This window comes from Citrus sinensis, chromosome 3 (genome assembly GCF_022201045.2).
Source record: "Citrus sinensis cultivar Valencia sweet orange chromosome 3, DVS_A1.0, whole genome shotgun sequence".
Classification (NCBI taxonomy): Eukaryota; Viridiplantae; Streptophyta; class Magnoliopsida; order Sapindales; family Rutaceae; genus Citrus; species Citrus sinensis.
The window spans coordinates 30,875,913-30,946,722 of record NC_068558.1 but is presented as its reverse complement, the minus strand read 5'-3'; the positions used below and the strand labels follow the sequence as shown (position 1 = coordinate 30,946,722).

At 32.2% G+C, this 70,810-nt stretch overlaps 6 protein-coding genes and 1 non-coding gene across 10 annotated transcripts in view; 2 read left to right on the top strand and 5 right to left on the bottom strand.

The window, feature by feature from the left end:
• LOC102613171 (60S ribosomal protein L13-1) overlaps positions 1-1,086 on the bottom strand; it is a 2,307-nt gene extending 1,221 nt beyond the window's left edge. Inside the window, exons 1-3 of the mRNA XM_006478240.4 lie at positions 927-1,086; positions 683-790; positions 436-569 (exon numbers count right to left, since the gene is read on the bottom strand). Coding sequence (XP_006478303.2) covers positions 436-569; positions 683-788 — 240 coding nt within the window. The 5' untranslated portion in view covers positions 789-790; positions 927-1,086. The remainder of the gene's footprint in view (positions 1-435; positions 570-682; positions 791-926) is intronic.
• Positions 1,087-2,930: 1,844 nt separating this feature from the next.
• On the bottom strand, positions 2,931-6,642 carry LOC102613455 (single-stranded DNA-binding protein WHY2, mitochondrial). 3 transcript variants are annotated; one of them, XM_052439014.1, is made up of 9 exons: positions 6,477-6,642; positions 5,473-5,594; positions 5,251-5,348; positions 5,061-5,153; positions 4,755-4,849; positions 4,437-4,504; positions 3,784-3,872; positions 3,586-3,702; positions 2,931-3,386 (listed from the first exon to the last, which is right to left on the bottom strand). In XM_052439014.1, exons 1-8 carry the CDS (start codon positions 6,509-6,511, stop codon positions 3,586-3,588), a joined length of 717 nt encoding a protein of 238 aa, XP_052294974.1. In that variant the 5' UTR covers positions 6,512-6,642; the 3' UTR covers positions 2,931-3,386. The 3 variants fall into 3 exon arrangements, with proteins under 3 accessions (XP_052294974.1, XP_006478304.2, XP_024954278.2); XM_006478241.4 differs by lacking the exon at positions 3,586-3,702; XM_025098510.2 differs by lacking the exons at positions 3,586-3,702; positions 3,784-3,872.
• A 10,438-nt stretch (positions 6,643-17,080) lies between these two features.
• On the top strand, positions 17,081-28,885 carry LOC102613861 (vacuolar protein sorting-associated protein 52 A). Its single transcript, XM_006478242.4, has 21 exons — positions 17,081-17,259; positions 17,361-17,411; positions 17,513-17,607; positions 17,796-17,853; positions 18,510-18,605; positions 19,715-19,816; positions 21,390-21,473; positions 21,683-21,763; positions 22,688-22,831; positions 23,689-23,780; positions 23,999-24,080; positions 24,319-24,501; positions 25,625-25,740; positions 25,841-25,899; positions 26,300-26,400; positions 26,790-26,840; positions 26,913-27,092; positions 27,175-27,309; positions 27,499-27,573; positions 28,240-28,297; positions 28,375-28,885. The coding sequence occupies exons 2-21, from the start codon at positions 17,385-17,387 to the stop codon at positions 28,677-28,679; spliced, it is 2,124 nt and encodes a 707-aa protein (XP_006478305.2). The 5' UTR covers positions 17,081-17,259; positions 17,361-17,384; the 3' UTR covers positions 28,680-28,885.
• A 1,556-nt stretch (positions 28,886-30,441) lies between these two features.
• Positions 30,442-35,664, bottom strand: LOC102614164 (uncharacterized). Of its 2 annotated transcripts, none has more exons than XM_006478245.4 (6): positions 35,088-35,664; positions 34,710-34,842; positions 34,037-34,175; positions 33,497-33,533; positions 32,119-32,416; positions 30,442-31,791 (listed from the first exon to the last, which is right to left on the bottom strand). In XM_006478245.4, the coding sequence occupies exons 1-6, from the start codon at positions 35,289-35,291 to the stop codon at positions 31,745-31,747; spliced, it is 858 nt and encodes a 285-aa protein (XP_006478308.1). In that variant the 5' UTR covers positions 35,292-35,664; the 3' UTR covers positions 30,442-31,744. The 2 variants fall into 2 exon arrangements, with proteins under 2 accessions (XP_006478308.1, XP_006478310.1); XM_006478247.4 differs by having other exon boundaries at positions 30,474-31,811; positions 35,088-35,663.
• An 8,089-nt stretch (positions 35,665-43,753) lies between these two features.
• Positions 43,754-48,259, bottom strand: LOC102615229 (DNA repair RAD52-like protein 1, mitochondrial). Its single transcript, XM_006478248.4, has 4 exons — positions 47,789-48,259; positions 47,666-47,703; positions 47,474-47,568; positions 43,754-44,126 (listed from the first exon to the last, which is right to left on the bottom strand). Exons 1-4 carry the CDS (start codon positions 48,070-48,072, stop codon positions 43,983-43,985), a joined length of 561 nt encoding a protein of 186 aa, XP_006478311.2. The 5' UTR covers positions 48,073-48,259; the 3' UTR covers positions 43,754-43,982.
• An 8,380-nt stretch (positions 48,260-56,639) lies between these two features.
• LOC102608814 (GDSL esterase/lipase At1g71250) lies at positions 56,640-58,686 on the bottom strand. The gene is made up of 5 exons (XM_006478297.4): positions 58,335-58,686; positions 57,865-57,992; positions 57,519-57,761; positions 57,138-57,390; positions 56,640-57,042 (listed from the first exon to the last, which is right to left on the bottom strand). Exons 1-5 carry the CDS (start codon positions 58,669-58,671, stop codon positions 56,822-56,824), a joined length of 1,182 nt encoding a protein of 393 aa, XP_006478360.2. The 5' UTR covers positions 58,672-58,686; the 3' UTR covers positions 56,640-56,821.
• A 4,879-nt stretch (positions 58,687-63,565) lies between these two features.
• Positions 63,566-63,638, top strand: TRNAA-UGC (transfer RNA alanine (anticodon UGC)). The gene has a single exon. It is a non-coding gene; the product is annotated as a tRNA-Ala (tRNA).
• Positions 63,639-70,810: the final 7,172 nt, after the last annotated feature.

The following is a 70,810-nucleotide window of genomic DNA, read 5'->3' as shown; positions in this document are numbered from 1 at the left end:
GGGGAATCAAACTGTATCACTTTTTTTATAGATCGTCCTACAAAACCTTTTTAATTATATAATTAATATAGTAATTAAGTTAATATGCAATTCAGTAATTTAATTCCATGCCTTACGAGATATGAATTGTTTGTTTGTTTCTTTTGAAAATGAAAAAGGAACTAAAAAAAAAGAATAACTTAAATCTCCAATTGATTTGATTATTTTGTAGATCTATTTAACATTATAATTCTATACATACACATAATTATCACTTCTAACCATTTTGTTTTGAGAAAATTTCTTATACGTTTCTAGGGGTACTGCTCATCCATGTCTATCCCAATGAGCCATTTACCGAATCGTTGCAATCATAATTAACATAATGTGAATGCATAAGCAACGTATGAATCAAATCAATTATCGAAAATGAAACTAAGAAAACAAGAAAGAAACCTTGAGTTCCTCAAGAGTAAAGCCTCTGCCAGCCCTTAATTTCATGTTGTATTTCAAAGTCTGGCCATGAACGACGGGACGAAGCGGCCCAGCAGTAGGGCGAGGGAAGATTTTAACGGCCTTCTTTTGACGAGCTGTTAGTGGTTTTCAAACAAACAAACAACGAATAAGCACCACGAAAAGAAAACGACATCAACAGTAACAAGAAGTAAAATAAAGCTAATTAAAGAAAAAAAAAAAGACTGACCGACTCGTCGTCGATTTTTGCGAGCAGGTTGGTTGAACCAAGTCTTGACATAGTTCTGCCAATGCTTCTTAAAGTGCCCATTTGGAATTACGTTGTTATGCTTCATTTCTGCGATCACATTCACAACTAACTATCAAATATAAGAAGATTAAGATTGATGGGCATTTAATCCCATGTAATTTTAATTAAAGTTGATTGAATCCAAGGGCTAGATGCTAGAAGAGAGAGCTTGCTTATCACATACCTGTTTACAGAGCGAAATGCAGACGACTATGTCCGTTTCTCTCAGTCTCGACGGCAACAGAGCCAACCACTTTTAAGGGCGAAGCTTTGCTTCATATATAATGTCCACAAAACTAAACCCTAGCTCGCCACTTACCTTATCTATTGGGCCGGGCCGGCCCTTCAATCGGTTTTAAGAGTTACCAAGTTCCATTAGTAATTACTAAATTTTATTTACTTTTACATACAATATTTATTTATTTAAAGTGGTTGAGGTTCGATAAATATTGGTCAGAAAATAATTATTGTATCAATGACTTATATATAGTCAACTGTAAATAGAATCAACTAATAGCATATTAACTCGTAGATTTGAGGAATTGAAATCTAAAATATGATGTTTACTTATTAAAATATAAAGAGAATGGAAATGAAAAATGCAGGCCCATATATTTTTATTGGCGCTTGGTAGAGCTTTGTGAGGAGTTTATTAGGCTTTAGGAATTTTCTTTTTTCTTTAATTTTTTGGTATTTATATTTTTCATTTAAAAAGAAGGCATATTAGAAAAATTGAAATGTTAATAGGATAAAATTGAAGCTCTCAAGAATGAGAGACTCATTCCCATCCTTTGGGGAAACAATTTCTCATCTTCCATTCTCAATTGGGATAGGGTAGGGCTCGTGATAATTCTGATTCTTGCTCTATTTCATAAAGAAAATGGGAGATTGCTAATTTCTTCCCTACAGTAATCAACATATAACATTTTCCCCTCTGTTGTTTTTATAATGGCCAAAAACCCCCCTGATAGCATAAATTTACAATATTACCCTTATTTTCAACTATTCTTTTATTTATTTTTATTATAAATTAAATAAATCACATGAATAAAAACTAAATAAAAAATAAGAAATATATGTTTTGATATGAGCAAAAAAATTAATAATAATTTTTTTTCTTGTACTTATTTAATTTGTGAAAATTTTCTTACAATAAATATATAAGAAAATTATTATAAAATGATAAAAAAATTATTATAAGAAAACTTGAATGACAAATAAAAATTTATTATAAGATAAATAATAAAATATTCTGACTATCTTTTTACATTTAATTTTAAAATATTACAAAATGTTTATTATAAGAAAATGTTCACAAAATAAATAATTACAAAAAAAATTTATTATTAATTTTTTTCTCATTTCAAAACATATATTTCTTATTTTTAATGCTTAATTTTTTATTTAATTTTTATTCGTGTAATTTATTTAATTTATAATAAATGTAAATAAAAGAGTTGTTAAAAATAAAGGTAATACTGTAAACTTATGCGGTCGGGGGGTTTTTGGCCATTATAAAAGCAGCAGGGAAGTAAATGGTATATGTTGATTTCTGTAGGGGAGAAAGTGACAATCCCCCCAAAGTAAATACTGTCAATAATTTCAATTCTCCAATTTGAAAAGTATAACACAACATTAGAGTATCACAACAAACTCTTCATTTATTTTTTTTAAAATAATAAAAAAAAGAACAAAGATGACGAGCACTAGGGGAATCAAAACCCATGACCCCTTATTTCTATGACAAATGACCAATTAACTAAATTGTCTCTTTCGAGATATAATTAAACTAACTTGTACAAATATTATTGTTCGACTTTCGTCCTTCAAACATATATTATACATATATGTCTTATAACAAATAACTTTATTTCTTTAAAATTAACAATTATTTTATTTAATATGAGACATACTAGAAATTAAAAATGTTGGTGGCTTATAAAATATAGAACTACAATAATCAGCAAAAAATGGGCTTTGAAACCGTATTTCCTGTCGCGATAGACATTAGAAAATAGAAATCAAAACCAAGTTTAGTCCCGTGGCTGTAACATCATTTTACCATAGGCGATCGTTCATTTTTTTTTTTTTTAAGTTAAACCATTTCTCTTCCAAGCATTATGATATAAATCAAATTACCATAGCAAACACATTTAGCCTTTTTTTTTTGTTACAAGCAATTATGATATTAAAAAAATACCATAACAAACACATTTCTGAATGAATCTCAATAAGAAATGATTTACAAATTCAAAAAAGCTGAAGGCAAAGAAGAAACACAAAGTGAAGCTTAATGGCCTGGTTAAGATAATTGGTTCCAAACTAAACCTACCTAAGCATATCATGACAGTCTGAGAAGCAGTGAAGATATATCATAGGGATTCTTGTAACTACTAGAAACAGTGGTGGCAAAATACAATTTTTTGGAAAGTACAAATAGGATTCACAAGGGCACATTTCTAGAATGTTCATGCGTTTTTTCTTTAAACTAACTATCTGCAAATGAGGTGAGGCATTGAGTTCATTTATCCCACTCTAAATCCAAAAATTGTTGATCCACCTTTGATGAACTCGAACTCTCAGTACTACTTCTGGGTAGCTGATTAGTCAACCGGTCCCAACCCATGAGATGAGGCAATGCAAACTGCACAGGAAAGCAAGTTATTTGGAAAAAATAAAAATAGTGCAGTGTGATGTAATTATCCTGCAGCTATAGCATGTTAATATATTTTTAGAAGGATGAACTCAGGCATTAAGTTTGGAATGAAACAGATAACAGGTAAAATCAATTAGACATCTGACTATAAATGCATAAAACTTATTCTTGGACACTCCACATAAACCTATTTTTCCGTGATGGACTTGGATCTTGAATCTCCTAAAACTGAGGTCACTTGAGAACAACATATCACGGCTGGGGAGCCCAGTTGTGATCGACTAGCAATTTCATTTGTGCATACCTAATGAATGATGCCTTTCATCAAATTTAAATGCCAAAACAAGATAGTCTGGTATGAATTCCAGAAGTTCAGATATCATACACTGCAAGCAGTCTTCATCACAGCAAATTCTGCAGTCGAGACAGGAACAACAAAGCGCTCATTGGTTTTCAAAATGTTGTTGGCGACATCTGCCAAGAAATTGCATATGCAATGAATAAAAATTTAGTAGGAACTCTCTCTCACCCCCCCCCCCCCCCCCCCCCAACCCAAAATAAAAAATAAAAAAGGAAAGTGCTGAGCTCAGGCTAACATTAAGTTAAAGCATTAAATTGAAACTCCAGTTAGTAAAAAACTGAATATAGATATAATTTTGCAGACAGAAAAAATGGTTCTGAAGACTCCATTGTCAGCCTGCAGTACCCCACTGAAAATAACAACAGCTCTATCACCACACAGTAAACTTGATACAATGAAGAATGAGAAATGAATACAATAGGTTTCGGAAACCGAACAGCCAAAAAAGAATTGTCTTCAGATAAAAAAATAAAGTGAAAAGTTGTTACTTGATTCATAACATAACACCAACAAGGCAAAGTAAAGCAGCAACCCTTTGCATTAGTAGCCGAAACCAACAAAAGTTAAATCGTAAAAAGGTTTATTTGATATTGAAAAAAGGAAGCTACATGTGATACAAACAACTGAAAATTTGTAATTTCAGATGAAAAGTTATTGAACACAGGTAGAGTACTCACTCAAAGATATGAAAAAACCATCCGCATTTGCCTTAATCGATAAGCTCTTCCTCATTTGACCGGCATTGCTGTAGCAGTACTTTATTGTCAGAAAAACTAACAGCATTCAGAAAATTAAAAGGCACTATAAAAATTTGTGCAATGAATTAAAAGATATACCATATCAGCACTTAATCAAACTGTTAATCATATTCTTGAGTACATAAATGGGCAGCAAAATTGTAATGCCCAAAGATCAAATTGCCTTATCTCCCCTACCAACCCCCAACCCCAAACAAAAACAAAGAAAATAAAACAGAAATATGCCAGAAGATCAACCTTGATAGCATTGCAGGATCATGGAAGAATTCAGAAGAATCTCTGGGACCCATGGTTAGCAAAGACCCAACTTCTGTTGGTGATAAAGCAAAATGCTACAAAAGATCAAGTAACTCAGTCAGTCTAACAGCATTGAATGTGTGTCTGACAGAGGGAACACATATATCCAAGAAGAATATTATAATTATATGCTACTTCTCGTCAGTACTATTGCAACAGCTAGAAAGTGAAAGTAAGCGAGGCTTAGGTATTGACAGATGAAACCATGAATGTGAAATAAAGCGATCTAATTGCTAAGAAACTTACCTGCTTCTTTGCCCAATCATACTTGCGCTCGCCAATGGCAGGTGCAAAGGTCAACAAAATGACACCTTTGCGCTTAACTTTTAAATCCCCAGACTGTACACCACAAAGGACAAATAGAAAGCATCATTGACTTTGTATAGCAAATTCATATAGATGAACGAATTTGTAAGAAAGAAAGGTTAAATCATACATCCAATTTCATGAAAGTTGGCAGAACCGGATCAACAGAGAATGCAGCTTTTCCCTTATAAACATAATAAGGAGCAAATATACGACCTCCTAAACTCCCTACATGTTCAAGATACAGGAACCAGATAAGATAATTTGCAAACAACAACATTAGTAGCAGTTTAAAAAGTAACAAAATTTTCTAAAATTCTTATAAACATGCTTGTCAAAACACAGTCCATACCCTTAGCACTAACATCATGACCAGTAGTTGACATTCCAGCCTGGGATATTAATACATGTGACGTCAAACCATCTCTTACATAATTAGCTTCTCCAGCTAACAGTTTCTCAGACAATTGGCTCCTGTTTCAATTTGAAAAAATGAATAAATAAATAAAAGAATCCCTTCAACTATGTTAGAAATATTCATGTAAGATTTCAAAGAGCTGAAGAAAAACAACACAGAGGTTGATGCCATTTCCATATATAAATGTTAATAGACTCATAATAAAATCAATTGACACCCATGTCATAACAGGAAAAACACTTCAACTGCTTTTTATTTTTCCAAAATCTATTTTAAACTGCTTCTATTAAAAAAAAAAAAATACTTTCACTCTAGGAAACATTTACTACTTTTAGAAAAATTACTTCCACTAAAATAATTGATTCTACAAAAGCACTCCCAAATGCACCCCACACATTCGAGCACATGTGAATTCATTTCATAAAAAATTAACCAGTCTCTATTTTACTTTTTTTGTATATATTTGGATGAAATACAGAAAGCTCATTTTGAGATTAAACAATAGACACCCTGACTGCTTGCTTTTTAGAGAAGCATTTTATAGAAGTTTCTCTGGAAACGGCTTTTGAAGAACTTAATAGTAGCACTTGATGGGTGTACTTCCAGTAAGCATTTTCAAGTTCTCTCCCCCCCCCCCCCCCCCCAAGCACCAAAATAAGCACTTTAAAGTGCTTTTATATCACAGTTAAAAAACGCTTCCCACAAAAGCACTTTCAAATGTAACAAAATTTAAAACAATAGAAAAACATTTAAAATTTTTATCCTCCAATGTAAGCCAAATATTCGCGTTAGGCCCCAGTTGCAACACAACAAATAAAAATAAAAACCACACACGCAAAAGTTTGACTTTTTGCACTTTCTAGCATTTTCTGGGAAACCAAACAGGAAATGAAAATTACTTTCTTACAAAACAAACGAGGTTTTCGTAGACAAGGTACCTGGAAGAAAGCAGAGAGCGAGAAAGCTTCATCATCTTGGCTCTTTAAGAGAGCGAATGTGTTAGGGTTTTACAGAGAGAAATGGGTTTTTGAATAGCGTTTACAGAGATTTTGAGTGCCTTCAAAAAAGGGAAAAAAAAAATAGAGAGAGAGGGAGATTAAGAGTAAGAGTGGAAACTGGGGTGCATGAATGCTCCGTGCATCCTCTTTTCATTTACTGCCACGTGTCTTTCTTACGGTGTAGAACCACTGGAGTTTTGTGTTTATTTCGGTCGTTCTTATCTTTATTTTGTGAAATTTTAATCTAATTCAATTCTTAGATCGAATGATCATTTTTAATAAAATTATGTTTGAAAGAATCATTAAACCAATAAAAGATTTTAGAAAATTATTAGAATTTGAGACGGTAATAATATTTTGAGTATATAAAAATAAAATTGAAGATTGATAAAAAATGACTCAAATAATCTATTGAATAATTATATTAAGTTTCGTTCATGAAATAAGTGTTCGAGTTGCCTAATTGTAATGGGGAATGTGTTTGCGCATCATTTTTTAAAAGTTAATTAGTTTTTAAGTTACAATTATCACCTTTGTTTTGATCAAGAAAACATACTTCTAATAATTGGACGAAGTAGTGTGTGAGCTATATAGCCTATGATTCAGCCTTATTTTTGAAAAAAAAAATTAGATATTTTTATTATAAATTTTATGAATAAAAAACACTTTTAATTTCTTAAAAATCTCTAAAATATTTAAAAATAAAGAAATTACCATTAATCATACTTTTTTTAAAATCGCATTAAACCAATTCTCTGTTTAGTCAATTGGTCCGAGCTTCAAACCTTTTTCGACTACTGCAAGAGAATTTTCATGTGCATTTACCAATATAAGTCACTTTTTTTAGGAATAAATAGATTTTCATCTCCTATTTGGTAAGTAAGTGGAAACTGAACCGGGTTTATCGGTCTACGTTCTTTTCAGTAGTGATGATGGCAATAAGGTGGGAATCATAATCTCCAAAGCTAAACCCGAACCCGTTCTGAAGCCATCTCCGAACCCATCGCATATCTGAAAAAAAATTAATTGGGCATGGTTTGGGGATGTCTCCGCTAATCTCTAAATTAAGTAGAAAATTTTGATTGAAAATAGTTCAGGAATGTCCCTGATAATCACCAAATTGAATAGAAATTAAAGTAGGACCGAATCCCTACTTATTTTCTTTTTTCAAAAAAATTAATAATATTGAATTGTATATTTTACATAAATAATTTTGTTTACATATAAATTATGAACATTCATGTAACGTTTGATTAATTATAATGAACTGAATCAGTTTTTCACAGGGAATAGATAGTTTCTTCCACTTCACAAAAAGAATTACCTAAAGCCCTCGTCAGGCTCAAGAATTCTGTTAATCCACTCCAACTTTAAAGGATCCTCATTGGAGAAACCAAAGAACACATCAACATTGAAGCCATTATTACTACCGATATTATCTGAGTTTGATTCTTTAGCTATACTCTTTGCTTTACTCTCTTCTCTTGCATTCACAGCTTCTGCTTTGATGATTTTCTCCGTTGTCCTTCTTTTCTCATCCTTGTAAGCTTCACTTGTTGAAACTCCACTTTGTTTCTCTTTCTGATTTTTCAATCTTTTTACTCAAATGAGAATTCCTCTTGGTCAGATATGTTCCCTCTCTTAATATTTGGTCTAAGATAATTCACTCATCTTAGCCTGCAACTCTTTCCACGTCTATTGAGGCCTTCAAATTAAAATCAAATACCAATACTTTAAACAATGGGTAGAGTTTATCGTTTTTTAAAGAGGCCGTGAGTTTAGATCCAGGGGTTTGCCATTTTGTTATGTATTTTATTATTGGTAAATTATCCTTGCATCATCTTTATTTTATCTCATGTTCACTCAACCGCTACAAAATTTCAGCCTATTATTTGACTGTCTTTCTTTTTAAATTTGTATCAATTGACCATTTTTGCACTAACACCTTTAAATAATTAAAACGAAATGATAATTTTATCCCTAAATAAATTAAAAGATCATTTTATCTTATAAAAATTTTGAAAAATAAAAAAATTATAATTATAAAATACCCCTAATTTTAATAAAAATAAATCCCAAATAGAGGTATTCAGCCGATTTTTATTAAATTTAGATTTTACAAAATTCTAATAATTATTTTTATTAAAAATTATAATTTTACAAAATTTAAATAAAAATAATTGAACTTAGTTATTAAAAAATTATAATTTCGCAAAATTTTGTTAAAATTATTGAATTTATTTATTAAAAAAGTAAATCCCAAAATTTTAATAATTTAAGGGATTTTTATTAAATCTAAAAATTTTGCATTTATTTTTATAATTATATTTTTATTAAAAAATAAAAATTTTAATTTTGGGATTTATTTTTTATTAAATTTAGGGGTATTTTTATAAGAGTAAGCTATACCCTGCCCCCAAATGAATTGACATATAGCACCGTGAACCCAAAAAATATGACCAATTGCACCGCACCCCCAATTCCGTTAGTTTTCCAGTTACTGTTAACGAAATTGTTTGAATTTTAAAGAAATGACGAAGATGCCCATAAATGTTAGATAAATTAGGGATGGCAATGGGCATCACAGCGGGTTTGCCATTACCAAACCCAAACCCGCACAAAATTTAAATTACCAAACCCACCCGCAACCCGCAGCGGGTTTTAAATTTTAAAAAAAATCCACCCGCAGTGGGTTTTAATAATTACCAAACCCGCAATGGTACCCGACGGATTTTTTGCGGGTTTCCGTATTTAAAATCACAAATGTTTAATATATAAATTTACAATAATAACCTCAAATTCCATATAACATACTCAATTTTATATTTAAACAATGTAATTGAAAAATTAAAATTTCCATATCAATCCAACACAAATTCTCAAATTTAAGTATAAATTACACAAATTCATTTAAAAAACACAAACTAGTATCTAAAAATAATAATTACATTTCATATTATCATTTAAAATAAACTCCAAGAGAAGATATTCATTTCATTCACCACCATAAGCATCCATCCAACACAATGCCTATAATAATAATTAAGATTAATATTTTCAAATACTAATTCGAAGGAAAATGCCTTTAGTTTTCTTTAGGTTATGACTTTAGAATGGGAGATGTGCCACATACACACATACACAACTTTGAGTCTTTGGCTATTTGGTAATTTAAATAATGACATTATTTTCTTTAAACATTTTTAGATTAAAATTAAATTAAAAATATTTGAAAAAAATATTGCCGGTTTGGTAGATATCCATGCGGGTATCCATCGGATATAAGGTTAATACCAAACCCACCCGCATCCATGTGCGGGTTTTAGTTTATAATAATAAACCCGCGGATTTTGGCGGGTGGGTTTGGGAGGGTTTGCGGATACAATTGCCATCCCTAAGATAAATTAAGTTAGAAAAAGTCCAGCACGTTGCTGTGTTGTACGACGTTGGTGTCCTTCCATCAAGGTTATGCACAAAATTCATGAGGCCAATGAATCACACATTTACATGAATGCCTATGTAGATCTGCATAATTTACATTGCCATGTGGCGGCACAAAAATGAAACAACATTCAACCGAAGAGGATGTTCAAGCCTCAGTCCAATGGCTATATGTATTTCCAACTGTCAAAATCCAAATGCATCACCTAAATAAATAGAGGATTAACACAAACAACCCTTATAACTGCCCTCCAACATCATCATTTCACCCTAATGCAAGCTTAAAACATCAACTGCAATAACAAACTCATAGACACACAGAGAATACAAGCCTAAAAAAATTAGGCATTACACCTTCAACTGCTTCAACATAACAGAAACACTGCAACAAATAGACCATAGAAAAATAAAAGATAATGTCCAGCTCGAGGAATGCATCAAGTTCATCAAACCAAAGCTCAAAGAGGAATTTAATCAAAGGGGGCATAATCAAGTTCCATAACAAAGTATGCTACTGTCGACATAGGGCAACAATCAAAGTTTCAGAATCTATATCAAATCCTAATAGATTGTACTATAGTTGTCCTAATGACCCTAGATGCGGGTCTTTAAATGGTGGGAACCAAGTAAGGGGGAGACTGCACAAATTCAATCAAAATCACGCTTGTTTGAAGAACAAGCTAACCCACATGTGTTTGAAGATGCTATTCACAACAATCGTAGGGTCAACGACAATTGACTGCCATATTCATGCTACTAGTTCTGTTGTTTGTAATACATTACAATACAAATTCTAAAGTTGTAGAATGGTAGCAGTAACAAAAAGTGCAGGCCATATATTGATTGTAGTATCTAATTTGATCTCAACAATTTAATATAAATTACATTGTAATTCTTAAATAAGCATTGGCAACAACCTACACATTGTAGCTAGAACATACATGGTTATATACATATGAATCCAAAAAAAAAAAAATGAATTGTTGGTCTAATTCCCATTACTTCTTTATGAATTCTATGCCAACAACTTACAAAATGCCACGAACCCTTCATAACTTATATATGAGCCATCACAAAATGCACATCATTGCAATTGGCAAGTCTAGTACCAAAGCACTAACTAAAATTGCAGCTTCAATTATATGTAAAAGGAGGAAAAAATCAAAACATAAGCCTGATGATCTTCATGTCTATAAAATGGTTCAATAGGGCATTGTGGAAGGTGTCAAAAAATGGTTATACTACTTGCATTACTTGTTAGGAAATCTGCTGCTACCAATGCATCAAGATAACATTCACGATCACTGCATCCCAATTAACAATGTTATAAATATCATGCGAAGTCCTCATGTTATACATAAAAACATCATGCAATAGGCACGCGCGCGTGCGCACACACACACACACCCCCTGTAGAAATTGCATTTGCACAATATTCAAATTAAATATATAACTTACCCTCCATTGTGGGAAAGCTAGAGCCTTCCCTTTGTCCAGTTTCTTATTGTCTTTGTGGTCATTTATTCTGTTGTTGCCCCTTAAGGTAATTCCACAAACTTCTATGATCTTTTTCCCTTGCACACTTATCCATGCACCATCACTGGTTCTTTCTACCCTCTTCCTTTCAGCCAAATTCATTGAACATGATGGTCCTGCCAAATTAGTTGTCTTATGGCTCTTAGCAAGATGCAAATTTTCTGTTCTTCGATCTTCAACTTGATTAGTCGATTGGATGTTGTCAACAGTCTGTCTCAGAGCAACACTTGATATGCAACCATGTGCTTCCTCATGAATAGAATTATCCTCACCCAGTCTCTCTAATGTTGCAGTTGTATCTTTTACTATGTCATATAACATTTTTCCAATGCTACTTCACTTAATATACATTAAAATTTAAGCACAAAGCAATTTCATGTGCTTAACGTAAACATTCAAGTTCTAAACTTAATTGCTTAAATTAAACTATTTGTATCACTAAGTAATTACATGTTCAATTACTTTACTAATTAAGTATTAGCTAATTCAGTAAATAAGTTAATTCAACAGTAGTAATATAATGAAATTTTGTCAAAGTGTTACTGACATTGTCCTTCTCATCCGTACCTTGTTATATCTTTTGAGATGATGTTGTGACAAACCACAATCAAACAAAGAAAACTTTATTGTTATATAGCTGTCATCACATGTAAAAAATATATATTAAAGTGTTCAAACTTCTTTTGGAAGCTATCAAACTGATTTGGTATAATCTTGTCCTCTTGTTAGAATTTTCAGGGTTAACCGGGCAACATCTTCTATTGTGACCAAACTCTTTACAACACTTACATTACATCATATATCTTCCTCTTTCTGGTGGTGTCTTATCAGCTTCTCTTCTTCTAGTTAGCCTAGGCCTTTCAGGAGGCCTTTTCACTAAAAGAGGTAAAATTTCATCACCATCAAAATTTGGCCATGAATCTTTTTCTGGAATTGGATGAATAATTTTTGAATAACCTCTGATATAAGTGTCTTTTTTCAACCATAGACTGAGGAATTAATCTTGGTCTTTACGACTACGGACTATGCAGGGCATGGCATGACTGTAAGGAATACCACTCACCTACTAGCATCTACAATCACATACATGATGTTCCAGGTCAACAACATAGGTTTTATAGTTGTCATCCACTTCATACAACCATTCACTAGCTCTTGTAATAGAATTTGCACTTCCAATTTGTAAATGCTTCATCATCTTCTCATAAATTCTCCTTTGAATCTCACTCCTCCAAGCCATTGCTTTGTGTCTTCTACTAATTAGTCGTTTCATAAGCTTCTTTATAATCTACTTAAGCATTATCAGTATTGGCAACTTCCTTTAAACCCCAACCCATGCATTAAAGGATTCAGTAATATTATTAGTATAATTATTAGACTTGCAATTACTGTCAAAAGCATGTCTAGACCAGAATTTGGGTGGTAATTTCCTTAATTTCTCATATATGCCTCCATCTATCTTTCTTAAATCTTTTATAGCTCTATCAAATTCTCTTTTATTTGAAGCCCTTATTGCTGCCTAAACTGTATTTTGAAATCACAAAATGGATGCTTTGCTTTCAGAGTGGCTAAAATATGCTTAGCACAATACCTTATATGTGCATTAAGGAACTCTAAAGCCAAAGCATTCTAAATACCTTTCTGCCTATCACACATAAAGATGAGTTGTCTTTTATCTCCTTAAGAAAGTGTTCAAATACTAAAGAAACCATGTTCATGTGCTAGTGCTCTCAACACTGCACACACAAAAAGAAACTGGGGATATTCCATTATTCGCATCAATGGCCACAACTGATAGCAGTACACATTTGTAAGGGCTCTTGAAATGGCATCCATTAATGCCCAAAAAAGGTCTACAGCCTTGGTTAAAGCATTCTCTTAGTGTAGGGAATGATATAATAAATAAGTGATTCTTCGGTTGTTCTGCATGATATCTGACCACATTCATAAGTGCTAGAGCCTGTGGCATCTAGTTAAGTATCATCTGTGCAAAACTTCATACTAGCCTTTAACTGGATTCATAACCAGCACCTTGAGTCTTTAAAACCTTCTTTTTGCTCTGTATATTTTATGCTTGCTCACATTCACACCATACCTCCTTCTAAGTTCAATTATAAACCAATCCACCTTGGTGTATGGATGCTCTATAATCATTGAAGCAAACTTAACAACTATGAACTCTGCTGTACATTCAGGGTTTTTCAACTCTCTATGACATGCATGCACATTGTGGAATCTTTTAATAAAAAATGTTGGTCCAATTATGGTCTTTGCTACATGTAAAAACCAAGGGCATTGGAAGAATGCACAACCAACAGTAACTCTAAATCTCTTAAACTTGTGCTTGTACATTTTGAACCTATTTTCAACTGCATAATTTCTTAAAGCCCAAGTCAACTACTTAAAGTTTCTGAAATACTGTCCAATTCTAAATACAATTAGGTCTTCGTTGGGAATATATATGTTTTCTCTCATTGTTGCACCTATTCTTGCCAAAATCTCATCAGTCTCATCATCAAAATCTTCACCAAATTCATTGTTATCACTGTCACATTCAGATAGCATGCCATCCATATCATTGTCATCAGAATGCATATAACTCTCATAACTCTGCTGAATAAGAGGGACATGAGGATGAATAACATTTGGAGCACCAAGTGGATGACATGAATCTTCTTCTTCGGATTATGTCAGACTATAATCATTGTCTTCAGAGTCATATCTTCAAGCTGCTAACTCAGTTCTTATGGGTTTTTGGCCATTATCACCAAGACCATGAAAAGGGTTAGATGCTTAGAAAACTTGTGAGTCAGGATTCTGTGTTGTTGCTTGGGTTGGGAAGTCATTTAGAGGATTAGGTGTAGGTTTATGTAGGTATCGTGTATGTTGTTGTTGCTGAAGCTGGGGAGGGATGGAAAAATTTTGTGTTATTTTTCGCCCAAATGGGGTTTTATCAGTATCACTTGAAAATGTTTTATTAACATGACTGTCATTGGAAGTATTAGAAGTGTATGTTCTATTGGTTTGATTTGGTGATAGTGTTTGCTGGTCTATTGATGATTTGAAATGGGTGTCCAAAAAATCTTCAAATAAATCAGAGTTAGGTTCAGATGCAATGTTAGGCTTATGTGTGGAAGGATATGGTGATTGGTGTGGTTTAGATTGTGATTGGATGCTATATGGTGTAATCAAACGCATCAAAATGCTAGTGTTGTTATTCATAGGGGATTCATTTACTAAGGAGGCATGATTGACTTTTTGAGAAGGCATTTTGTCACTTGTGTTGGTAAAAGAGGCATATAAAACGGGGTTAATTTTTTCAGTTCTGGTTGAAATGCTTTTTTCAAGGGCTGTAGAAGTCTGGAATAAAGCTCTTTTTGCTGCTAACTCTGTAGCTTAAGGTATTTAATAAAGGTAAAGTTGCATATAATAGTACAACAGGTTGTGGTGCTCATGTAACTGAACAATGAGGTCATGATCATCCATAATCTGAACTTTCTTCCGCTTCCAAGATAGCCATACAGGCAAACACTTAGATTAAACTTCTTATCAGGAGTCATCCTTCTTCCATGCACTCTCATTAAAACTTTATTCATAATGGAGACTCTACTCAACTTATCAGGATCGATGACACCAAGATTATGTGCTGTATCTTTGAATGTGACATAAAAAATTGTACCGCCATCATCCATTTTCACCTATAAAAAAATTAGATTTTCCTCTCGAATTAGCTAATGCATGAAGCTCCTGTCATGTAAGACTTATTTTTCATTTCCTAAAATGAATGTGCATAAACTCACCCAAATCCCACCCCTGAGTTTATCAGAAACACTAAAACCATAAACCAAAAAACTCATAGTTTCACATGTAACAATGCAATAACACATAATAATTGAGCATTTAAAGTGAAATTGAGGACCCAAGACAACTCATTTCAACAGTAAGGCAACATAAGTTAAATCCATCCACACACATTCAATCATAAATCTAGTACATACATGCCAAAGTCACACAAAACCCAACAAATCCAATAAGTTATTTGACATGCAAGTAACATAGAAGCTTAGATTTGCGAAATAACATATACAGAAAGCCAAATCAGTGAAAAATAAACTAGGATTTGCTACTAACCTAAGTTATTTCAACCACCAAACACCAGGATCTCCTCTCGCCCAAATAAAAATACTTACATCCACACACCAATCAAACCCATGGCTCTCACAAATCTTATCTCCTTCAAATATGAATCCGTGTTAGGTAATTTTGGCGCTTATTTGTCAAGAATAAGAGTGAGGAGGTTGTCCTTGCTTATTTCTGCAGTAAGATCAAACAAGTGAAATGATAAGGCGCGATTCTTGAGCTTTATATTTTTTAAATTTTACTTCACTTTCCCACTTTGCCCCTACACTGTTAACATTAACCGGAAAACTAACGAAATTGGGGGCGCGGTGCAACTGGTCATATCTTTTAGGTGTGCAGTGCTATATGGCAATTCATTTGGGGACAAGGTATAAATTACTCTTTTTATAATTATAATTTTTTATTTTTCAAAATTTTTATAAAATAAAATGACCTTTTAATTTATTTAGGGGTAAAATTATTATTTTATTTAAATTATTTAAAGGTATTAGTGCAAAAGTGGCTAATTGATACAAATTAAAAAAGAAAAGTGATAAAGATAATATGTTAAAATTTTGTGCTGGTTGGATGAAAATAAGGGAGAACAAAGGTGGTGCAATGATAATTTTCCTTTATTATTTAGGTGTGGATATTTCCACCCCATTATTTTTATAAACCCACCCTATCTTTATAAAATAATGACAATAAGTTCACATTATTTTATAGAATTACAAATTAATAATAAGTTTGAATAATTAATTAATTAAATCATTCTTATAATTTTTTTCTTACTTTGTCTTTTAACAATTTAAGGTTGCTTTAAAATAAGTTTAATTTAACTAATTTACCCTTAAAATATAAAATAACCAAATTACCCTAAGAAATATATATTATTGTAACTAATTGTTTAGGAATTTAGTTTTATATTTTATAATCTAATATGTTTTATATAAAATTTAATAATTTTCAATACTCCAAATATCCTAATTACATCTCATTAGTTTAGTGGAATATTAATAATCATACTAAAAAAGTACTACTTATACATCGTTAAAATATAAAAAAATTTTGTATAAAAATTTATTAAAGTTAAAGTAAATTTTTAGATTTTTTTTTTTACTTTTACCTTTAAGGTTAGAATAATTATATTAATTTATGTTTAAAACAACTTTATTGATCAAATATAACAAAAAAAAATAGTCTCATAAAAATGAATTTAATTAGTTAAATTTTTAAATTTCTTCTTAATTTAAATTTTAAAAAAATAATGTGCACTTGTTGTAATAAATTTTTAAAATTGGGGTGGGTTTTGATTAAATTAGAATATATTTTTTATTTTGAAAAAAAAAACATTTTTCGAGAGTTGGGCTTACACTTATCCCTGAAATGGACCCGTTTTCAAATTTGAAGCTTTTCGGGGCCTATAACCCGAACGAATTAATGGGGGCCGGCGCCGCGGGGATGTCGCCATCCCTTATATACATATATATAAAGTCTGAAGATCTGAAACTGCTTTGTTGTGAACTCAGCTCATTTGAATCCGACGAGTGAATTTGGAAAAAAAAATTCTTCTTCTTTATATATTGATTTAATTCAAATATTAAATGCAGATCTAATTTCTGAATAGGTAGCTGTATAAAAATAAATACCTAATTTTCGTCGCATAATTTTCTCAAATTTTTGATTTTGTACTTGATCAATTAACTTGGAATGTTACTGTGGTTGCAGATAGAGCTGTCGGGCATTTCAACTATGGCCGATGCTGCCCCAAACCAGGGGGTAATTAATAGCTTACTGAAGCAAATTTGACTTCTTTTATTCCATTTTTAGAAGTATGCTTTGGTTGGGTTTATAGTTCTGGTGCTTGAATTTCTTTGCAGGATAACTCTTTTGCTGAAAAAAATGAGACTCCGAAAAATGTTTTCGATTTAGGGGCATTTGTTGGGGACTTGACTTTCGAGGAAGATGCGAGCGGGTACGTGGAAGTGTTTGTTTGACTAGTTTTGAGGTCTGATTTGTAATGGATATTTAGTTTAAAGATCAAGAAATGTATGCCATTGTTAAGAAATCATTGATTCTTGACAACCAGATTCAGGTTCTTTTTAGAGTGTTATTTTGTGAATTCTATTGGTTTTTAGTTGAATCTGTTGCTGTTTTTGGCAGTGATGATATATCGTTGGAAGGACTTGAGCAAGAGCTTGAAGAATGCAAGAACCATGATGTAAGCAGAGGCTTTAGTATTTCTTTCATTTTAAGCTAATACCTAGCCTTTGTTTTGTTCATTACACACTTAGTTGTTAGTTTAGCAACTGAGGCAAGATGTTACTTTATATTCTGAACTTGTTTTTGATATGTACTTTGAGCTGAAAAATTGAAAGCTTGTAAGTGAGTAAGCAGCCGTCCATTGGGTGTTGATTAGACCTCTGAGTGTGTAATGCTTCTTGAGCTTATATTAATGCAAGTAATTTAGATTTTTGGGATTAGAAGTTAAGTAGCTAAATGGTTGATGCCCAAGTCAGATGATTGCAGTATCCCGTTCAATTTTTTTAAACATCTTGAGAATACGGTTATCTATCAGATAGAGGGGGCTGATAAGTGTGTCTGGAGTAACACTTGTCATTGTCTTGTAAGTTTGATGCAGTGCTTGATGGTGGGACCTCATGCTTGCTGCCTAAGGAGCATGAATTCAAGGGTTGACAAAAGAAAAGCTAGAAAAAAGACGTAGAGTGTGCATACCATATTATGTTCTTATACTTGCCACCTAAAGTTTGCTGCTTGAATTTTGCATTATTATTGTATTTTTATTTCTGTTCCTAATATTTCTTCGCTCACCTTCAAATCTTGATCTTACCATGGGTGTCTACTTTTTGCTTGCAGGTGGTTGCAAACATACTGTCTAAAGGTACAACACTAAGGGAGTATACAAAGGGGGTTGAGAACAATCTGCGGCAAGTTGAATTGGATTCGATTCAGGTCTGTGATTACTTCTCAGATATATTTATGTGCAACATCTTTCTAACTTATATTCTACTTGGTTTATGCTTATGAAGTTTCCTTTTTGACGTGAGTAGCATAAAAACGCTGGCTGTTTTCTTTTCATAAGTTATTTGTGATTTGTTTGAAGTATATAAATTGGAAAGCTCCTACTCTGCTTAGTTTGATTTGAATTTTATCATTTCTTAGTCCTCTTGTGCATGCTATGCAGAGAGCCTGTAATGTCTCTTAAGTCAGAATAAATAGCATCTGGTTAGTGAGAAAAGGATTGGCAATTAATCAACCGTTTAATGAATGGAGGTTTTTCTGTAGATACATAGGTATCTCTGCGCCTGGACAAGAACAGACGTCAGTTGGGGTTGTTTTCTTCCGTGATTGTTTTGTGGTTGAGGATTGTCTTATTGTACAGTGTGTTCAGAAGTGTATCTAAAGTGGGTGAACTCTTATTCATTAAAGAAAAGGTGCTCATGATCTGTGGTCAATTATTAAAGTTCAAGAAATAACAATCTATAGGTCCTCTTTCATATTTGCAATTTTTGAATCCATTTTAATTGCATCTCTCTCTGTCCTATCAAAATTTTCCTGATAGTATTTGTGAATCTTAAAATTCAAAATTTTGCTTATCTGTCATACCTTTTGTAGCTTTAATTATCTGTCAAACTTTGTTTGCATAGTGTTAGTGTTCCGGGTGTGTAAGGTGTTCAAGCAGATTTAGTTAAATAAGTTTCTTGTTTCCTATCCACAGAATCTCATAGTTCTAGGTCAATTTTACACTTTTAATGTATAATACTTCCTTTTTTGTTAACTGTGATGTTAAAAAATAAGTTCAACTATTGAGTGTCTTCATTTCTTTTATAGTTTTCATTAAACCAATTTATTATTTTCTTCAGATTTTAGCATGCCATAGTGTTTTGGAAGAGTTTCATGTTAGTCGAGATGAGATATTGTCCAGTATAATTATGCTGGCAGAGCTGTTTTCATCTTCAAGTATCTTCTTTATTGTTACCTCATTTGTAGTTTATCATTTTATTTTATTTATACTCCAAGAATAATTATTCATTCGTTTTAAAACTGTTTCAAAACTGTAGGATTATATTAAAGAAAGTGATAATTTGGTGTCTCTTCATGATCAAATTCGTGACTGCGATGCCATCTTGTCACAGATGGAGACTCTTCTCAGTGGTTTCCAGGTATGTTAGTTTTTGATGGTCAATTTACCTAGCATTCACTTTCATATATCTCTCCCGTGATGATTTTCCCTGATTGAAAGGATTACAGTTATACTTTTAAAGTATTCCAGAGTAATCATACTCTAAGGTGTCTATGGTAATTATCTTTATTATAAGATGCTGGATTTTTATTGCACCTTGTATCTGTAAGCAAGGGGATGTTTTTAATTTGTGTTAGACTATTAGTTCAATGTAATGTAAATCTCTGAACTCCAATTGTTTATGGTTGAAATACTTTTATCTTCTTCCATCCAATGCAACAATTTACAACTCCTAGTGAACCAGTGTGGAACATGCCATGTTGCAGTTGATGGGTTTCAACAGAATTTTGCAATTTTAAAAACAATAGAAGTTGTGTAATTGGGTTAACTCTTGATTCAAGTAGAAAATTGTTGTGAGGTTGAGCAAATAAGTAGGTTCCAGAGTGTTTCTTTGTTATTGAGCTTCATGCTGATAATCATCTTTACTGGAAAAGCTGTATAAAAATGAATTCAAGCGGTCAAAATTACAGATTTAGCTCGAGAAGCATCCAACACGGTTTGTTAAGAGGATAAATTACTTCATGGAGCATACGAAGATCTGTTTACAGACTCAGGATACTATTCGTTAGTATGCTATGCTGCCAAAGCTATTATCTTTGTTATTGTTGTTGCATGATAAAAAAGTTTTTCAAAAAAAAAAAAATTGGTGGTGTAGGCGTATAAGCAAAACTAGAAATAAATAATTTTAGAAAGAAATGGAAGAAACTTAGATAGCATAGGAGAGTCGAAATGGGGAAAATCTTGATAGAATTCATAGAGAAGAAATTTTCTAAATTCAAGTTGTTCAAATTATGATTTATGCTATCCCTTTTTGTAGGGGAAAAATGAAACATACCCTATTAAGAAAAGGGATATGAAAAAATTAAACCAAAAAGTAATGCTAGTATAAGAAACCTTAATCACTAAAAAGCCAAAAGAATCCTAATGCAAGTATACAACCGGGAAAGAAATCTAACAAAATACTTTGTCTTGTGCCTATGTCTAGTTAATGTACATAGACCTTTAGGATATCCTACATCATATGGTATTGTCAGTAGTGAAGGTCAGTTATATATTGATAGATATCTCAAGTAGCTGATGCCAAGTTTGTTGTTTTGAGTCCAACAGTGGACTCTTCATGCAAAATAGCAGAATAGTAGAACTGTTTTCTGGTTTACCCTCCCAGTACTTTGCAGCATTCAGACCCTAATAGAGTAAGGATGTGTTTACTAACCGTGAACAATGATACCAGAGTAATCACCGGTATACAAGTATTAGAAAAGCACCAAAGATTCTTAATAATGTCCTCTCTCTATTAATTCTTCTTTGTGTACATTGATTTGTTCATGCGGGCTTACTTTTGCAACTTCTAAATTACTGGTATTGTTGTTATTGTCGTGTTGTTGATGTTCTTATTCTAGGAAGATGATTAACTTTTTGTCCTGCTTCTGTTTTGTTCTTCCTTGTACTATGATCTTGTATTATCAGCATCATAAGATTTTTCTTTGCTGCAGGCTGAGATTGGTTCTATAAGTTCGGATATCAAAATACTCCAAGAGAAGTCTATGGATATGGGCCTGAAGCTGAAGAACCGCAAGGTATGTTTCTGTAGGGACAGCTACATTTCACTGTTTGATGTGGAACTCAGAAAACAACAAATGCTTGTTGTGTCGATCTTTCTAAACAATGGGTTTCATCTTTTTGTTAAATAGTCGTCTTTTACTTAATCTATCTTTTATTATCTGTTTTTGTCATCCATCCCCATTTTTCAAGTATCTGTAGTAATTGGTTTAACTTCTTTGTATAGGTGGCAGAGTCAAAACTAGCTAAATTTGTGGAAGACATTATAATCCCTCCGCGGATGGTGGACATAATTGTTGATGGAGAGGTATTTCTTGTTTATGTGGATTTACCAACTTTTTCATGTCCTGTTGTTTCGTTTTGCAAAAATGAAGCATGTGCTCAACATGTTTTCTGCGATAGGTGGTGCACTCTTTCTAGGACCACAATTTATTTATGCAAATCCTTATAAGATTCATTTTGTTGATATTGGGAGGGATATGAATTGTAGTAGTTACTCTTATTAGTTAGGAAAAGTTTTAAACACATATTTTTGTTCAGAGGGTTTTCATGAAGCCTTTGTCTAAGTCTAATTATTATTAAATAGGACATAAATCTGAAACAAACTATACCTGATTAGAAATTTGAAACAGTTTCTTTTAGATTTTCTTTCTTTCTATTCCTTGACTCTATGTCCATCTCTTCTCCTAGACGTATAGTATGTCTTTCTTTAGACCAAACATTGTTATAAATCTGTTTACCTTTTTGACTAACTTTTGCCGATTAAATTTACTCATATCTGCATTATGCCTGCGGTGCTTCAACTTAACCCTGCCATGTCATCTTGGTTGGTGGTTCATTTTTTAACTTTTTTGATTTCATTTGGTTGCTAAATTTAAATCAGTTCTATTTTTTCATTAAAGGTCTGGGTAGCACCCCCTTATTTTAGTTCATAACTATATGCGCAAATGCCAGGAGTTTTGTTCGAATTGCAACATCCGTATATGTTGTTCTGTGTTGTGTCTTTGATTTGATAACTTTTCTGCTGCTTTTACGATCTGGCATGTTGAAATTATAGCTCTAGTTCTTTTTTTTTTTGAAATATTATCTGTATATCCTGTTTTACAGAGTTCAGATACATTACACATGTCCTCAAATGTTTCTTATGCACGCTTTATGTTGCTATGTTGTCCTAGAGAATTGGAATCCTTTTTATCCAATCATCTTAATTTGTGGTGGAGCTTTTATTCAGGTCAATGAGGAATATATGAGAAGTCTCGAGATCTTAAGTAAGAAACTGAAGTTTATAGGAGTTGATCCCATGGTTAAAACTTCAAAAGCACTTAAAGATGTTCAGCCTGAACTCGAAAAGCTTAGGCAAAAAGCAGTTTCAAAGGTAATTTATTGGAGCTTCCGGACAGTCCTGATTAATGGTGCTTCTAGTGATGTCATGCATATCAGATATAGTGTGGCAATCCCCCATGTACACACACACACTGACTCCCATTATTCATAATACTGGTCTTTAACTACAATGGTCTAAAGCTAAAAGCTCTGGTCAATACTAAATCTAGAAAGTTAACCATTGATATTCACCTTTTATACCTGCATAATTGGTGTTATTTCTAGCTGCTCGTGGTTGTTTTAATAGGGATGAGCTCTATTTTATTTGTCGAATGTGGTTAAGGTGAATAGAAGTTTCATGTGTAAATTGAATATCCATTCTATTGAGGCAACAATTTAATAAGTTAAATAAAAGTAATTGAGATTCTTTTTGCCAAGATTTCACTTAGACATTACTTAATTGTATGGAAATGTCATATTATGCAATATTACACACAATGAGTAAACAAATATGGCAAAACTCATAGTCTGGGAGGCCACAATGTCTAATTTTTTGAAATTTTTGTGTCAATTTAAACAGTTTTCTTCCTCAAATGGGCAGATTCTGTTGTTTCACTGGAACATTTTTCTTGAGTCTTAACATGGGGATTTGGTTTTAGTTCAGATTACACGAAGGTTTGACTGATATATTGACAAAGTATCATGTTTTTAAGTTCATGAATGGGGAAATTTTTTATTTTAGACTATGAACTCTTTTATGATAATCTTGGTGATAGTTTTGATGGCATGGTGAATGATGTCAAGTGATTCTGTAGCGATAATCTGTCACAGACTCTAAATTTTCTTCACCACACAACTGTTTGTTAGCAAGTAGACAGAAAGTTCTGACTCTATTTATCTTTTCTGTAGGTGTTTGACTTCCTTGTGCAGAAGCTTTATGCACTCAGAAAACCCAAAACTAATATTCAGATCATTCAACAGAGTGTCCTTCTAAAATACAAGTGAGCAGCTGTTTTTATAATTATTTAATGGTGCTTCAACCGTCTTGCTCCCCTTTGTATGATACTAGCGTAAAACATGATTAATATGACTCTGCTTTAACTGCTTTAGTAATTATCAACTTCTATAGATCATCTCATGTTCACTCTTTACCCTTCATTTGTGTAATAATTTCAGTTTCACACCTTTGATAATTTAACTGAGAAATGTGAAATTGTAGGTATATTATTTCATTCCTGAAGGGACATGGAAAAGAGATATACAATGAGGTCCGCGCTGCATACATCGACACAATGAACAAGGTGAATGCTTTAGAATGCATTATTATGTGTTTGGAATGTAGTTTTGTCAGGGCTAAAATATTCTCTAAGAAATTTTTACTTTCATTATGTAAAATTTAATTACTGTTGCTGTTGACATATGTGTATGTATCAGATTATAACATTTTTTGTAGCTCAAAAGATGGGAAATTCAATTTTACAAATGCCACTGTAAGAATATCATTTCACAGGTGTTGATGCTCTGCTGTTTCATTTGCAGGTTTTGAGTGCACATTTCCGTGCTTATATACAAGCATTGGAAAAATTACAGTTAGATATAGCAACATCTAGTGATTTGATTGGTGTGGAGGCTAGAAGCACCGGTCTTTTCTCAAGAGGAAGAGAACCACTGAAGAATCGTTCTGCTGTTTTTGCTCTTGGGGATCGGATAAACATTTTAAAGGTTTTTCTTCCACTATTGGTTGAATATGGTTTGCTGTGTTATTCTGAATTGTACATTGAGTTTCTTGCTGGATCACTTACCAAATGAAATGTCAGTTGTGACTTGCATTATCCACTGATTGTTTTCTCCTTGGTTTCTTCTTGGGCATAAAATTTAGGAAATATACACTAATTTCTTTTTGAAGTTTAATATATGAGCCATATGACTCATTTGTTGCCATCTATTTCACATTTTTGTGTTATAAACAAGCCAACATAGAATTGTAGATGCCTGATTAAAATATATATGCTTTGTTGTGATTTGTTGCTTTGAGAAGGTGAAACCTGCAACGATAGTAGTAGTGAACGGGATCTACCGCTATATATCTGTGTTCAAAGTCATGTGTTATCCTTTGAAAAAAGGGCGAAACATTTTTTTATTGCATTATTTTAACTTCTGCTGGATTTATCCTGCTCAATTTTAACTTCATTTTTGGATAAACATTCTTCTTTCTTTTTTTTTCCAGTGGGGCAGGGGTGGGGGGTGGGCTGGTTACAGGGAGGAGGAATACTGTGCCATGAAGTGTTGTTATTTAGTCAGTATATTGTTCCTAGTTGAAGAAAGGAATTAATTATCTGGGAATGATAGATGAATTTGATGTTCCTAATCTTATCTTGCTTTTGTTTATAAAAGGCTTCAGTTTATGAATATTGTTTAGTTGATCTTGTTCCAGATAAGTGTAGATATTACTCTAGAATTGGATACATTCTTGAGACCTTTCAGGGTTGCTGGAGTTCCTTGCCTATTCCTACTTCTCTGGTCGTGCTTGCAGTTGAAAAACTGTCATTTGTCAACTCCCCTATTCCCAAATTCTATGACTGGATACATTATTCTTATGGTTGATATGTTTTATCTTTCAAGAATCAGAAAATAGAATAATAAAATAATAATAATAATAATAATATTGGTAGTAATGAGATATGGTTAGGGGATACATTTTAAAGAAAATGAAAACTATATGTCACACATGTACGTTGTGCAAAGAATAATTTCTTCCCTTTCCTGGATTCTCTTATTGATTCTTTGTTGGCATTATGATTCCATAGTTTAAATATCTTCCTTTCTTCTATTTTTTTGGTTACAGGAAATTGATCAGCCAGCATTGATTCCGCATATAGCTGAAGCCAGCTCCTTAAAATATCCTTACGAGGTCCTCTTCAGGAGCTTGCACAAGCTGCTTATGGATACTGCAACTTCTGAGTATCTTGTTGCTCTGCTCTTTGAATTTGTTTTCTAGATGTAAGTGAATGTTTAGTCACTTGTAGTATCAATATTGACTCCTTTTCTCTCTATTTTGCAGGTATCTTTTCTGTGATGATTTCTTTGGGGAAGAATCAATATTTTATGATATTTTTGCTGGTAATTCCTTTTTTTTTTTTTTTAAATCAATGATATGATTAAAAAAGCACTAAATGGATTTAAGTACTGTCATACAGTATACAAGAGGAGCAGAAAAAATAAAAGAAAAAGTATTTTCTCTTTAAGCACTAAGAATTTTCATTGATTCAGAAAGTCACTTGTCCTACAAGTATTGTGTTGAATGCTTTCAACAATCCTTTTCATTTACTTGGTATTGTGTCCATGATCTTGAAGTTTTAAGCTGTTTTGTTTGACTAATAACAGTGGGAATTATCACTGCATTGAAAGCTAGATTACTCAAAAGTTTAAAACGGGGTATATTTTGGTAAATGGTGATCCTATTCTGTTGCACCAAAAAAACATTGTAACAGCTTTTCATGTTACTTCTTTGCTATTTCAGGTCCATTTGCTGTTATTGATGAACACTTCAATGCAATATTACCAAATTGTTATGATGCTATTGGGTTAATGCTTATGATTCGAATCATACACCATCACCAGGTAATTTTATGAAATTATATAAATGAATGTCGATCTATATTAGTCAGTTTACTGTATGCAGTTTTATTTTCATTTAAGTCTTTTCTTAAATCTCCAGAACTCATACTAATCATCACTTGATTTCCATATGACTTGTTTGCCTATTGGTTGGAGAACCATATGATTTGAAAGATTTAGTGAAAAAATAAAAACATATTGGTCAATTTCAAATATTCCAATTGAACCAGAATTTGATGCCAAGTTTATTTATACCATAACATTTTATGAAAATCAATTCATTATGGTATTTATTTAGTTTTTACCTGTTTGTATCCTGATTATAAGTAAAACATGGTCTTAAATTTGCTATCTGAAAATGTTACTGATTTCTTTTGCTTTTCTTTTTACAGCTCATCATGTCACGGCGGCGGATCCCATGTTTGGATTCTTATTTAGATAAGGTCTATCATCAACAGCACCTTGATGACAAATGTGATCACTATGAAGACTAATTTTGAATTGAATTTGAGCAGGTCAATATTTCCCTGTGGCCTCGTTTTAAGATGGTGTTTGACTTGCATCTTAGTAGTCTGCGTAATGCAAATGTGAAGACTTTGTGGGAAGATGATGTTCATCCTCATTATGTCATGAGGCGCTACGCTGAATTTGCAGCCTCTCTGATTCACCTCAATGTTGAATATGGAGATGGTCAGGTGAGAACTTTTGAAAGATGTTGGTCATAAAGGGTTTCTTTGTTGATTGTTTGTTAGCTAAAATACCATTCTTTGTCTGCAGCTTGAATTGAATATGGAACGGCTGAGAATGGCTGTTGATGACTTGCTTACGAAGCTTGCAAAATTGTTTCCAAAACCAAAATCACAGATTGTGTTCCTGATAAATAACTATGATATGACAATCGCTGTACTAAAGGTGAGAATATAATTCTTCTTTAGTATGACTTTGACCGGAGAGAACAGTTTTTTCAGAGTAAAATTTCCTGGTTTTCTATATTATTCCTTTGTAAGGAGTGCATATATGCTCCTTTTGGTTGTGCTAGAATGCTGTAAATCTATATGCCTTCAGTGACCCTCTCATAATCAAATTGGCATTTGGATGCAGGAAGCTAGCCCAGAAGGTGGGAAAATTCAATTGCACTATGAGGAATTGTTGAAGAGCAACACGGCTTTATTTGTCGTAAGCATCTGCTAACCAGTATTTTTAGATTTTTTATTGGATGCCTAATAAAACTCCACTCTTCACCTTAAAAATTGAATATTGCCATTTTAATATTGAATGCTGAAAGTAGCAGCTTCACCCTATACGTTTTTGTCTGTAAGACTGAAGGGGATAGAGCAGTCTCCCATCCTCTGGCTTGCATTCTCATAATCTCATTTATAAAATACACATGGTGTGGCTCCAAATAACTCCCTTTGGAGAAGATACTTCTACACTAAAATGGCGTGATTTTCTGGTTTGATTGCTAAACTGGTTCTCCACTTTTTCCTCAAAAGCTACAACGTGGCAGTACAATTCGCAAGTAAAACTAACACTTTGGTTGTGTTAACTGTGCATATTTTAATGGTGTGGATTCAATTTAATGCCATTTGTTGGAGGGCCTCAAGCTCTAGTAACACAGTTGTTGATATGTAGGAGGTACCTGCATGCTGATCTTGGACGTGCATGAATTAGGGCTTGTGACAGTGCAGTTTGGATTTTTTCTATGCATGTGGTGCCTGAAAAGAATTAGCTTTAGAATTGGTTTTAGAGAAAAGATTGTTTGTCTCCGACGTATGGGTTTATGAAATTTTTCCACCACCCATCATTTATTATTTCACTTACATAATGCTTATCTTTCTTCAGGAAGAACTGCTTCTGGAGCATTTCAGTGATTTAATTAAGTTTGTAAAGACCCGAGCTTGTAAGTACTTGAACAGTTGTACATATCTATGTTTGTTCATTTAAATAGATGGTCTTATTTGCAAGTTGTCTTACCAGCGGAGGACTCGAGTTCCACTTCCGAGAAGCCCATAACCGTTGCTGAAATCGAGCCACTGGTCAAGGACTTTGCAAGCAGATGGAAAGCCGCAATAGAGCTGATGCACAAAGATGTCATCACCTCTTTCAGCAACTTCTTATGTGGCATGGAGATCTTGAGGGCTGCATTGACGCAGCTGCTGCTGTATTATACCAGACTCTCAGACAGCATAAAGAGAGTTGCTGGCGGGTCTGCGCTGAACAAGGATCTCGTGTCCATATCTTCAATCATGTACGAAATCAAGAAATACTCGAGAACTTTCTGAATCACCAATATCATGCATTAACGCATCTGGAAATTTGTAAAATGGTTGCCGCAGCCCATCCACCCAGTCGCATCAACTTTTGAGGATTATGCGCCAATTAAAGCCGAAACAGATTAATCTTTGTATAGGGTATATGTAAATGCTTATATGATTTTGAAACAACGCAGATTTTGGATACATGATAATTGATCATGATTTATTTTCTCTTTTTCAGAAATTTCCCTTCCGCACATCTGCATGAAATAAAATGCAGATTTAGCGTTTGACGGTCTAGCAAAATGGTTTTCGCCATTGTAAAAAGATTAACAATGGGCTTAAAATACTAATTTTGCATTTTATTTTATGCGGACATTTGCGATACCGACTCTCTCTCTCTATATGTATAGAGAGTAAATTTTCAATAAGGGATTTGTATCCTTAATAAAGTTAATGATAAGATAAAATATAAGAAAAACACACTCAAATATAGTGTATTTTGTTTTGTAGTGTATTTTTTTTTTTAACTTATCTCTTACTTTGTTTAAGTGAGGGATTTCTTTATTTTAGATAATAATTATGTATGATTAATTTTTTAATATAGGATTTTTAATTATATCAAAGTTAGAAATAAATTAAAAAATAAAAAGATACATATTTCAATATTGTATATTTTATCTTGTAAGATATTACAATTGTATTTTTTTTTTGTCTTAGTCTGTATTAAAATAAGGGTTCTCGGATTCAAAGTTCACTCGTATATAGAAAGCTGACCTGGTACATGCAGCCTCACAATTCATAATACGCAATTGCATACACCTGATCACTCTTCTGTATATTTATATTCTATTGTCGATCATTCGGGACCGAGACTACCTACATCATAGTTGAAGAGATGAAAAAAAAAGTACAAATAATTTGTAAGAGTAAGGTGTAAGGACCGCAATCAAGAAATCGAGGGGCAACATCGATAGATTATGTTGTCCCCTAGAGTATCCGATGTGGTCCACAATGTGTCAAACTCAAAGATAAAAGAAGTTTCTGCTTATTTTAAAGCAAATTTGCAGGCCCATGACCCCATCGGGACTTAGGTGTCAATCTAGAATAATAACACATGTTTATCTAGAATAATAAACGATGGTTAAAGGTCTCCTCTTCTTTAAGAAATTTGCATAAATAATATCATTCATTTTTCATTTTCACAAAGCCACATGCGATGGAGAATGCCTCTATTTTCAGCAATCATTAGCCTATACAAAGTTTTCTTGTGCCAAGTCAGATTGTTTATCTTCACATTTATTATGATTGGCCTTTGGTTTTCATTGATCGATTATTTTAATGCCATGCTAGATTGTACATGATACAATGTAGTTTGTTTGCATAGATTGTACGTTTAGCATTGCTTGTGTGTAGGCCCCTCAACACTATTCTATGAAATTTTGTAGTCGAGATAGTTCTTTTTCTTACATTTAAACCAAATAAAACCCTCTTCTAAAAAAAAAATAAAAAAATGAAGAGACCATTTTATAGCGAGCACAGCAATCAACTTGACCATGGCTGAAGCATTTCTTGGTTGATACAAGAAGAAAAAAGAAAAAAAAAACAAGGAAATTACTAAGGCTTAACAAAACAAAAATTAGAACTACAGAAGATGAAATTTGCTTGCCAAGGACGAAGCATTAGTAGAGAATTAAAGTAATTAAGCATTTCTTGGTTGATACAAGAAGAAAAAGAAAAAAGAAAAAGGAAATTACTAAGGCTTACCAAAACAAAAATTAGAACTACAGAAGATGAAATTTGCTTGCCAAGGACAAAGCATTAGTAGAGAATTAAAGTCATTAAGCATATAACAGTATCAAATTAAAAGCATAATAGTAAGTAGCATAGAAATTCATTCTCTCAACAACCAGCCATATGGATGGAGAAAATGAAATCTTATCCTAGCTGCCTAGTTACAATCCAAAAGCACCATAAAGAGACTTATACAACATATAATTAAAGAGAGTATCAAAGTTCTTCTCCAAGTAAAAGTTCAACCGAGATCATAAAGAGAGAATAGAGGGATTGAGAAAAAGAGAGAGAGAGATGTGACCTAAGTCCTAACCATGGTTGGTGGGGTTAATTAGAAAAGAAGAATCCAAGGGAACCAAAATATATCCCAAGGATTACATGCATGCATATGCATTTGAGCTCCACATCCATTGATGGAGTTCTTGAAAAGTAACTAAATGCAAATAAAAATGTACCCTCCTACAGTTTAGTGTTTTGTTGCTAATACTCCAAAAGTTTTAGCCACAATGAATTTACAAGAAACGAAAATAAGCTAAAAGTGTTAGTAAAACATTTTCTCCCCTTACCCAAAGGGAAGAAATTGATTTGTTGGTTTAAAAAAAAAATGTAAGATTTAAGTGAAAGTTGGGGGAAAAAAAACTTCTAAAAACATGAGTACTGCTGCCCTAGTTGCTACATGGTCCTAGTTCTAAAACCCTAAGACTACATGTTAATGCACAAAAAAAACTTTGGGCATATCCCATGCCCTTTTGATTTTTGCTAAAACTGCCTCTTTCTCCAGAGGTTCATTAGCCATATCTAAAACCAGAGGTTTGCTATCTTTTTGTTCAATTTACAATTTTTGCAAACCGGTTTCCATTTTATTAGCCTTTTCCCTAGGCTAAATTAAAGTTATAAAATGATATTTTTTTTTCAACTTAGCATTTCCAGGGCTAAGGATTTACAGAAAATTAAACTGTTCCCAAATACAAGCTGATCATCCACAACAGCTTGAGTTGGTAATTTGGTACAAAAAAGCTTTTTGGTTCTCTTTCAAGGAACCCTTTTACGAAAAAAAAAAGATGCATGACCATCCAAATTTTTTTTTGGAGGTGGGTTTTTTTGTTTTCCAGCCCCTATGGGGGGCTTTTGTGTGCAAAAATGCCCATTTGATGCCATGCAAATTGGGCATTTTGTGTTAGAGAGAGAGGTGAAAGAGAGAACCATGGTTAGGCCAAAGGTTTTGTTTCTTCAGAGATTGCATGCAGCTGAATACATATTTGAAACTGAAGGAGAATGATTTGAGAGATTCATTGACTCTAGCGATGTGGAATTGGTGGAGCATGCAGAGCCATATTGGTCACGCCTGTGGCACAGCAAAACACACTGTCAAAGATGTTAGTAACTCTCTTTCAAACATACACGAATGTAAATCAACTATAGATATAATATAAACAAAATAATTTAGAGTTTAACATTACTCATATTATGGTGTTACTCATATTATGGTGTAATTTCTCAATAAATCATTTATATTTTACTTTGAAAATAGAAAATAGTTAAAAGTGTGTTTGATGATGTGTTTCCAAACCTTGATTTCTAGGAGGAAAAAAAGAAAAACACTACTATTTGTTAACTTCAAAAAATTTTAGAGATGAATCGTAAAGAGTAAAATTGTACATATGGTACAAACCTGATTGCAAGGCAGGTGTAGGAGCAATAGACATAGGGGGACCATAGTGCTGCGGGTAACCGGCAGCGGCATTGATGGTGGAGTATGGAAACAGGTGGTGTGGGTACTGGACGCCGTAGCCTTGGCCGGAAGTGTAGCCGGTGGTGGCTGCTCCGGTTCCTTCTCCAAATTGAAGATAAGGGTAGTAAGCAGCGGCAGCGGCAGCGGCTGCTCCACCGGTCATCATCCCTCCTGCTGCATGGCCATTGCCATACATGGGATACTGAGCAGCTGCCCCTCCATAGACATTGTAGTAGCTCTGCAACAAAAGGAAAAAAATGAAAAAAAAAAATTCAATGCAAACAAGTTATTGTTCATGTTTTGTATGTTAGTAGATCTACTACAAAACTCATATATTATAGGTCTTTTGAACAAAACTTTGTCCTTGTTTTGTGAAATGAGACATATAACATGTGAAGTGAAAATGAGTTATTGCATTCAGGTAAAAATTTGTGCCTTTGTCATTCGAAATAATATTTTGCGTAATGCCTACATACATAAAGTTACAATTCAATTTAAGTATAGAGTTTTTTAAGATACGGTTCAATTTAATATTAAGATACAGTATTCGGCTGCATCTATATCGCATATAGAGTTTTTCAGACATCACATACACACAGCCAGATGTGTTGTAACATTACTCTTTTTGGGTAATACGTATAGTGAAAAATGTTATCTTGGTGGTCGAATAGTCATAGACAAATAATACAGTCACAGCCATGGAATTTTGGAAGACTGTAAAAGTGTGACACAGAATGGACCACAACTGCAAATTCTATTGAATAAAGGAGACAAAGCTAATCTAGCACAGCTGTAAATTCACTTTAAGTACACCATTTGACCACCTTCGTCCTTTTTTGAGAAAATTGATATTCATGTCTCTTTTTTTAAGGCACCTTCAATCTTCATATACATACAATTTATCTAGGGCTACTACAAAATAAATAAATGGAAACAAAATGCATAATCCAAATCATTTTCGTATTAAGTTAGAAATACAAGTCTAGCTAGCATTCATATCAATATATTAACCACTCAGATTAAAAAATGCCAATGCTATTATTATTTTTAAGATGAGCTCTATCAAGAATTAAGAAATTCACCTACTATGATTACTAACATAATTGAAAGAGTAATAAAGGAAACCTTGTTCCAACAAATTTGGTAACAAGTCAACCTCATCCTCATGGCAGCTTTAAATGTCAACAGTTGTTGGTGAGTGGTCATTATTGATGGATTTTTATTTTTATTTTTAAATATTTGTAAAAGAGCTGTTGGAATTTAAGTACACATATTGTACAAAAATAAAAGGTAAAAGGAAAAGGAAGGTTGTGCAAACCGTAGGATAAGTGTAATCTGCTGAGTATGGTGAGTACCTGAAATAATGAGAAAAGCTTTGAGATTGTGTAACAAGAAATGAATTAGAGAAAGCACACGCCAATGTCGCAATGCACTATGCACATGCATGATTTCCGCATTAACCTTCGTTTTTTTTTTTTTTGGGTGAAAGAGCATGCCTTCGTTTTTGTTAACACATGAAAGAAAGAGATAGAGAGAGTCCATGATTGATGCTTAAAAGTAAGAAAAAACATGGATAGTGATTCCCATGATGATAAAAGACAACAAGAGAGAGAGAGAGAGAGAGAGAGAGAGATGATGATGACGATGATGATCATAATGATGATGATGAATGAGCGTGCTTATTGAGTTGGCATTAAACCCTAAAGTTTTAATGGGGTTGACGTTGAGTGTGCATCGTGAGTTGGCAATGCACGTGCATGCAGGCAGCTTCTCATACACACATGCACAAGGAGAAGAGAGAGAGAGAGAGAGAGAGTGAGAAAAAAGAAATCTATAAAAAGAAAAAAAAATAATATACCCATAGAGATTAAAAGGAATGCCTTGTTGGATGGCATAATGAGGGAAGGTTGCAGCGGCAGTTGAAGGAAAAGTTGTCCCTCCAAATCCACCGTTCTGAAAAGTACTCATTAACCTCAAGTTGTTTCTTCCTCCTCCTCCTGCCCCCACCAAATTAACCATTTTTAATTACTATCTCATTCTTTCATCTAAATCAATTAATAAAATCTATTTGAAAAGAAAAAAGAAAAAAAGATATCTCTGTGTGTGTGTGTGTGTGTGTTATGAATGCTTCTTATGTATATTGCAGAATGCAGACTGCTGTTTTTGTTTGCTGAAACTGAAAGAATGTTTGTACAATAAGGCTGATAAAACATAAAAACTTTCTAAATTTGGAGGAATATTCAAGGGCTGGATTTGACTTTGAAATTGTGTTCTGCTGATAAGAGAGTACTTTTGAACCCACAAATTTTTTTTTTTGTTTTTAAAATACAAAATTTGTAGAAGATTAATTGGAATAGAATTAACTAGAGCCAGCAGCGAATATCCAACAGTGACATTATGAAAGACTTGAAAGATTTCATGAAACTTTTACGAGATCTGATATATCAATCAAAACCCTATCTTCATTTTGAATATGTCATCAAAAAAATGAAACAAAAAAAAGAAAAGAAAAAACGAGTTATTAATTTTACCATGTTTTGGTGTTGAGGGCTTCGATCTCTGAACTCCCAAACAAGCAAGATTGCAATTAGCCCTCCTTCCATCTATCACCGGAGCTGCATCAACACAGGCTTTCATGGCGGCTTCCGGTTCGCGGAAAGTCACCTAAAATGGCAACAAACACATTTATATACACATTTACATACGTTTATACACACATGCATACATACATAAAATAACACAGAACTAATATGTTCTCGCGTCATATAATTTTTTTTTTTCAAAAAAAGTTGTCGAGATCTTTCATTAGAATCAAGATCTAGTGATCAAAACAAGGATCATCATGCATGTAAACCAGTGTGACGAGAGTAAAGAAATTCAGAAGATGAAGCAGCTGCTAATTAACATACGAATCCATATCCTTTGGATCTGCCAGTGGCCTTATCAGTGATAACAACTGCTTCCAAGATCTCACCAAACTGCTCAAAATACTTCTCCATGGTCTCCTTCTGAGTCTCCCATGCCAAGCCTCCTACAAATACTTTTGTGTATGTCGTGTCACCAAACTGACCTGCTCCTGCTGCCGCTGCTTGTGCTGAAACTGGAGTCATCATCTTCTCTTCTTCTTTTGTTGCTCTTGCTAGCTTGATGATATATATTTACTGATCTTCTCTAATGAAAGAAAAAAAAAAATCAGCTGAACAGAGAAAAAAATGGGATATATATATTTTGGTGGGATTATTAGGGCTAGCTAGCTAGATATAGGGGCCTTGTTGTCCAAGTATAGATCAATATTGGATCTATAGTATTAGAGATGTAAACAAAAGACCCACTTGATGATGGAAACTGTTTGCGGTTTGTGATCAAAACTCAAAAGAGAGAGAGAGAGATAATTAGGTTAAGAGAGAAAGAGAAATGGGAGGGAATTGAATGAAGAGAAGAGAAAGCAAAAGTTGTAAAAATAAAAAAGCAAAGCAAAGCAAAGCAAGACCAACTCATAATACGGACATGAATTATATACACAACTTGCCCCCACCTCATCAATTCATTCTTTCACGCGCCTTTATGACGTCTTATTATTACTATATATATATATATATATGCTATTGTCTTTTCCTTTCTACGAAAGTTTTCTTAAATGCCCAAAGGTTTATCAAAATATCAAACACATAAAAAGAGTAAAAATATTTAATAGAGATCTGTTTGGTATGATGTTACACGTAGCTTGATTGCCTGATCATAAACGAGTTTTATACTTGTTGTTACCTCAATTATAAATAATAAGGAGTAACAAGTAGAGTGTATTGGATTTACACATATTCTTATCCCAATTCTAAATTAATATATAAGGAGAAATGGTCGGTGTCCAGTGGGTGAAAAATTTCTCATTCCACCAATATATTCTTTTAAAAAATAAATTAGATTCGTTTAATATCATTTTTCTTAGAAATAAAGATTTTACACATAGAATTTTCACAAATAAGGATTTTTTAAAGATAGATTATAGATCATTTAATAATTGGTTATATAGCGAACATAATATATATGGCAACTAAAAAAAATAAGAATTTTTTACATTAGAAAAAAGCTTTTAATCAGTTAAGAAATATATATTAAATGAGCATTAAGATCTCTTACCACCAATAAATATAAGAAAAATGTTAACTATTTAATGATTTTGAATTTAAAAAAATTATTCAATCAACGACATTAACTAATTGAATGAATAGGGGCTTTCATTACATATTTTCACTCTCCCCCGCTTAGAAATTTTAACAAATGTTAAGGGTACTCAATGAGATTATCCCTTTCCAATTTTGAATCTGCACCGCGGCGAAGTGAGCGTGGGAGTGGTTTCTGACGTATTATCATGTTTGTCGTCGCTGTACTTTCTATTATTTTAAGGCCACATTCAGAATGACAAACTAGGGCAAGTATTGTTGCAATAATTACGAAATTACCATTCGAAATTGGACTGCCTGGGGCAAAGGTCCGTAGTGGCAAAAACGGCACGGAAAAATTATGAAAACGGAGGGAAACTACCAATGAGGGGATGAAATCACGCGGGAGGTCAACGGTCAACGATCGAATTGCTTATATGTAAAGTTGATGATTCTCTGTATCTCTTATCCCTAATATCTTTCGCATTTTCTGTTTTGTTTCATTCTTTATTTTTAAATAAATAAATAAATTATTGTGGTGAGAATTGTCTTAATCAATAGAGTATTGGGTTAGTTGTCTTTTTCCAATTTTATTATCAAAAGTAATTATTATGTTTGTACCCTGCAAAGTTATAAAATTATTTTCGTTTGGACTTTCATTTTTATACTATGAATCTATAAATCAAATCTTATCCTTTGAGTACCGTCTAATTCAGTTGATTAAATCTCTTCGATGAAAACAAGAGATTTGGATTCCCACTCACATTGATCGTAGAGAGAGAATTGAGTTACTATTAGACTATTAAAAATAAATCAAAACTTTATTCTAATCTTAATTGGAGCAAAATTCTATAGTAAAGATTCATTTTCTTGGGTAAGCATTCCATCGTTTTGTTTCCTTCAATGCATTGATAATAATAAAAAGTTACCTTAAAAATTAATATTAACCACTTCCCTATTTATAATATAGTAAATAAATATGACTCCAATTGAATTGACCCAAAAAAAAAAAATCTTCAGAGAACTTAATCCTAATATTTTTCAGCAGTACAGCGAAAACAATACGATAAATAATGATTCAAGAAGAATAATTGGACTCATGAGAGAAGAAACAAACTTATGAAGCAGCCATTACCAATTCAATTTAGAAATTAAAAAGCAAAGCCACTAACGTGGCTCGCTAAAATTGGCTTTTGCCGAAAGGGTTTGAGAAAAAATTAAAAAAAAAAAAAAAAAAACCAGCTGCAACGACACATCAAAGTCAAATTTGGGCTTCTGCTTCTTCGAAATTATTATTGTCTTTCATTTTGTTCCTTTTTTTTTAATAGAAAAGTTTTAATGACATGATCAAAAAGTTTTTTTTTTTTTTTTTTGTAGTAGAACAAAAATGTATTTAGTCATCGGGGGAAGACATAATACATCTTACTCTTTATAACATTATCTTTATACAAATTTAAAAATACTTACGAATTAAAATGAGTTTTAAAAATAAAACATAATAAGCGAGAAAAAAGTTGTTCTTATTTTTAAGCTTCTCGTCAACTCTAATGTGCAGAATAATAACAAAAGTATGTACAAATGTATAGCTGTTAGAAAATAGACTGGGTTTAGTCCAGGGTGTAGCTAATTGGCTCAAAGGGATTTGGGGCTCAAACGATGTTTTTTTTTTTTTTTTTTTTTTTTTTTAAAGCCTTTCTACATTCAACAACAGTAACTCGAAACAAAAAATTACTAAAATTTAATTATTTTTTTTTAGATTATACAAGCCATGTATCAATATAAAAAATAAAAAATTAAATTTATTTAAAGAAGGACAATAATAAGTTCAAATATATTTTAGAACATTAGCACCTGGAAAGTTAATAGAATAATTTCATTTTAGGGAAGAGAGCGAGAAATATTTTTGCTGAGATTATTGTTGATTCGATATCTATTCATTTTGAAGTTTTTAATAGAGTTTAAATTAAGGACTACTAAAAGTCAGTTTTAATAGAGTAAATAATTAACTGGTAAAACCATTAATTCTAGTATATGTGAAGATTATCAAATATGAAATTTTTACAGAAAAATAAATCTTATTTTTAAGGTGAAAATTATTAAATATAGAATTTTTATTAAGCAAACAAATCTTAAGTTTTAGATAATTATGAATGGAAGTAATAATAAAGAAATATCTAAAAATTAGGCTTTCTTATATAAGTAACTTAAATAAAATATTTGAAATCTAAGAAGAATAATTATTCGTTAGCATATTAATTAAATAAATGTCAAAATAATGCCTTAGAGGAACACTAGTTAGCCTAGTGCTGAAGTTATCCCTATTGGTCATGAAGGAATTTTGAACTGAAATCACTCAAGCTTGAATAAAAATTGGATGTAAGGATTAGTATTTAATAGGTGAGATTTCTCCCCTTCATCCAACTACATTTAAAAAAAAAATAGATTGAATAAAGAAAAGAAAAATTTGTCATACAAAATTGTCTTATTGTATATATCCAAATACATATTAGATATTAAACTTCTAATATTAATTAAAAATATGTAGAAGTTGACCTATTATCTGGTCACAAAAGAAGCTACCAACTGCAATTGTATCTTTGAAAACTGTATTGAGGTATCACATGGATAGAGAATAAGAATAAGTGATCTCAAACTAAAACATTTATATATCTTTAGCGATGTCCAATATTGTATTGAAAAATTAGATAATCATAAGGCCATTAGACATGTTGATTGGCACATATCATCTGAATTTTCTTGCACCACTTAATTAAAATAATCAAATTTAATATTTTCTCCTTTCTGTAGCGCATGCTAATCGAAATGATCTTAACTGTCTGGTTGTTGGAATGAGTCTCAGAATCGCCCAAGTTAAGTCGAGCCTAAGCTAATTAACCTTTCAATAACTATAAATGTGATTAATTTGCACAACTATCCATTTTAATTGATGGCGACATGTGGATTGCAATTCTACTAAGGTCCATCTTTGTATCATTTGCATACATCTAAGTCTATATGTCCATATGGTTGAGTCCGATAGATTTCGTTTTTAAAAAAATAAAGCAATTATTTTATGAGCCATGAATACAAAACTCTGTTTCAAATAATTTGATTTCACCATGAATAAGATTTCAATTTTCCCTCCACTCTCTTCTATAATCTTGTGTAGATTTGCTGTTGTGTTTTGAGTTTGGTGATGGTCTTGTTTGTGGGATCAGTTTTGACAAGTATCTGATGGTTGCATGGCTGTATTGGTTTGATATTGGTTTTGTTATTTGTTTTGAGATTGATTGTATAATTATTGTTGTTTTGGTACGTTTCTTTAATATATAGTTAGACGGTGAGCTCTCCGATCTCATTTGCTTATGTCTTGTAATGAATTTATCGTTGTAAACGTTTAACAATACCATTATTTACAGCATTTGCATAGTTGCAATTCTTTACTTGCATTAATTTCTCTGCCTAGCTGCCTACAAAGAGGGTTGGTTCTATATATTCCTTTACAAGTATTCAGACTTCTTTTGTCAGTATTGAACTTTAATTACCTCAATATAAGCAAACCTAATTTGAGAAACTTTCTTGTCGAAGGTGTTTATTACCTCCGAATGCTGGGAAATGTTTAACTTGTCTATGCACCGTCGCAGTAGTGGTAGTACCTACAAAGGCAATCCAGCACTCAAATTAGTTTGGAAACTGAGAAAATAAGAGAGAGAGAGAGAGAAAAAAAAAATATGTTGAAAGAAGAAAATTGGTGTGTTTGTTCATCTTAAAATATACTCTCTTTTTTTTTTTTTTTTTCATTTGAAACCCAAGATGTTACTTATAATTTAAGCAGAATCCATAAATGTCAAAGCATATCAAACGAAGCAATTAGTATCCACCAATTATGTTCCCTTTTTTTCCTATTAGATCTTGATGTTCTAAGGTTTTTGTGTGTTGAGCTTATTAGACTTCTCACCAGCAACCTTTCAGTGATACATAAATTAACGTAATATCCAAATCTTTGCTGGATGGAAAAGAATTGAAAGCATTATTGTTAGATCCAGGATCATTTGATGCCCGTTCTTTTCTCTTACTAAATCTTCTCACACTTTTTGCTACTATTGAACTCTTAAATGTAGTACCTGTAGAAAATACTCTAATGCTCAAGTAAACATTTGATCAGAGAAAAATTGAGATAGAAAAGTTAAAGGAATATTCTACAATTTTCTATAGAATACATCGTAAAAAACTTGATGTATAATTAATGACAGAATGAATCTTAGCTCATGACGATTGTGAATAGAGAAGTTTCCAAAAAAAAAAAAAATTATATATGAAACAACTAACTTACTAATCTTTTAGACCATCTGAGTTGTAAAATAATTGTAATGGCTATAATGAAAGGTGTTTTAAGTGAGTAACACATTTGTTAAGTATGTGCACATGAATGTTTTTCTCCATAGGGTAAAAGTTCATTTAGCCCCTGTATTATAAGGTTAATGCTTGTATACTCCTTGTATTTATAAAAATAACTAAAAACATCACTATATTTAAACTATTGATATCTTTGTCATTACTTTTTATTTATTTTGACTTGATTTTACAATATTAGCTTCTTATAATAATGTTTGTTTTTTAGAAATTAATAAATAAAATACTAATTTAACCCCATATATATAATAAAAATAAAAATAACATATATTAATTTTGGTGGAAGCTCGTGTATGTCTAAAAAAAATTAATAGTGTAAAAAAAATTAAATTACCAATTTTTTTGGATTAATAGAAAATTAAGATATTAACTCCTCAACGGAGTGTTCCAAAAAAATTTAATATATTTTTTTCTATTTTATTTTGGGGTTAAAATGATAATTTAATTTTCTTTATTAATGTAAAAAAATAGAAACATTATTGTAAAATGGTAATATTGTACAATGAAGCTAAAATAAAAAAAAATAATGGCAGAAGTGTCAATAATTTAATAACAAGAATGTTTTAAGGCATTTTCAATAATACATGAACTAAATAAACATTAACTTCAAAATATGTAGATTAAACGAGCTTTTACCCTTCTCTATATTGTCTTGAAGGGAGATATGTCTTAAATATTATGGATATGTAGCATAATGCGATGGGCTGTTAATAAAAAAGCACCCATAATTACTAATAACTTGTTAATCACCATTGACGAGTAAGTTTAGGGCAATGACATTTAGTTTATGGCACATGCTGTCAAGAAAGTAACACCGTTGGTTGGGAGGGAACGGAATGGCAATGATGAAACTTGAGGTATGAAGGAAGGGCAAATTTGGAATAATTAGAATTTAGAAAAATCTATTGGGCCCCTTTAATAGGCCCACCAGAAACTCCCTTCCATCATACGATACGAACTGAGAGGTTTAAAATAGTAAAAAAAATCAAAATTAGGCATTTGATAGTGACATTAGCAACTATCGGACGATGAAGATCGGACGGTTGAGAATGAGGAAAGTTCTGAAGAGGATGTACATACTCGTGAAGTGTGGTGGATCAAAACCAAAAACGAAAAGCAAAAGTCGATTACTGCTTGCTGCTTCTTATCTGGCAGCTGTCTCCAACTTGTTTGACTGCAGATGGTAAAGAAAGCGACTCACGCTGTGTGGGGCCCACTGCCAATTCAGTTTCACTCACATGCGTCTGCCTGACCAGCCACCTCCCCCTTCTGTTGCTGTGTCCCAAAACATAATTTTCATTTTCATTATTATTTCTTTTTTAAAAAAATCCAAGATTATTAATTTAGGTGTTTTCTTTATATGATTATTACTTTTGGTTCAATTAATTTGAAATTTCATTGGCATAATTAGTTAATTTAAAGATTTGATAAGTATGGTGAGATAGTGTGTGTATATATATAGAAGTTTTCTGGTCTGGGACCACAAAGTATAGGAAACGTCTAAAAAAATTTTAAAACCGTCGGGTTTTGAAGGTTTAAAACTTAAAGCGCTTAAACCGTACGGTTTATGTGTTTTCTCATACGTTTCCACATTTTAAAATTCAATGTAATTAGGTTAGTAAAATTAACTTTCATTTTTAAGCCCTTACCTCTCTCAATATTCGAATTCGGAGGACAAACAAAATAAAATTACTTAAAAATCACTCAACTACATCCTTGGAGATTTTTTTTTTAATATATGTATAGTATAAATAGATGTATAATACTAAAAGTCAAAATAGATTTTTACACAGCTACGTGAAGGGTAATCCCTCTTACTTTAACCATGTTAAGATAAAGTGTCAACTAATTCAATTAAGTAGTTGTTAATAGCCACTTGTAATATTTTACACTTTCACTCCCAAAATAAAATTATCTTAGATGGAGTTTTCATTACAGGATCAAGATTCTCTCCTGATCTGATCATGTCCTGAGCAAATAATGTAATTACTGATTGGTAGTTAATAAATAAATAAAAAGAAGTTGAATCTTATCTATATATTATCACTAAAAGACACATGACAGAAGATCTCAAAAAACTAAGAAGAGATCAAATCAAGATCCTTTTCCTTCATTACAAGACCTTATAACTTTTATTGACGATTTTATTGATACAAGTTTTATTAGCTACCATTTATTACTCCCTATCCTTATCCTAAATAAAACATATACCTTTGAATTTTGAATTTTGCTTCCACTGCGGCAAAGCAATTGGCCTATCGTTTGGAGATTTGACTTAATAAATGTTGATTCAGTTGGGTTGAGCTTTTTTTGTTTTTCATATTCTAAAGTTGAATTTTGATTTTTTTATTAAAATCTAAACTCACTCATTTTATTAGGAAAAAGATAAATTTTGTAATCTTTAAATTGGACCAATTAAATGTAATCTAAGGTGGGTCTATTCGGGATGGCAACAAAACGATTCGATTCCGATCATACAATTGGCATTGAAATGTATCATCGAATTCTGTACCAAATAATAAATCAACATAAAAAATACGTCCCGAATTCCGATCGATTACACAACCGAAGGTTGCTTGCATTTCTTATGTAACTCAAATTAGAATTGGGCCACACGATTAGGAGGACCGGTGATCAGAGTGTTTTGAATCATCAAAATAGTATTGGGCCACCGAATTGAGAGGACCAAACAAATGATGGAAGTCAATTTATCCAAGAATTAATTCCAAAATTCTGAAGATTTAATAGTGTCTTCATAAAGTTTTTATAAATAAAGCCATAAAATAAAAATTTATATGTTACATCAATCGCAAACCTTTTAACGAGATGAATTTTGTATATATCTAGATAACTATTTGTAAGATATACCATCTTTGTTCATTTATTTATAGTTTTGCAAAGCAAAAATACCAAAAAAAAAAAAAGTCATAAAAATAATGACTATCGCAAACCATAATTACCACTAATATCACTTAATTAAAATTGGAACTTTGAATCCCATCTAGACTCATCATACTCATGCTCTTGAATTAACATTACCTCAAAAGACCGGCTTCACAAAAATTAAGTGATTCTTCAAAGATAATTGTTCTTACAAGCATACAAATTTTTCTTCCAATTCACAAGAAATCTAAGATGCTCGGGCACAATCGATAACGATAACAAAAATGATCTGAGCCCCATCAAAATATTTTGTCCTACCATTTTACCATATAGAAGCTCCATGTCAGCTTACAATAAATCTTCATGGTAGAGATGAAGCCCGAGGCCAAAACGCGCACAAGCTCGGCGAAATGCCATAGCTTCTGCCTTTTGTACAGCATCTCCATAACCTTGTTCATCCACTAAAGCAGTTCCTGTTGACTCCCTAAATATCTTGTGGAGCAAAATAAACGAAAAAAATGGCATTTAAGTAAGTTAATTCTTGATTATATTTATCGCAAGCCCTCCCGGTCTTAGAACCAGAAAAAAATAGGCTTACTCTTCAATTAAATAAAAATTCCAATCTGAACTCAAACACAGATGGATGTTTTGTTCAAAAAATCTGTGAAGCAGCCGTGCCGTAAGAAAAAAAAAAAAAAGAATTGGGAAAGAAGAATAAAATCAATCTTTTTTTTTTATTGAGCGTGTTCGCTCATTTTGACGACTTTATCATATTATTTCTACTCTACCTTCCTCTTACTGGAGTTCATTCTCCAGAGAACTCCGTTTAAAAATTATATTGTCTATAAAATTTTAAAACCATTCTGCTTTTGGGCAAGTACTCTTGCCATTGTAAAGAAGATAAAACAATTTCATGGAAAATAATTTAGTTAGAACCATTTCCCGTTACTCTACTACACTCAATCTTTATCTCACCTAACCACTAGTGAAACAATGCTCCTCCTTCCAATCGTAGCAATGCACCTCTACAGCAGATTCTGTTATACATGCCAAGCTCCTAACTCATATTCACTAAATCAATGCAATAGCCAAGTATCATTCCATATCTAAAAGCCAATCATTGTAGCTCGTAGGGGCAAGCCAGGCTCACTAGTAGCAAAAAGGCTACTACTGGTTAGTTGAGTGGTTTAACATCCTAACTTTAGAGGCATTTAGATCTGAAAGTCAACCATTTAGCTGCCAACTCTATATCAGCAGCTTGAAGACCATCTTAGAAAAGCCCAAAAGATTTTTAGGATGCTAACTTCTCAATACAATTAATTAAAATTTGTGTCAAAATTAGTCCTCCATTCGGCTCACATAAGTATAATTTGCATTTCACTGAGTTTACAAAATTCCAACCAAAGACAAGAACTCTAGAGCTCACATCACCGCACAGGTTGCAGGCATCCTAATAATTCACACTCTTCCTCGGTCTCACTATTCAAGATAACTACTCATCCACTCTTCTAAAGCATCTCCACAAACAAATGCTACTGCATTTGAGGGTGCAAATGCAAAAACACATGTTCTTGGAGTCCATGGTGCCATAGATTACATGAATGCATGAATAGAAGGTGGATTTACAAACATCAGACCAGAACCTCCGACGCTTCAGTTTCACTAAGAACTAGCAGAATTAGCAGCCAATCTTACATGGAGGAGTGTGGACAGAGTATTACATGACCATACAATATCCATTTAGTTGTTAGGGACATTTTGTAAAATGTTTATGAAGTTGGCCGCGAGTCATATGCCATAATAGGGTATTGGACGGTCAAAAAAACCACTTTCAACATTTGCACGCGGGTCAAATGAAGCACTAAAATGGATGTGTGTGAATACGATCAAGTACTAGAAATAAATGTCCTTCCTAAGCAAAAAAGTGAAACTTACCAAGATAAGGGAAGCTTACATAAGATGGTTTAGTTATGTCCTCTATAGAATAACGGTTTCCCCACCCCCCCCCCCCCCCAAAAAAAAAAGGTAATTTGCGCAAAGTGGAAAAATATGAAACGGGGAAAAGATAACATGAAAATTACAGGAGCAGAAGCAATGAAAACTGACTTGATAACACAAAAGTGTTTTCAGATTTCTAAGTTTGAAAATCGACAATAAAATTGTATGGAAATACTGGGATGAGCTAGTCAACAAAGGCAACCAAGTCTAAGATTATCAGTCAACTAGCATGAATTAACTAAACTCATCTAGAATGTGCTACATTACATACTGTATATGGTTGGATAGATAAATGTGCCTAGTTTTTTGGGATTTACAGAATTAAGTTTGGCCTTCCCTTTTTAAAGATATTCAAGAAATAGTCTACAAAAGTCACAGCTATCAAGAACCTATATCAAGCTGAAAGTTTTAAATTTACTATTACAACATTTCGATTTAATGAATTTTATGGTGGTCACTTTGGAGTTCTCTACATAAAAATATAATTGAATGAATATAAACTGTTCAAAAATACTATAGCAACTAACTAAGAAGCAAAATAATTTGTACAAACTGACTTGTTTTTGCTCTTTCTTCCAGCTACTCTACAACTAATGGCACAAATTTGAGTTTGAATTGAGTTCCTAAAGGATAAAAATGATATGGTTGGAGGGATATATATATATAAATTAGTTCTCTTATTAAGGTTTTCTACATTTTAACTTTGTATCTCTTAGGTAGATTCCTTATAGTGGTGAAAAAGCCCTATGATGAAAAAGAAATCTAAGAAGACAAATGCAACAACTATTAACGTCCCAACAACTTGAAGCAACTCAAGGCTGTTCCTTCTTCAAACGATAATGGATATGGTTTCAAACCCTTTTCAAAATGATCAACACTCTACAAGTGGCTCCACTACTCGTTCCCAAAATCAAAGGCACAACAAACATAGTGATCCTTTGATATCAAGGTCGATATTTCAGAATTTGGAGGAAGGATACAAACAAATTTCTAGATTGGCTTCACTCAATTGAGAGAGTCCTAGATTATGAAGACTCTGGACCCAAGGAATCTTACAAGAGAAACATGGCTTCCTTGAAAAGCTCCTTACTCAAAGAACTCTACAAGAGATATATATGGTTTCCTAACTCATCCCTTTAAGAAATTCACCTAAGAGATATATAATTAAATGAAGAAACTCTTAATAAGAGAACTCTTCTCAAATTACAATCTAAAGTTTCTACCTCATATCATCATACAAATAACCTTAGAACATCCTTCCAAGCCCAAGATATAATCTTTATCATTTAAGAACTCAAATCAACTCAAATTGTGCCTCTAGCTCTAAAGTAGCTGAAAGAAAGAAGCAAAAATATATTTTGCTTCTTAATTAGTTGTTATAGTACTTCTGGACAATTTATATTCATTTAGCTATATCTTTATGTAGAGAACTCAAAATTGACCACAGTAAAATTCATTGTTCTTCTAACTCACAAAGCTTTCCAAAGGTATACAACTAGCAAACTAAATCAAAATATTGTAATACGAATAAATTCATAACTTTCAACTTATTGCAGGTTCTTGACAACTGTGACCTTTGTAGACTATTTTTTTAATATCTTAAAAGTCCAATTTTGATTCGGTAAAATCCTAGAAAATCTTCAAGCCTCGGACAGGGCACACAAAGACATATAATATGTATAATAATGAAAACCGTAAACAGCAAAGTATCATAAACCACAAAAACCACGCATAAAAGGCTAGACAATATTTGTTTCACCGATTAAATTCAACTTGCTACCCAAACTACTCTTTAACATGTTCTCAATTAGCAACAAAATGTTTACAGAATTAGAAGTTACCTCAGCATCTGTCCCATAAATCGTAACACGATACACAACAGACACAGTCTTTCCATCAACAGAATAAGTAATGTTTCGAACTTCACCAGACCATTCTGTAATAAACACATCATCATATTCATTTTACTTCAAAATCTAACTTTTCTTTTCCATTTAAATAAAAGTAAGAAATTTAAAGAACAATTTACTCACCAGGAGCATGCAAGTTCATAATCCGATTCACAATATGCCTGCAAAATAAAAGTTGAAAAAAAAATTTAAAAAATAAAAATTGGAACATTGATGGGGGTGGACGGTTGAGATTATGTGATTTACCAAGGTATATACTTCATCGAAAACCCATCTTCAACTCGGATTTTAATGAGTGAATTTGGGACGTTTTTGTTGAGTTCTTTGAGAATCTCGGACAAAGGACGGCTTATGCCGGAAGTGGGAACGGCGTCGTTTTCGTCGTTGAGGGTTTCTGGTGATGAAGAGAAGGCGGGCGATGATTTTGATGAGTAGAAGCTTTGAAGGAGGAGATGGGGTTTTCGCAATAAAGAGAGACTGTTGGTGGGAGCGATTGACCTGCGAAGAGAAGAAGACATCATCCCTGCCATTTTCGTTTACTAAAACCCTGTGTCAGTTTTACTTCAAAGCACTTTCAAATTCTTTTGACTCACCGGCACTTTTGTCTATGGATAGTTATCATTTACGAAAATGTTGTTTACCCGAGTCAAACCCCGAAGCCCATAAGCGACGCCGTTTCAAACCATTACTTTTTTTTGGCTTTCATTCAGCAACGACAGCCCCGAATTGCTCGTTACCCCAAATTGTTTTCTCTTCTCTTCGTCTTACTCTCACCACAGCTATTCTCCTTCTATTTCTATGTAAAACCACTACTTTCTTCCCCTTTGTTTCACAACTAGTATCATTGTCATTGGTAAATGATAATTGCATGAAAACCTAGTTAGCAGTTTAATAAGATATCAATATTACATGTGTATTTTATCTAAGTTTTTCTCACTCTATACAAAAAGAGCTTGGGCTAAGAGAACTATCTGAAATCCCCAAGCAGATCATAAGTGAAACTTATGGACAAATAAATTCTGGAAGCATAGTACAACAACTATAATCAAAATGTAGTATCATTATTCTTAGAAGCAAGAACAATCACAGTGGTCAAAGCAGAACCTGTAAATTTTGTGAAGTTCTTCAACATATTTTTTATTTAACTTTGTCTGATTTTCCTTTATGATTTTTGAGTTTGTCGGAGAGGTTTAAGAAACCCAGAAGGATGCAGAAATTTTTAAATCATTTGAGCTTTTTTCTTGTTGAAGAATTCTTTTATAGTTTTCCTGCATTATGAAGTATGAACTGATCCAATTGAGCAATTTGGGGCAGTCGTTGCTACCTTAACCAAGCTAAAACGACGTCGTTTTAGTGAAAATGAAAGGAAAAAAAAAAAAGAATTGAAACGGCGTCGTTTAATGGCTTTGGGGTTTGACTCGGGGTAAATAGCAAAACTCAAATGAAAATACATCAATTAATAGACAAATTTTTTCCACTTTTTTTACACTCACTCCTTGGTTGATGTGGTGTCATCTAATTGACACGGTGAAATTTCTGACGTGAAAATAAGAGATCATGAGTTCAAACTCTACTCACATCAATAAAGAAGAGATCAAGGTTCTGTTAAACTATATAATTAAAAATAGAACTCTAGGATTTTGTTGAGCATTACTTGGAATTAAGGGATATTTATTTTTTAAGTTATTCTATAAGAGAGGAATGAGTGCTGGTGGAGGATTTGAATTTTACCCTTCAAGATAGAAGTAATTAGTATTTTGCCACCTGCATACAATTAAGTAATATCAAGGGATGTATGATTAACCCCTTAGTAAGTTGGAAAAAACAAGGGACAAAGGTACAAAATGAAAGCTTTTTATAGAGTACGCTATGAAGATATGTGTAGCGCATATAAGAGATGTAGAGAAAGTTCAACAAGAATGGAAAGAAAAGAGTAGATAGAGAATTCAGTTGATCTATTTAAGAAGAAAGCCAATGAGTCAATAGGAGAATTTCACTTGTAGAGGAAAGAGGAGTTTGGAGGTCGACAAAAGCAATTAGAACAACTTAAGAACAAGCTCAAAATGATCAGACAAGATTTTAGCCACTATGAATGTGGAGATGAACTAAAGAAAACAAAGAGGCAGATTGACAATATTCTTTTGGATGAGGAATTTTTTTGGAAACAAAGATCAAGAGCAGATCAGTTGAAAGAAGCGGATAAAAACACAAAATTCTTTTATTCTCAATCCTCAATGAGGAAAACAAAGAACAAAATTTAGGAGATTCTAGATGAAAATGGGAAGAACATAATTTAGGGGGCACTAGATGAAAATGAGAAGAACATAATTTAGGGGATACTAGATGAAAATGGGAAGTGGACCAAGGATAACAGTGATGTGGAGAGGTTATTTTATGAATACTTCACATATGTCTTTACAACAACAAACCCTACCACAAGTTAAATGGATGCAGTTCTTAGAGATATGCTAGTTAAGGTGAATAGAGAGATGAACAATTAATTGGATACAACATTTACTTAAAAAGAAGTCCCAAAAGCACTGGCTTAGATATGCCCCACAAAAGCCTTGGACCAGATGGCTTGCCTATAGTTTTCTTTCAAAAGCATTAGAATTAAGTGAAAGAAAGAGTGATAACCACCTATTATTTGCACGTCTTTAATGAGAAAGGTAACATAACATCTCTCAATCACAACTATATTACTTTAATTCCAAAAATTAAGAAGCCTAGGTCAATGAATGAATTTCAAACAATAAGCTCTGTAATGTTATTTATAGAATTATCACAAAAATAATGGCTAATAGGTTGAAGCGCGTCCTAGATAAAATTATATCCTCGAACCAAAGTGCTTTATCCCAAATGGACTTATTACAGACAACATAATCATTGGTTATGAATGTTTTAATAAGATAAGACAGAGATGGGAGAACAAAAGAAGTTTGTTTGCTTTAAAACTAGACATCAGTAAAGCATATGATTGGGTAGAATAGAAATTTTTTAAGTGCACCGTGCAGAAGTTAGGCTTCTCTCCTAATTGGATTGACTTAACAATGAAATGCATCTTTATTACCTCTTTTTCAGTGTTGATCAATGGGGTGCCAAAGGGTCAAATTCAACCTCAAAGGAGATTGAGATAAGGCTACCCTTTATCACCGTCACTACTACAAAAATGACCTTTATTAACACTTAGTTTCTGACATTTTGTAAAAAGTATCAGTAATTGTATGCATATGCACCATTTTCCGCTTTTAACAAATAGGTATCACAAATTACTGATATCAGTGTGTCAGTAAATTAAGTATCAAAAACCACTGGCACTGAAGTATCAGAGGTTAAAAAAAAAATTACTAGGATTTGTAAATCTTCCGACTCGAACCAAAGACTTTTAAAATTTAAAGTTTTTACATTTGAACCAAAGACCACATGACCTACAGATTCAAGATACAAGTATTTTTTAAAAGAATTAAAAACAAAATTATAATAGCAAAAGTAAAATCCCTAATCTCTTTCCCTCATTTCATCATATTGTCAATCGAAAACAAAACAAATCACTACCACGCCGCCGACATACCCAAAATCTCTTTCGCCACTTTCGTCACCACTCTCGACTAGCCACTGCCGTCACTACTTTCGACTAGCCACTGCCGTCATCTCCGATGCACCAAAGTCTGTTCTCTATATTTTTGTCTCTTTTGTTGTCGTCATCTCCTATCATATCTCGTGCACCAAAGTTGGAAACCCACTGTCGTAACTTATGATTTTTGACCGTCACCGGTAACTAATCCACTGCGATCATCACCAATAGGCCGTAACTACTTCCAGTTATCATCAATACTCAGTCGTTCGTCACCGGTAATAACTTCTCAGCCTCTGTCAGCCGCTCCGTCACTGTCGCACTGCCTCAATCTCCGTCGTCGCTGCTATACCACCACAATCTCTGTTCAAGGTAACCTTAAATGGATAAATAGAGCATGAAGAAAAGAGATAATGGACCTAAGTGTCCTGTGACCAGTAAGAGAAATCAACGGGTATCCATGCCTTTTTTGTTTTGTATAGAGAATTCTTTAAAATTGCTCTACTAAATGTCATATACTTCTTACTGAAACTAACTGCTTCTACATATGATTTTATAACAAACTTTTAAAATCAATTAACATTGTGGCTTTAGGTTCCTTAAAGCCACAATTGATTTTAGATCTATTGATTTTATTTTAAATTTTGTTTTTATCATAAATGAGCAGCTGATTTTTTTTTTGGAATAGAAATTGCAAGAGAGTTGACAATACAAGGCAAACAACCTTTGTCAGATACCATACATTGAATCCTTTGGCCCCGAATAAATTGCTTATCTGGGTGGTATGTTAAGACTTTTTGTTCTTTCTTCATTTAAATTGATCCATTTTATCTCTTTGCATATGAAAGAAAACAGAGATGTTGTTTGGTTGCTGAGAAAATAGCTCAGAGAAAGAGATGTTTCTGGAATCTGTACATTACACTGGAAACTAAGCAGGGCAGTGCCCTTACCATTCGCTGTAATATAATTACTCTTCTTCATGATTCAATTAACTAGAATGAGATTCTCATAAAGTTAAGTGGAGTGTTATGGATAGCAGTAAAATTAGACTGCTTTTTTTCTTCTTTTTTTCTCCTCACTGGATGAGAAGTTGGTTAAGCCAACTCTACTGCATATAAAATTATTTGAGAAATGAAATCTTCAGCCAGGATACTGCTAGGAGTATTAGGGAAACAACCTTTTGGGCAACAAAGAAATAATTAACTATGCGATTAGTTTAATAGTAATCATTGATTACCTTCAGAAATCAAACCTCATGTTTAAGTGGCTGGAAGAAGTATAATACACTTAATGCTTTTCTTTTCCCCTATGTAGCCGGAAGAGCATATCTTTATTTTTGATAACTATGATCATACCTCTAACTGCGTGCATTGGTATCATAATTTTGACTGAGGTTGCTAGTTTTGTCAACTTGTAGACCCGCTTCTTCTGCGAATTTGGGCACTCAGTGGTTTGTGCTGACTATCTTATACTTTGAAAGTGGTTTGTGCTGACCAGCTTACACTTTGAAAGGGGTTCATCATGGTATGCAGTTTTCTTGTTTGTTTAAATGATATGCCTTTACAATTATTAAAGGATTTGCTTCTGCATCATTATTTATTTGAGAAATATATGTCAAATAAACATGAGCTTACAAATTTTGCATGTTTGTATCTCTACTCCAACTAAATAGTTTTCACAGCCAAAATTTATTAGTGCGTGAGTGCTAAACTTGTGTTCATATAAAAAGTTGAATGGTTAAATACTTAAATGGAATTATTCAATTATTCTTTTTTTATTTGACATTATTCTCATTTCTTCATTTTAAAAGTTGCGTTTTGCATGCAAAACTTCGTTGATAGTTGTGTCAAATTGTCACTGTACTTAAGCCTAAATATTTGTTTGCTTCAACCTAATAGCCAAAAATTAGAACTCCATGATCGCCAGCATGGCAAATCTAGCGGCTCACACAACCACCAGAATCCCACTCTCTTCATTGACCAAACATGAAAAACAAAAAAACTTATAAGGCCATTAAAGAATATGAAGACATTTTTTTTTATTTTAAGTCTTAATTTTTATTAGTTACTTCACTTATGAATTAGCTTGACTTATTAAAAGCCACTAAGGCCCGTCTCACTGCACATCACTCACTTACGATTTAAGAGAGGTTAATGACAGCGATCAAAAAAGTGGTAGCTAGATTCTTTTTAAAAATTTTTGTCTCTCTCTATATTAATTAACTGATGAACATTTAATGATTGGCACACTGCGTATTGTTGGAGAGATTATGTGAATAACCATGAGATGTACAAAACAATTATATGGATTAATTGCGAGGTTGTTATTAGTGGGGATATGTTACAATATTGTTGCTTGTACGTCATGAAAGAGCTCTTGCGACTTCATAATCAATGGGCTACATATGTTGCCAAGTTAATTATAGCCCAAAATCACAAGGTAATATATGAGTAATTTATGATGATTTTTTCTTCCAAATATCCAAGATTTATTATTTGTTGTGTACTGATTGATTTTATGTACTTGTAGGTGGGAAAAAAATGAAGCCACATATGGATATTTATTGACACTCTTGTGCTTCTTTTTGTCCGTTAATGTTTGTTGAAACTTAATTTAGTACTTTATTGTCTAGAACTTGTCGAAAGCTTAATTTGATACTTATGTTTTTCTTTTCCAAACAGTGGTGTAGTTGAATTACATTAATTTAAATTATGTATTTGGAATGTTTGTTATGTGAATTGTGTTGTGAGATTTGGTATATTTAATATATTTTGAGTTTTCTTTTGATTGTAGAAAAAAAATATAATTAAAATAAAAATATACTATTAACAAAAGCAGCATAACATCAATAAATACTAACACTAAATATTTTAAAATGACATTAATAATATTTTACGTTAATGAATCAATGTGCTCCTGATACTGTAGTCACATTAATCATTGACATGTAAATAATATCATCAAACACTGATACCATCGTGTCATTATTTTAGTGATACTATTGTGACAAAAATTATTGACACAAAAATCACTGACACTAATTTTCAGTGTCAGTGTGTTCTGGCTGGAGCATTATTGACACAATTAACAAGTGTCAGGAAAAGTAATTACTGACACTAATTTAGTATCAGTAAAGCCCATTTTTCTAGTAGTGCGTATCTTTTTCTTTCATGTGCCGAAGCCTTATCCAACATGCTTGTGCAAGCTGAGAGAAACCATATCATGCATAGCTTAAAGTTTAACAACAACCTATCAATTACACATTTACTGTTAGCAAATGACAACTTGATGCTTACAAGAGCAACAAGTGAAGCCTGTAAAAACCTAAAAAGCATATTTGTCTATTATGCTTTGACATCGGGCTAGATTTTTAGTTTTGAAAAGTCCTCCATGTTCTTCAGTAGCAATGTACAAGCTGGCCAGATGGATGCAATCAAGGGTATTTTTCAACTTAATGTAATCTCAAAGTATGACAAGTACCTTGGCTTACCATTTATGGTGGAAAGAAAAAAAGTTAGCTTATTGAATCATATAAAAATGAGAGTTTTGAACAAGCTCTCAAATTGGCCAAGTAAGCTATTCTCAAGTAGGGGTAGGAAAGTGCTTACCAAGGCAATGGCCCAAGCGGTTTCAGCAAATGCAATGAGTGTGTTCAAACTTCATCTAAGCATTTGTGAAAACATTCGAAAAACTATAGCTAGATTTTGGTGGAGGTCAAAAGTAGATCGTAGAAGTATTCATTAGGTCAAATGGCAGAAACTTTGTCATGCAGAGACAAGAGGAAGGTCCGGATTTTGAGATTTTTTAAAGTTTCAACCAAACCTTAGTTACGAAAAAAGGATGGAGAATTATTTGGCATCCAGAATCAATAATGTCAAGAATTTTAAAGGCAAAGTATTTTAAACATTCCAATTTCATGGAGACAAAATTGTGATCAAATCCATCCTTTGTATGGAGAAGTGTTCTATAGGGAAGACAAATTTTGCATAGAGGACAAAAGTAGAGAATAGGCACTGGAAATCAAGGGTACATCTACAAAAGCAATTGGCTACCAAGACCTGAAACTTTTGAGCCTTTCTCACCACCAATAATGGATCCTCATGCAATGGTTGCTGAACTAATTGATGAAAACTAGTATTGGAAGGAGAAAAAAGATTCAACAACATTTTATTAAGGATGATACAGACATAATTTTATAGATTCAGCTTCTATGGACTTCACAACAAGACCATTATTAATGGCACTATGATAAATATGGACAATATTTTGTTAAGAGTGGATATCAACTTGCACTAAAGTTAAAGTTCTCATACAACCTCTATACTCAGACAACTTTTAAAGCCAATGGAATGTTATATGGTTCAATAAGTTACCAGAAAAAGTTAAGGTCTTCATGTACAAAGTAGCAAGAAATCTCTTGCCAATAGTCGCTAATCTTTGGAAAAGGAAAATTGTGCAAAACCCCATTTGCAAGAGATGTGGATTAAGAAGAGAAGATGTCTTTCATGCTCTAATAGAATGCGAAGCAACTAAAAAAGTGCGGAAGAATATCATTTCTATAGATGATGTTAAGATGCTGGATCACTAGGATATGATGAATGTTTTGCAAGAAATGCAGAGGAAAAAAGGCAAAAAGGAACTGGAGTTGATAATTGCTTTGTGTTGGGCCATTTAAAACTCAAGGAATCTTTTCATCTTTTAGAATAAGGAAGAAGGTCCACAACTATCAATTGTGAAAGCTGAAGCAATTCTGGAATCCTATAAAAGAAGCAACGGGCCAATTGCTAAATCTCCATGAAACTAGCAAGTGAGTAGGCATCAAATCTGGAATCCCCCACCGAATGGCTGTTCAAAGTTAATGTGGATATAGCTGTGAAGATTAATGATCCAATGGCAAGGTTGGGAGTGGTAATAAGAGACTCAAATGGAAAGGTAGTGGTAGCCACAGTTCAATGATCTAGGCTCCAAAACAGTAGTGCTAATATGAAAGCTGAAGCGATGAGTCTGGGTATCAAGACTGCTCATAATGCAGGTTACTCTCCAATGGTTATAGGATTTGATTCGCAAGAAGTGAAAGACTTAATTTTGAACATGAAAGGCAGCATAACAAAAATCTCCTCGATAATTGTAGACATTCAAGATAGTCTTCCGAGATTGAATTAGTTTGTAATTCAACATGTAACATTCTTTAACCAAGAAAGTTTTAGAATTTGAAAAACCTATAATCTGGTTGGGATCTTTCCTGCCCCAAATCATGTCATTATTTTCTAATTCCAATCAAGGAAAGCTATATTTTCATATTAAAAAAATTAGTATGTTATCTTCAATGATTTAAGCTTGAACCATTCTATAGAACTGGTTACTCAAGTTTGAGTCCTAGAGAAGTAGAGATTAAAAATTTTTAAACTTTATCCACTTTCCTACCTTAAAAAAAAAAATCAAATAATTAGATTTCTTTGATATTTAAAAATAGATTAACATCCTTTGCATTACATAAAATATAGACTAAAATTGTAACCAAAATAACTGAAGATTTCGATTTCTAGCAAATTAGATCATCACTTGCACAAACATAGGATGAATTCTATGGCAGCAAAAGTAAACACATAAACCCAATAAAAAGACATGACCTGGATACAAAGTTACTTTTTCTTCTTCTTTGTTCTCTCAGCATATAATCACCTAATAATTTCCTTCAGATATTGTCAATGGAGAGTCATGTTCAGCATATTGATCGGATAACAATCGGCCGACGAGCCATAAATCGCCCGCCGGGCAAGAATTGCATTGACAGCTTCTGTTGGATGAAAAGCATCCCAGAAAACATATTGGTTTCTATTAAAGCATGGCATTGCAAATGGAAGACATGTTATTTGGCCTTGGTTTCTTCCAATTCCACAGCAAGCTCTATCAACTACATTAAATCCTGCACATAATGCAAATATAATTCACAATTTTCCCCCGTTTAAATTTTTAAATTTTGCGATATATACTTTGAAATTAAATTATAAAAATTCTTACCAAAAGTAGCAGGGTTGTTTAGAATATCACCAACAGCACCGTAAGTGTTACCATACACAAACATAGCCCCAGGCCTTTTGTTGAGCTGATCAACAAGTGATCTCAGCCCTTCATTGAAGGGACCAAGTATCTGATTAACATAATCAACACATCTTCCTGGCGGTGCCTGGCCGGAACCTCTCTGGTTAGGGATGCAACCAAGAGGTCCAATTCCGGCCAGAAAGAATTTTCTTAACCCTACGCTATATAATGCCTGTGAAGAAAAAAATGTCGAAATATTATTAACAATTACAAAATTTGCATGTCAATTGACGTGACATATACATGTAATGTATTATGGTTAATATACTAATGAGTGACACGTCAAATGCCACAACGTACCAAAAGCTGGCGGGCATAGTGATTGAGTAGAAGGTTAGCATACTGCGAAGGGTTATAGTAGAAGCTGGAAGAATAAATAGAAGGCATGAGATAATTGTTGATGTAGTCATTGCTTCCAAATACCATAATTGCTATTGATTTTGACAGATAATTTGTCAAATTACTAGCACCCATTATTCCTCTTAATTGATTCAATGTGCTCTCAAAATTCAGGACTTGTTGGCTCAAGGTATACCTCTGCCCCTGTACATATATATCATCTAAAATGAAGCTCACATATATAATTAATGAGGATGAATAAGGTAATTAAGTGAGATAATAATAATAATAATACTATTATTATTACATAATGTTGGCCAGTTTCATCAAGGATGCCAGCTGCTGCCGAAGCATAATCGACTCCTCCAAGCAATCTGGCTCCATTTGTATTAGGATCTGCAAAGGCTAGTGGGTAGGGCAAACCCATGATCTTTCCTACAAGCAAATAGTTAACAAGAAACTTGTGAAATTGAAAATCTCCTCAGGAACCATGAGAATATTTGGCACAATAATAATTATATATAGGTTTCTAATGATAAATAAAATCGGTTTGTACTTTGTACATGTGGTAAGAAGAGATCAATAGAAAAATCATTTACTTCTTGAAGTAATGAAAGGGAGGAAAAAAGGAATTAATTCATATCAAGTGATGTCGTGACACTCTCTTAAGATCGTCGCAACAATAACAATCCTATAATGATTAAATATTTTGGTAGACGATCCAAATTTTCACATGAACATATGCAAGGTACTTGTGATAATTAAATAGAAGCTTACCAATAAAATCAACAAAGGTTTTGCCATTGGAAAATCTACCAGTAGGGCCATACTCAAAATCAACACCATAAGGATAATAATTGGACTTGGCAATGGAACTGAGATAATTGTTGTTACCAACATCAACCAATGAATCTCCAAACACAAAGATTCCTCGAACCACTTGTGATTCCGCAACCCCATTTGAGTAACTTAAGATCACAATAAGCACCCAAAATCCGGTAAATGACAGCCGTTGATTGGAACCGATCACCATGCCTCCTCGGCCAGTACCTATCCTCGTATTGAAAAGATTTTTGATCTTTTTGTTGAGAATTATGAGGGTTTTGGGTGACATAAATAATGGGAAAATATTGCTATACATGGAAAGGAACGGTTAGTGTATGGAGTGTGAATAGTGTAAGCAAAACCCATAAAATGTTGCTTTTTAAATGACTTTTTTACTGGAATTTTGGTGGCTAGCTTAGCTCTTTTCATAACGGCCGATTTTGCAAGTTTCTTATTTTTGTTTGCTTGCCTGGTCTTAATGCCGCTTTGCATGTGAACAACGATGCATGCATATAAATGTGTGCGATAGCTTTATGTTCACAATGGGCTACGGGCCCAACGATCCAGCAAGTATTCTGTTGAAGGTTTTGGGCCATATCGCGTCACCTTCATGAAACTTACAAAAAGAGTGGAGCTGTTAACACCCCAAAGAAATCCTTTTACCCCCCTTTTAAATTCTATTCTCTAAAATACCCAACTTAATTTATAAAATATTAATTTATAAATTAACATCAATCATCTTGTCATTAAATTTCACCTTAAAAAAGCTTTTCTTTTAAGTTTTTATTTATAAATGCATGCAAATCTTAATATTTTAAGTTATTTTATTCGTATTACATAATTTCTATTTCCATAATTCTTAAAAGTTTCTTAAAAAAATATTTTTGATTAAAATTAAAATATAAATATAAACAATGAAATGGTGTGGGTGTACAAAATTTGTTTAAAAAATAATTTATTCAAGTTTTTTATTAAATTTTCATTCAAAAAAATTAATTTATCTTTATTTTTTAGGTAATTTCAATTAAAAATAGGTTTTTAAGGAATTTAGAGATGTGTCAGGAGGTCTATTCTTATGAAAATCTTCACTTTATGCAAGAAAATGGACTAAAGGCGTATAATCATCATTAATTTGGAGTTTATAATGGGCATGACCATGATATATGCTATGTTTACATGTCGTAATGATTTTGATTTTGGCTCCTAGTGGGAATAACATATTTCAAATTATTTTTTTATCGCAAAGTAGACGTTTTGAGTTTCAAATATTTTTTTTTCCCGAAGTTTGATGAAATGAGATGAGTAGCTTATCGTGAAGATATGCTGTTTTTATTTTAATTTTTTATTTATAAGATAGATAAATGGACATAATTTAAATTACTTTTAAAATTCTTTATTTTTTAAAATTTAAACTCAAATAATCCACTAAGGCCATGTTTGGCTGTTGAATAAAAGGTAGGATTAGACTAATTTAAAGGATAAAAAAATTAGTCCAATCCTGAGTTATGTTTGGCTGTGATGATTAATAAATTAGTCCAAATTTTAATCCAACATTCATAGGACCATTAATCCCCATCTTCATACGGGTTTAGATAGGGCTAGATATTTAATAGTCTAAATTTGTTACTAATATCAAAAGTTTATTCAATAATTTAATGTTAACTTTTTTAAAATTTAATATTAAATCAAAATTTTAATTCAATAATTTTATTTTAACCAATTTGTAATATATTAAACATAAAAAATTATTCAATTTATTTAATGCTGATAACATTAAAATCTAAATATTAAATTAAAAAATAATAATATGATTTAAAAAATAGTATATTATTTAAATATTTATTTTTAGCTTCATTAAATTAAATTTAACATAATCTTGTCCGACACTATACCAAACAAAAGATAATACTATATAATCTAATCTAATCTAATTTTAAGAATTAATTCAATCCAATCCAATCTTTCAAACGTAGCCTGAATGAATTATTTGAAAACTATTCAGCAACACCCTAAAAAGTGCGTGAGGACTCCGGACTTGGAGAGATGCCCTTTTTTAAAAAAGATTTGAATTTTGTCTTTGTAATGGGACGGGTGACGCAATAACCAAAGTTGAGGCATTTTTGCAAGTCCTTTTTGTTACAACAAAGATCCTCTACTGTATACCGGGTACATGCCTTTTTTTTGGGGCAAGTTTTCCCAAAAAAAAGTAACTTTTTCATAGAAAAAAGTACTACTATGACATGACATCTGTTTATACTTTTTTTCCCCTTCAACATGAGCAGCAAAATAACTACCCTTACACTCACACGTAGTCCTTTTCTCATTCGAATGTTCGCGAGAACTTTCATATAAATTTAAAATTTCACAATGGTATAATTTTTTTTTTCGAACAGTGTGAAGGGCTTCGCACCATGAAACCTTAAATTTACACAAAAATTTATACAAACATCTACACTTAAGAATTTTTCTACATAGCCAATAGGCTCGTTGGCAACTCATGCGAATCTTGGGCGCATGAGTTCAAGTCTTAATAGTAGTTGAGATTCAACTTCTTTTTCGATAGAAGTTTATTTGGTTCTCTGTTTGGAGATAGAATAATTTTTTTTTAATATTAAGTGAGGATCGTTGTTCGATCTGTGTCATACTAGAATCATAAAAAAAAATTCTGATTACTATCTGATTGTAAATATGAGTAGAGTTTTAATTGTAATATATCAATATTTAAAAAAAAAAAGATTTTTTCTACATATATATAATGTTTATGTGACATAAATTGTGAATTGACACAAGTGTTGTCAAGTTAAAAGACACAATGATTCTTTTGATAGATTTTATCTTGCAAATATTCACCAATATTGATTCCAATAATTAATGTAGAGAAAAATAAAAAAGAGACGATGAGAGCGGATGGTGAGTGATTTGATATATTTACTTGTCATCAAGACATGAAAATTAGTCCAATCAATATTGAAGCGAGTCGAGCCCATTACCCGTGCACTCAAAGTTCCTTGAATGCATGGGTTCGAACAATTATTTGATACTCTATTCCCCTCCCAAAAAAATTAGGTAGGGGTATTATTGTTTTCTTATAATTTAGGTAGAATAGATATCCCTATGATATTATGTAAGGATAACAATTCAGACTGTGCTATAGTAAAATTATCAAAGAAAGTCTCGATTAATTTTTTATTGTAAATATCAGTATATTTCTAATTATAATATATCAGTGTATTAAAAAAAAAAATTCAAGCCCGTCACTATATTGTTGTGCAAGTTGGATTTCTCATCATCGTCACAGTTCAAACATTTAACGCCGTTATATTTTCATGCTGCAGAATTCTTTTGTGAAATGTAATGATAAATCGCCTCTAGTGGAGCCACATTGATCAGCATTATCAAGAAGACAATTACTTTACAAAATTCTTACTGACCACCTTGAGTTCTTTCTATATTTTTTATGATTTATGCGAATCAAACCTGATGTAAGTTTGTTCCATATTTATTATCTATTATTCAAATATTCAAATTTATGAAGTCAATATTTTCGTCAGCTTTGGAAAGATCTATTACTATGACCTCCACCAACTACCGAAAATAATTCAAGTAGAGGCCAAAATAGCAATAATTAATCTCGCTAAGGAACTGAAAATCATTGGCAAAACACACACACACACACACAGTCACACACACACTGGAATAGCTTGCCGCTAATATTATTAATATTAATTCTGTACAATGTAGCACGTTATCTTTAGATTTTATTACTTATAGTGGAGACTTTAATTTTGACATCTTTAAATTTCTTATTGGAAATTTTCTTTTACCATTCAGGTTGGTTTTTTTTTTTTCATGTTTGATTTTATTTAGGGTGGTGGGTGTCCTTTATTATAAGCCTAGTACTTATTATTTTATAGAGTAATGATATAGCCACAAACTCTTGTATAAATTTATTTTGTACAAACTGATATGGTGTTAATTCATTGGTTGAATTAATTATCTCTTAGCCCACATAATTTATTTCTATTATTTTATATTTTGATTCAACCAATAAATTAATGCCACATTAGTTTGTATAAGATAAGTTTGTATAAGAGTTTGTGGTTGTATTGCCACTCTATTTTATATAGTTAGGAGTACATACTTTATATCCTGACATGTGTCATCAATTATTATTTAACGTGTGTCATCAATCATTATTTGGCATGTATTAGTGTTTCACTACATTGCTGTAATATTTTAAATAAACGTGTGTGATTAAGCTTCCAATAATTTTTTAAGCAACACCATACATGAATTAGGGTCCGACTACGGTGCAACTGTGGTACCATGTCATAGTTGCATCCAGCCGTTAGATCCACTTAGATGGGTGGGGTCCATTGAAATTCAACAACTGGATGCAACTGTGGCACGGTACCACAGTTGCACCACAGTTTTCCCCATAAATTATGTGTGATTTGTGTCTTATGCCAAAAAAACTTGCAGATAAATTTTAATTGGCAGACATCAAATCTCCTAGCTAGATTACTCAAAAGTTAAGGCCTTCAAAGTTTTATAAATTTCTACATGTCCTCGACTTGGGGGGGCTCCCACCCTACAAAGAAGAAGCAAGGTGCATGATTACCAAAAGACGTGATATTTTTTCCTCATAAGTCCTTCTAGTTAGAAACGCATGCATCACATTCACATCACATCCCTTGAAACATGGAGCATACTTTTTTTCTTTATTTTTTTTTTTTCCCGAAATCACCACTACAATGTCCAATTGTCCATCCTTATTGAAGGTACATGTTTTTGGATTGATACATATGTAGTGGTGTCATGTTGAGATAAAAAAATGATTGATTTGAAGAGATCTTAGAGAATATTATTCGGTTACCTAGGTTTCATTGAAGAGAAGAGAGAAGAGAAACAAGAGGATGAGAGTGAATGGTGCGGATAATTTGTTTGCCATTAAAACTACATGAAAATCCAAAGCAAAATTAATTAAAGCCGCCATGGTGCAAGTTGCATTACCCACAAGTCACAACAACTGAGAGAAAAAAATTATCATCCATTTATTATAATATCAGGTTAAAAAGGTTACATTTACCTTTCAAATTAAAAAAAAAATGAAGGCGGAAAAAGAAAAAATGAAAGAAATTCTGTTATGATAAAATAAGAACCTTATCAAAGTCTCCCAAAATGGGGATGTAGCTCAAATGGTAGAGTGCTCGCTTTGCATGCGAGAGGTACCGGGTTCGATCCCCTGCATCTCCATTAAACTAAAATTTTATTGCTTTTATTTATTTAACACATCTCATTTGGATAAGGCTTTTGGATTTTAAAATTGTTTTTCACTCTTTTTTTTTTCCCTTAGGCATACTCCACAAAAAATGGACTCTTATAAATATTCTTAAGAGAGTTTTGAGATCATGCTCTTTGCTAATTGTGGCTACTTCTCTTGGCTCTTTGCATCTTCTGACAAAATTGGTAAACTTTGATGAGATTAGGATATAGAATTGTCTAAAATTTATATAAGATTAATTAACTCAAATTGTATGTCATCTCACCAACGTCTTTTGGAAAATACTTAGGGTTTACTTGAATTTGATTTAGCTGCCAGTTAGAGACTTGTATTGTTGCTGCGAATAAGGGTGATCCAAATTCTTTTTCTGCTGGTTTAATAAAATTCCTTAGTGCTTGTGAAATAATTATATTAATACTAATAACTTTGTTTGAAAAGTGAATAAAAATTTACTTAAGTACTTTTAGAAACATTTGCGAAGAGGAAAGTTTAATAAATTGTTTTGTGATAATTATTAGATCATGCGTATGAAAGTAGTAGTTTACATGTCTCCATCATTCTATATGATCCCACTTTCTTGAAAGATTTAAAAGCAATGGTTAAGAACGAGGAAGCGTCAGTTTTTTTGCTCAAATCTAGATTTTTAAGATTTGATGCATCGACATTCTTTTTGCAAAAGTTTTCTTTAGAACAGTAATTATGCAATAAGATAAATAATCCCTATATTTCCAAGTATTTATGTTTATCTATGAAGAAGTAGAAGATAATTTGAATAAATTTGAAAAATCATTATTTACTTGTTATCCTAATAACAAGTTATGTCCATATATATCAACGATCAAGATTCCTCTAATATGAGTTTTACGTGGGTCTTGATCAACTTCTAATTGTTGATTCAGTTTTGCACTATTTGCGAATATGGCTGAAATATTATAAGTACCTTATTTAATAAGTTTTGATAATAATAATATTTGGTAAATTTTTTAAAAATTGCTTATTTCGTAAGTTCTTATATTTTAACGACGACTTTTAAAAATAGACAGGAGTTATATTTTATAAGCAACTTAGTAAAGAAGTTATCATACCTTTTTAAAATTTTTATTTTAACCTTAATATTGTAATAAAGGGACAATTATTTACTACTTTTTCACAAACATAATATACAAATAAACAAAATTTAAAACTTATATCTATTTTGATCATTATACAATAAAATCTACTTTCGTAATAACATTTACTAAACATACATACCTACTTTTCAAACTAACAACAATGAACAATCACAACAACATAATTTATCGAATATTGAGATTTTTTTTTGAATCAACGTCTTATTTCATCTGCAAAGAAAAAAAACAACTTATTTTATCAGTAACCGCAATCTCAAATTGCCCTTAAGTATCGATCCTTATCCCAATTATATATTTGTTATAATACATTCTTAGATGCAAAGTCCAATCTACAAACTTAATTTATTAGCAGCAAAACTACAGTAAAAATTAGTACTTCGCAAAATTGATTCATTATCAAAAGTTTTTCATAAAATTTACCCCAACTCAAACAAATTTTTTTAGAAAATTAATATGAAAACAAAGGAATTTTTTTGTTGAGCAAAGTCAATTACCTATATTACACTATCTTTTACATAGGTCCGCCCTTTGGTTGGATGAAGTCGCTTCATTCGTTTGGGTCATGTAAACTCTCTCTCTCTCTCTCTCTCTCTCTCTCTCTCTCTCTCTCTCTCTCTATATATATATATATATATATAATCATTTATCAACAGATATGTAAATGCTCATCAAAAGTTTTACAATTGAATTCCTAACGCAAGAAAAATAACTTATTTTCTCTTACAATAACATTCTGCTTTCAAGAAGATAAAAAAAAAAAAATTAAAAGATGGTGGAGTGATTAATGTAGCCTAGAGTAGGGATGGCAATGGGGAGGGGAGGGGAGGGGACCGATCTCCCCGTACCCATCCCCGATATTTTGCGTATGTCCCCGTCCCCGTCAGAATTATTTGAGAGAATCCTCATCCTTTCTCCGAATAATAACAGGGGATCCCCAAGGGTCCCCGATCCCCGAATAACTAATACATTTTTTTTTGAGTTAATCATATTAAAATAAAAAATTCAAATAAAAGTAAAGTTCGAAATATATCTTACATTAATATCTATTACAAAAGTCACATACATTAAATTAGTAAGTAACGCAACATGCAAGGGATACAAACTTCTTTTACAAACTATCATGAATAAATTAATAGTCTAATACAAAATTGTTACAAATAAAATCAAATTTAGATTCAAAATTAACTTTTTCAATGGTGGCGTGGGCACTTTATAAATGTGGACTATTCCCTTTACAATACAATAGTTAAATTGGAGCAAATCAAGAGTAAATATTAGATTAGATTAGATTAGATATTAAAATTGTGATTCGATGTGGGCAATTATAATATCTAAAAATAAATAAAAAATAGATTTAAGTTTAAAATATTTAAAGAATATTAAAATTAAAAAAATGTTGGGCTAATAGAATCTACTCGGTCTTTTTAATGTCCTAAATAAAAATTTAGGACTTTAATTAGTTAATTAGGCCTAAAAGTTTAATAATATAAATATTTTGATATTTTTTATTTTTACTAATATTTATAATTTTATAATTTATTTACTAGTAATTTTAAAAAATTAAAATAAAATTAAAAATTAAAATGGGGAAATGGGGAAATGGGTAGGGGATGAGGATTCCACCTCATCCCCGTCCCCTCCCCGAATAAGAAATTAGGTAAAAAAATTTCCCCGTCCCTTTCCCGAATAAGAAATTGGGTATAAAATTATCCCCATACCCTCCCCGAATGGGGAAAATCCCCGAGGGTATCCGTCCCTGTGGGAATTTTTGCCATACCTAGCCTAGAGTTGATTGATATTTAAGTTATTAAATTTAGTTTCATTGAGGACAATAAATAGATGATTAAAGTAAATATTTACATATTGTAATTTGAGCATTAATCTAATATAATTTTTTTAAAAAAGTAAGCATTGGCATAATTATATCACTGACCCAAAATGAAAATTAATAAATAAAAAAATGGCGGGTGTGTATCGATCCGGATGACATTAGTAGAATCTTTCTAGAAGTCAGAATGCCTTTGATCTTTTGATAATCAAAGTCAAAATGTTTCATATACTTTAATAATTATAATCAGGACATTAATCTTCTATTTTTCTTTAATTATTTACGATGTCATCACACTAATGAATGTTTGGGGATCGTCTTATTACATCTTTGATTGTCTCCCTTAAGCAGGCTGAATTAAGTGGGAAAAAAATTAAATAATTTCGTTTAATTACAAGTGAAATAAAATTAAATTATCTCTACTAATGAAATAAATTAAATAGAATAGCATACACATTTACCTATTTTGACTTTTTAAATAATAATAATAATAATAAAACCCGGAAGTATAAGTTACCGGATCATTTGTTGTCTACAAACCTAAGAAAAGAGTGAAAATAATTTCACACGATCTCATGGTAATAGAAAGCAATGAAGAAAAAGAATAGATACTGTTTATAGATCACACATGTTACTAATTTAATTTTCAACGTGATCATTCTTATGTGTTCATTATTAATTTTCACATTAGCATACATATGAATACATGTGATTGATAAATTTTATTATTAATTATAAAATAAATAATAATAATATGTGGTATGTGAGGAACGATTGCGTTAGCGACATCACCACATGTTCAAATTCGCGTGGCTCATTATCTTAACAGTATGTATTAATTTGTTGGACATCATCTTTAAAAAGTAAAGTAAGGCTAAAATAAGTTGAGGATTCATTACCAATTCCTAATCACATGCTTCTCGTATTTGCTACCTCACTCATTATATTAAGCTAATAGGGCATTAATTTAAATCTAAATATTCATTCCGGGGCTGCAGCGGTAGTTGATTTGCAGCAAAAATTAGAATCTGAAGCAATGGACTAATTTTATTGAGAGTTGAAGAAAAAGTTATGCCATGTGTCAAATCCAAGTACAAGCTTACTAAGGGGCTACTGTTTGTGTTATAGGACCACAAAAACTCCATGATTACTAATCACTTTGCCTAAGCTAAACGAAAGTCTAACTACTCTAAGCACTATCAATTTGCTTTTGCTCATCTTTCTTGGTCCAACTATGTGCTTATTTGTTTCTAGAAAAGTTTTAAATTAAATAATGGGAATAATTTATACAGTAATATATTCATGAGAGCACTTAGAATGTCATAAAAGATTTTATATATTTTTGAAAAGGATAAATGCGATTTTAACAATAAGAGTTAAAAGAAAAAATTTTAATTAAAAGCAAGCAAAAGGGAATGGGAAGTTTTGTTGTAAGATCAACTATCTAGTATCTACTATATAAATTAAGTTGTGAGATTTTACTATATAAAGTAAAAGGTAAATCCTCATTTAATCTTTATATTTTAATTTAAGTTTGTTTAGTCCTTATTTTTAAAAAAATATTTCAAAACACCCCTACAGCTAAATATGTTACATTCTTACCCTTACTTTTTCTTTACTTTTATAATAATACCCTTCTAACAATATTCTTGACATTAATTAATTTATCTATTAAAAAAATTAATTAGCAAATTAATCAATAATTATTTATTAGCAAACTATACAAAAATATCAATGTAAAAAAATTATTATTTTTGTAATTTTAAAACAACCTTAATAATAAATATTTATAAATAAATTAATATCAGACAACTTAAAGTAATGATTAATATACAATCTTACTAATAATTATTTTATAAAAAATTAATTTATCAATTAATATTAAAAGTAAAATAATAATATAAAAGTTTGTGTAAATTTTATGCTACTTTTAAGATTAATTTGATAGATTATCATTTTTTTCTTTTTATTAATATCCCTAACAATATTGTTGTAAGGGTGTTATTGTAAAAGAAAAAAAAAGTAAGGACAAGAGTATAATATATTTAACAACAGAAATGTCTTGGAGTATTTTTTAAATATAAAGACTAAATAGACAATTAACTTAAAATATAGGGATTAAACCAACATTTATCAACTAATTTAATTTTAACCCCTTTTCGTGGTGGGAAAATAAAATTTGAAGGGAAATTAATTTGATGATTTTCCCTGTCTGTCGATCTCAAAGTGAGTGAAAAAGCTAGCTTTCTTTAGTTTAATGAGAGAGAGATGAGCCTGGTTACAAAATTTTATGTAGTGTTGACTCATATAACTAGGGAGAATTGATATGTACAGAATTGTAGATATGCGTAGTTGAAAACAAATATTTCAAAATAGCTCTCAATAACATTCAATGTCAACATACCCGGCCACTTCGGCCTTGGTCGGAGTGGTGGGCTGCTGCCCTCACAATGCTAACGTGCTTATTTGTTTAATATTTCAAAAATTTCCTCTCCCTCGTGCAATACGAGTGGAGTATGGACATCCCTCTTCTGTAAGGGATTATTTATCTGGGCATGTACTTCACAGAATTCAATGTAATAATATAAGTCCCAATCATGTATTTCTGATTGTAAATATCAGTGTAATATATCTGCTATAATAGCAGTTGTAAATATCTGTGTAATGCAGTAATATGATGATTAATCAGTATTCAAAAAAAATGTCAACATACCCGTACTTCACGTCAATGTGCACGTCTAGTTAATTGTTTATTAACATTCTAATTTTTAAATTATCATCAACATTATTACTTATTTGTTTAGTAACCTCTGCAAATTGAAATAGAAAAAAAAGTATATTAAAGTATAAAAGATTTTATATAGAAAATTTTGACAAAAAGTTATTATAAGAATGGAGTGCAAAATTTTTTGTTTTCCCTTCGAAATATGACAAAAAGTTAATAATCCCAAACAGTTTTCTTCGATCCTGCAGTAAAGCAAAAAATCAATGGATAAACAAAATCCATATACTACTTAGGTAATCTAACTATTCTATTATTTATAGGCAGATTTTATAGAAGTCCATAAAACTTAATTCATATTTAAAGCTAGCTCAAAAATTAGGGATTGTCTCAAAATTCTATTATTACTTCAGTATCTATATATATTATTGAAGTGAGATATTTTTTCAATCACTCTAGTCAGAATAGACTACTCTTTTTGTCTAATTTTTACCACATGATAAGATAGTATTTGTAGCCCCAGTTGTACATGAAGATACCATCTATCAATGCTCACGAACAATATTCAAAAGCTTATGTTATCAGTATAATAACTATTCTCAGTTGACTGTGGGACCTATCAGCTGCATGTCAAGACTCAAGGTTAATGTTGCAACATTATCCACTGCCTCTAAAACAAGGGCTTCAACGTCGGTGGTGAGTCAGCCGGGCCGAAAAGCAAGGTAAAAGATGCATTCAACGAACGATAAGTGAAACTTTTTGTACTATTATGCCATGTGGGATGACTCAAGAATAGGGAATTGAACCGGACTCAATAGTATTTGTAAGGCTATATCACAATGAGAAGAAACAATACTTACCAATAACTTTATGTAACACATCAAATCTTCAGTTAATAAGTTGTTGCAAATTTCCTTATATTAAAAACTTCATTTCTAAAATTTTAAATGTCTTGTCAAAAAGTGGCGTTCAGAACGGCGATTTTAACGGCCGCCAAAGCCGATGTTTAAAGCAAGCTTTTAAAATTCAATGTTTGCCACTACTTCCTGAATTGTCACAATTTTTTGTCGGGCAGCAAAACGACCAAGGACACGAGCATCGGATTGTTTTTGTAATAATTGTTTACTATCCACATGTCGATTTCCAATTGGCTGACTTGGCAAAATGAACAAGGCATTTGTTGGTGCTAATGTACCGCCTGTTGCCAACTACTAATTTTTTTTTATATATGTATGTATCCAAAATAATTTTTTTTTTAATATGGTATCCAAAATAATATTGATCATGAATCATGTCGTTAAGTATCAAAATGGAAAGTGACCACCAATCAAATGGCACCATTCAATCTCTCTCTCTCTCTTTTCAAGGTGACACAAGTCTGTAAATTTCTAATAGAAGTTGGCACATAGCAATATAGTGATTAATGGAAGAAAGTTTTCATGGCTTTAGTTTATGATTTTAGTT

What these genes read in the sequence shown, in the direction of transcription:
- LOC102613861 (XM_006478242.4), top strand. Translation starts at nt 17,385, where the DNA reads ATGGCCGATGCTGCCCCAAACCAGGGG. An exon ending in AAGAATGCAAGAACCATGAT is followed by an intron (nt 17,854 to 18,509) that starts GTAAGCAGAGGC and finishes TTTTGCTTGCAG; the next exon opens with GTGGTTGCAAACATACTGTC. An exon ending in ATTTTATGATATTTTTGCTG is followed by an intron (nt 25,900 to 26,299) that starts GTAATTCCTTTT and finishes TTGCTATTTCAG; the next exon opens with GTCCATTTGCTGTTATTGAT.
- LOC102614164 (XM_006478245.4), bottom strand. Translation starts at nt 35,291, where the DNA reads ATGATGACTCCAGTTTCAGCACAAGCAGCGGCAGCAGGAGCAGGTCAG. An exon ending in GCCCTCAACACCAAAACATG is followed by an intron (nt 34,176 to 34,709) that starts GTAAAATTAATA and finishes TGGTGGGGGCAG; the next exon opens with GAGGAGGAGGAAGAAACAAC. An exon ending in ATTCCTTTTAATCTCTATGG is followed by an intron (nt 33,534 to 34,036) that starts GTATATTATTTT and finishes TCATTATTTCAG; the next exon opens with GTACTCACCATACTCAGCAG.
- LOC102608814 (XM_006478297.4), bottom strand. Translation starts at nt 58,671, where the DNA reads ATGTCACCCAAAACCCTCATAATTCTCAACAAAAAGATCAAAAATCTT. An exon ending in ATGAAACTGGCCAACATTAT is followed by an intron (nt 57,762 to 57,864) that starts GTAATAATAATA and finishes ATATATGTACAG; the next exon opens with GGGCAGAGGTATACCTTGAG. An exon ending in AAACAACCCTGCTACTTTTG is followed by an intron (nt 57,043 to 57,137) that starts GTAAGAATTTTT and finishes CATTATGTGCAG; the next exon opens with GATTTAATGTAGTTGATAGA.
- LOC102613455 (XM_006478241.4), bottom strand. Translation starts at nt 6,511, where the DNA reads ATGATGAAGCTTTCTCGCTCTCTGCTTTCTTCCAG. An exon ending in CAACTTTCATGAAATTGGAT is followed by an intron (nt 5,154 to 5,250) that starts GTATGATTTAAC and finishes TGTGGTGTACAG; the next exon opens with TCTGGGGATTTAAAAGTTAA. An exon ending in TGGTTTTTTCATATCTTTGA is followed by an intron (nt 3,873 to 4,436) that starts GTGAGTACTCTA and finishes ATTTCTTGGCAG; the next exon opens with ATGTCGCCAACAACATTTTG.
- LOC102615229 (XM_006478248.4), bottom strand. Translation starts at nt 48,072, where the DNA reads ATGGCAGGGATGATGTCTTCTTCTCTTCGCAGGTCAATCGCTCCCACC. An exon ending in TCGATGAAGTATATACCTTG is followed by an intron (nt 47,704 to 47,788) that starts GTAAATCACATA and finishes TTTATTTTGCAG; the next exon opens with GCATATTGTGAATCGGATTA. An exon ending in TATGAACTTGCATGCTCCTG is followed by an intron (nt 47,569 to 47,665) that starts GTGAGTAAATTG and finishes TGTTTATTACAG; the next exon opens with AATGGTCTGGTGAAGTTCGA.